The sequence below is a fragment of the Fundulus heteroclitus genome, chromosome 7, assembly GCF_011125445.2.
Source record: "Fundulus heteroclitus isolate FHET01 chromosome 7, MU-UCD_Fhet_4.1, whole genome shotgun sequence".
Taxonomy (NCBI): domain Eukaryota; kingdom Metazoa; phylum Chordata; class Actinopteri; order Cyprinodontiformes; family Fundulidae; genus Fundulus; species Fundulus heteroclitus.
In genome coordinates this window covers 38,548,262-38,619,997 of record NC_046367.1, presented here as the reverse complement: position 1 = coordinate 38,619,997, position 71,736 = coordinate 38,548,262, and the positions used below count along the sequence as shown (strand labels likewise).

Here is a 71,736-nt window from a genome sequence, read left to right as displayed (position 1 = left end):
GGCCACTTCTAAACCTCCTGTTTTTACGCCTGTTCAGAGGTGGATATTCTGGTGTCTTTCATATTTTTGTCCCGCTACATAACCCAAGTGAGCTTAAAATCTCGAACTGAGGACCAGACCGTCTCCATTCTGACTTTCTAACAGAGAGCAGAAATTGTTGTTACATTAATTATAAGTTGTCCAGGTCTTGAAGCAACAATGCAGCCCCCAACCATCCCACCACCACCATCTGTGACTGTAGATGTGGTGTTCTTTTTCTGAAATGCCTGATTAGTTTTTGATGATGAAATGGGATGCATACCTTTCAACAAAGTCAACTTTTCCATGGAGTTTTATCAGTTTTTTTTCTTATTGTTGATTAATTGACCTTAACTGACACAAGTGAGGTCTGCAGTGCTCTAGATTGTCTGCTGGGTAGGCCAACCACTCTGGATGAAGTTTGACATGGTGACATTGTTTCTCATCCGTTCTTGAATTTTATTATATTAGCACAGTGTGTTGCTTTTTACGTTTTTCTTTCAACTTACTGGTGCTGCAATACAGGTTCTATTTTAGTCAGCTCTGAATCAGACCTGGGAGTAAAGGTGATTCAGAAAATGTAGTTAATCACAGTGGCTTGAATTGCGTTTTCCTAGAAAAAAAACAAAAGAAATCCATAAGAGAGGAAATACTTTTTCCATGGAACTGTAAAGCGATATGACATTTCTTTGGAGCCCTTTAAACGGTTCTCATGCTTGTTGCTTTCAGTTTTCCTTGTTACTTCTAGAGTTTCGTTGCTCCTGAAAAGCAGACCTAGCAATTCGAGCCGTAACACACATACACAATCACTAAACATGGTCCAAATGAGAGGGAACTAATTAAGTATAAGACCCCAGTTACAGACTGTGACAGTAATTACAGAAGCAATCACTTCACATCCTTCCTGGCTTTGCCACATTTCACAACTACCGGCTCTTCTGGAACGCAGTCAGATTGGGGGTCATTAAGCCCCTCTGAGGTCTTTAATTAAGGCCCACTTTTATTAGTAAAGATTCTTTCTGTATTTCTAACCATTTACTTCTTAATTATATCTGTAAAGCTGGAGGAATTCCCTGTTTGTGTTGCGCTTGAGCACTGATTGAGTGGTTTATCGAGCATGACGGTCTTAGCGGTGGAAAAGCTCTTCCTGACGTGCGTCCCACATGTGCTGCTGGGTTACAGCGTGAGGAAAAAATGAAAAATGATCAATATATTCAGGTTTCGGCCATCCACACCCAGGCTTTCCTGCTGGACTGATCAGGCATGAGCCAAAGCGGAAAAGACTGCTTTCTTTGGACCGAGAAACGCCCAACTCATTTTAATGCCATTTCTGTGACTCAGGTTGTTCTTTTGATTCCATTTCTCTTTCTGTGATGAAGATTTTGTTGCACTGGCTTTAAGGCACATTGTGTGTGTGTGTGTGTGTGTGTGTGTGTGTGTGTGTGTGTGTGTGTGTGTGTGTGTGTGTGTGTGTGTGTGTGTGTGTGTGTGTGTGTGTGTGTGTTGGGGGAGGGGGTGGCGGTAAACACAGAGTGATGTGGTCATTGAAGGAAATTAAGACTTCCGGACTGCTTAAAGAATGAGATCATTCAAAACATGCTGTTTGGCAACTGCTATCTGGGCAGGGAAGCAATTCTCCCCGATAAAGTTTTTATCTAACTTTCTTTGTCAAAACAAAAGTAGATTTCGGTGCTGCGGGGTAAATTTTAAGCCCTCTCCTTTGTATTTATATTCTGCTTCCAATGCCTTCCTTGTAATCTGTTGAAGAGATCTTAAGCAGCAGTTCTCCAGACTTTCTGATGGTCGATTGAAGTTTGTCTTTGGGAATTTGGCAGCTTTCTCGCATATTTTCAGTCCAGTCCTTGCGCTTGTGCATGGCGGCATGTTTTGTAGCGTGTGCTTTAAACAATGAAGAAAAATGGACAGAAGAAATGCCAGCCTTAAAAAAAACTACCCCAGGCAAATAAACTTTATTTGTAAACTATGTCCTTATGAAAAAGGAAAAGATCAACCAATTGCTTATTTATCTGTCTTTGAGGTTTTCATAGGTTCAGCATAAGAAAAGGGACCAAATTCTCATTTGTGACAGATTTCTTTACCAAATGTTTACGTTAAAGCTGGTTTTCCTGCTAACTGCCTATGTGTTATGTGTTCTTTTGTGCTTTAAAGAAGTAGTTCATGATGTTTTTGGTAAGAAAAAAAAAGAAGATCAACTTACCTGCAGTAGGTTACTCGCTTGGAAGTCTTCAGTGGTCACTGTCAAATATTCAAGTGACTACTGAATGATTACTCAATTACCTGTTTTACTGCATTTATGCAGAACCATGTACACAACCTGATTCCTGATGGCAAATTAGAATCCTTGCATGCTTTTGGACTGTAGAAGGAAGCCAGAGTACCTGGAGAGACCCTATGTAAGCATGGGGAGAACATGCAAACTCCCCACACCCTGAACTCCAGGCTGGGATTTGAACTCGGGACCTTCCTGCTGCAAGGCAGCAGCGTTCTCTTGAAACGGTCATGTAGTACACAAAAATCCAAAACACCATGTGAAATCTTTGCAAACTTTTGTTCAGGAAGAGCTTAAAAGATTGGAAGATCTGCTTTCTTAAAGGGAAACGTATAAAAGAAAATCACATTGACCCAAGAGTTTTACCCCTACTATTTGTTAACCAGACACCTGACCAAGTTTTATATGGAAACATAGGAAACGTATCTAAAAGCTGCGGTGAGCTCGTGAATCAAGTCGCGGTGCTTTTAACGTGGACTTGCATGCAGAAGCGGAACGCTGTGGCGATATTAGCAGAGCCTGTTGAGATGTTGAGTGCAGCTTGTGGTGCCTATAAACTTAGGAATGAACAACAGTATTCAGCTTTTCCAGGCTCCTTGTGATCTTTGGAGGAAGTCAAGCATTTACCAGATCTGTTTCAGTACTTTTGCAGCAGCTTTGTAATCAAAGAAAAACAGCGCCACTGCTTTCCTGTTAATACTGGTGGACTTTGCTTAACGCAGCCACAAGCAGAATTTAGCCTTCAGACGAGAACCGATAACAAGATATTGTTTTAAAAAATCCGGGCAATATAATAGTTTTATGTGAAACCAGTAAAACATCAAACACACCATGGTGCCTGGTCCCCTAAATAAGCTGTGACATAAAACAGTAAAAAAAAAAAGGGGGGCAAATCCAAAGAGGAAAAGAGCGGTTTCACCAGCACTTCTTCTCTCATTCAGTTTCTAACTGTGAGTTCTGCTAATGAAAGACCTGCTTTTAAGGAGATCTGAAAGGATGAGGCTCTTGAAGGCACACGCTGAGGGTCTGCAGCGAATCTCAGTCAGGAGAGAACAGGGCGGATGGAGAGAGAGGCAGAGTCAGGAGACGAGGGGTGAGGGAAGGAGATGTGGCGCCTGCCATGCTGGAAAGGAAAACAGTGCCACCTAGAGACCTCATGCAACAGTTGTTTGTTTTAATAACCGGCATGACAGTTTAACTATAGGGCACATTTGTGTTCATTTTTCCTAAAACAATGTTAGCAAAAAATCTTTTTTCTATGTGAGACCGTTGCAGATATGACTACAGCTCATCATCCCTGATGTTAACATGACCTTTTTAGGACGTTGACCTCTAATTTTCTTCTGCTGATGTGCCCCCTGCTGCTTTCATTCAGGGTTCCCAGGCTGGAGCAGTTATGTTTTCACTAACACAGGAGGTTCAAGCAACATCACACATTTATCAGCTACACGACAATATCAAATGTCCCGATCTGGGTCGCTCTCACGCTTTTATTAAATTGGCCTTTTTTCTTTCCCCCAGACAGTTATGAAGGTTGCATGTTAGTCAAGATAAACACAAAAGAGAAACTGTGTTGCGTGCAAAACATTGTGTTACCCTTAAAGGGCAACAGGGTTAAAATGGTTCTATATTTATTTAATTTTTTTAAAAAAATGAAACATTCGGTCACTCTTCAACTTCAAACTAGGATTTTTTGTGTGTGTGTGTGCTAGATAGAGCAACAAGAAGAAAGCCAGAAGAAAAAAATGAAATTTGTTGGAAAAAAAAAAAGGCACAAGAATTTATGTTTAGTCAGATTAGAGCAAAAATAGCGTTTTCTGACCAACGGTTAAAAGGGATGTAGTTGAAAACTAACACTTCTATGGCGCCCTGAAGAAACTGCATGCTGTGGAGATACTCTCGTTCAGCAGGAACCCGTCTATCTTCCTGTCGGAGTTGATGAGAAGATAGACGGGACAATCCTGGAAGAAAACCTGTTGGGGGGGCAAAAGACGAGACTGGTGGATGTTCATCTTCCAGCAGGACAACTAAACCAGATCTGCACTGGAATGATTTAAGATACTGCATTTATCTGTTGGAATGGCCTAGTCAAAGTCCTGACTTGAATCCTATGATGTTCACCATCCAATTTGATGTTGCAAAGACAAATGGACACAAACGTTAGTCTCTGTAGGTGGAAGGCTGATTTTTGCAAAGCTTAGACAGTGAAAGGCTCTGCCTCAGTGGGCTGATTACAAATGGACCTCTGCTTAATTCCAGTCTGAAATTAAAGTTGTCTGGTTTATAGTCCATGTGGTTCATTTCTTAGATTATTTTTATTAACATAGGAAGTTTACACTCAAAAGTAAACACCATTAAATAAGACAATTTGCTGTGCTTTACCTCAAATCCGTAACTTATGCACAAACTAGAGCTTGGATATTTGGTATTTTCTCGTCACACGAGACAAACCACAGGTCGTTAGGCACCTAAACAAACCCCCGAAGAAGATGAAAGTTTTTTTTTTTAAAGAAAAAATGCTTATTTCATGGCATGAAGCCTGACTTGAAAAAGGGACAAAATCAAAGGTGCATTAATGAACATTTCTGAAACAGACCAGGAATGCTAGACTTCATAACACCGCTGAAATAGTTCTACTTTGTCAAGTCAGGTTCCATGAACCCAGAGTTGGACGTAATTCGGTGCACATGCAAACCGCCGACGCTCATCTAAATTCTTAAATTTGTAAGTAGCTGGTGTATTGGTGGCTGCATTGTATTTTACTCTCCTATGGCAAGTATTTCTCACAACCTGTGGGAAGACATGATTTGTCTGAGTGCCATTGTGCATTATGCTCCAACACTGATCCACTGTAATGTTTGCATGCCTCATATTCCTGGTTCTGGCACATCTTTCTATTACATTCACAAGCTCTTTAGTAACTTTCAGTTGCTCAGGAAAGCACCTGATAATGCCTCACTAGAATGATGGCATGCCTAATGCTCCATGGAACCTGCTTTAGACATTCAGGCTCTTCAAAAATCAAATTATTTACACACACATTACTCATCTGCATGTCTGTCAAGTAATTGGGTTATGGTTATGAGGTGAGAGTCATTTACCTGCTGGTTAATGACAGGTGCTGTTAATTTGGGCCCTTTTACATTTTTAATCTCCAATAAACTCCATTTAATTTCATATCTGTATCGTGGATGTTTCATACCAGCTTTGACTATGATTTGATGATTTAAAGTAATTATCTTTAGTCTACTCATGGTCTGTTGTAGGAATATGTGGTCATGTCTCCAGCTAACAACGTGAACCAGTAAGAACTCAGTTATTTTGTAACGGACTGGGTTCAAAATCTCTCATATTTCATGAGTTAATTGGCCCAAATGGGGATGTGAACAACAATCAATGGTGACGCATTGTATTTAAAGCTTTAACAAGTATTATTTCATTTGAACATTTTTATATCTCCATAACAGCTAACAAATGAAACAAAATGGCAACAAGTATAAAATAAGGATCTGTTAGTTTAACGCTGCTTCAGATTTGCACTTATAAAAATCTATTTATAACAAATTTTCTAAATTGTCTATCTCATGTAGTCTCTGAGTGAGACATCCAGAAAATGCTTTAAAAGGTCCTTTTTTTTCACATAAGTCAAAATATCTCCACCAATTTGGTCAGATCTCTATTCAATTCAATTCATTTTTATTTATATAGTGCCAATTCACAACACATGTCATCTCAAGGCACTTTCCAAAGTCAAATACAATCAAACGTTTCCTCTCTAAGGAAACCCAGCAGATTGCATCAAGTCTCTCCAAACAGCATTCACTCCTCCTGAAAGAGCGTAGAGCCACAGTGGACAGTCGTCTGCATCGTTGATGGCTTTGCAGCAATCCCTCATACTGAGCATGCATGAAGCGACAGTGGAGAGGAAAACTCCCCTTTAACAGGGAGGAGAACCTCCAGCAGAACCAGAACCAGGCTCAGTGTGAACGCTCATCTGCCTCCACCCACTGGGGCTTAGAGAAGACAGAGCAGAGACACAGAAAGCACAGGAGGACACATTGACCCAGGAGTACTTTCTATGTTAGAAAGTGTAATGGTAGAAGATCTTCCCCCTGGATGATGTCACAACTAACAAAAGTCAGACCAGGTGTACCTACTATAAAGAGAAAAAAGACAGAGAACAAGAAGTTAAAAATAGAAATAACAACAAACAATGCAAATAGGAGAACAGTAGGAGAATTCAGCAGCGAGAGAGCAATAAGCCCTGATGTCCTCCAGAAGCCTAAGCCTATAGCAGCATAACTACAGAGATAGCTCAGGGTAACATGAGCCACTCTGACTATAAGCTTTGCCAAAAAGGAAAGTTTTAAGATTAGTATTAAAAGTAGACGGGGTGTCTGCCTCACGGACCAAAACTGGGAGTTGGTTCCACAGGAGAGGAGCCTGATAGCTAAAGGATCTGCCTCCCATTCTACTTTTAGAGACTCTAGGAACCACCAGCAGACCTGCAGTCTGAGAGCGAAGTGCTCTGTTAGGAACATACGGGGTAATCAGAGCTCTGATATATGATGGAGCTTGATTATTAAGGACTTTATATGTTAGAAGAAGAATTTTTAATTCTATTCTTGATTTAACAGGAAGCCAATTAAGGGAAGCTAAAATTGGAGAAATATGATGCCTCTTGTTGATTTTCATCAGAACTCTTGCTGCAGCATTTTGGATCAGCTGAAGACTGAACTGCATTTTGTGGACTTCCTGATAGTAAAGAATTACAATAGTCCAGCCTTGAAGTAACAAATGCATGGACTAGTTTTTCAGCATCACTCCTGGACAGAATGCTTCTAATTTTGGCGATATTCCTGAGGTGAAAAAAGGAAACTCAGGAAATCTGTTTAATATGGGATTTAAATGACATGTCTTGGTCGAAAATAACACCAAGATTTTTTACTTTATTACCAGAGGCCAAGTGATTAAGAAGTTTTTTTTTTGTTTTTTTTTTTAGATTAAAACTTCTGTCTTGAATTTAAAAGCAGGAAATTTAAAGTCCTCCAGCTTTAGATGTCATCAAGACCTGCCTGTAGTCAAAGTAATTGATTGGATTTGTTAGGATTTATGGATAAGTATAGCTGAGTGTCATCAGTATAATAGTAGAAATTAATCCCATGCTGTTTGATAATTTTACCAATTGGAAGCATGTGTATAGTAAAGAGAATAAAGGATCTCTGAGGATAAAAAAGATACTGCACCGTTCCCCCATAGGCTTGGTAGATAACTACTATTTATTCAGGGACCACATAAGAATCCCTCATCATCCATAGATTAAGTTAATCCAGTCAACATCCCTGACTTTTGGGTTAAGGAGGAGTAAGACAAAGAAAAACGCGAACTTGCATAACTCAACATAATAAAAAGGTAATAAAAACAAACGGGGAACCATCTGAGACCAGATTTAATGTTGCAAATAAATATGATACATTTCTGAGCAAGACACACCGACATGTTGCACATGCACCACATTTAAATGTTAGTATTTGAGGAAAAAGTAGTTCTGACGCAGACTTGCAAGACAACATATAAGACACATTCCCAGAGAAGGCAGCTTTCTGGCTAAATATAAATTTCAAAACATTTCTATCAATATTTTTTTTTATAGATTTCCAGTGATACAGAAAGAACTTGTGCTGAACTTTCTCATACAACTACAGGTTGGTCAAGATCCTGTCTATACTTCGTATACTGACACGTAGTAGTAAGGTCTACTATGTAAACATCTCTCCGTCTACCAGTATATTAGTATGGATCAAGTGCCTTAAATTTGCTCTTTTACTCATAAATGCATACCACCTAAATACGGTGCGACATTTTCATATAAAGGAGTCATAGTACGGGATGCAGCGCCATCTAGTGGCACAGACTGGTAATCGGTAACTACACCAACACCAGCAGACTACAACGGCTGGGAAACGCCATGTGTGGTTAGTCTCTTCCTGGCTGTTGTGGTACTTATGGGTGAAACAATACACCGATACTGAACCGAGGCTCAGACGTCAGTCTCATGGGTTACATGCAGTTAGACGACAACTACATCAGTCCCAGGCAATTCTTACTTTTATGGAAAAGAGGAAACACACATTTATTTTCCCCTTTTCTTGTTCAGCAACACACAAAATGAGCAGATTAGGCTTCCATCTACAGCAGTCCACACCAAACCAATGCAAGGATGGCAGATGATGATGACGACACACAAGAGGATAAAGAACCGTCATTTTAAATGTATTAAAATCATCCCTGATTGGTTTTCCACCCAATTGCACATTTTGTTTGTCATGTGGCTTATAAATATACATTTTTAATTAATTTTGAAGTGAATTTATCAGCACAAAAGAAAACATACTTTCTTATAATCTTACCAGTCAAGGAAGGTCTATTTTCCTTTATTTGTGTTTCTGTGAGGGCCATTTTCAGTTAAAAAGGTGAGAAACCTGGCTTTTGAATTAATTTCTTTCTACCTGACATGGAGCAGTGACCCAAAAACCGATGAACCTGCTGAACCTTGATTGTTACGTGTACTGTTCCACCCATAGTAGCAACATCAACAAGGAAGAGTGGGTAACCCCATAAACTCTTAAATTCAGAAGATCAAAAGTGCAAAAACCATCTGTCACCAGAACTTCTCAATGGTAGTTAAATAAACTAATTTTAGATCTTAGTAACATGACCATATGGCCACCTTCGGGCTGGAAATGTAATTCTGCACTTTTTAATGCCATTTTAAGTGAGAGCTGCAGCATCTTTGGCTGATTAACAAATGCTTTGTTCCACTGAGTGATTTTAGCCGCCGGTGGCAAATGTAAATGTGAATTTAAAAGAGCAATTGAAGGAGCTGGATCGCTACAGTCGCACTTCTACAAATGACAGCTTCAGTCTCGGCTCAGGCTGATTCAGACTGAGGTTTTTAATGCCGAACCTGAACTAGAGCCACAACATGTTTTTATGATTTAGGCGGTGACAAGAAGACGTTTGTTGTAAGACACAGATTCACGAGTTCAGACATGGCTAAGGCTCCTTTGACAACTTAAAAAAGAAAACAAGTTTTAAAAACCCTTACAGTGATGCGAAGTTAATACATGACTAAACTTTCACACACTTAGAAAATAAATTATTAATTTTCTTATAAAGTAAAAACCAAACAGCATCTTGTCTTTGGGACTTACTAAGCTTTCTTTAAATTATTTTTCTCCCCCATGGATTATGTTGGACAAGCACTTTCTGAGACCACAAGGTAGGATGGTAGTCAGTTTCTGTGCATCAGGAAGTTCTTGATGGGTTCTGGTAGCGGCAATGAAGTTATGTGGTTCAGGCGACTTTTGCCCATTGCTCTGCGGATCCTGATGCGACACAGGTGTGTGAGCCTAGGAGGGTTTTCTGGGAAGGAAAAACACAAAGGAAGGGAATTAAGAAGCTGCAGAAGAGTCAAAGCACAAGGATTTGCTAAATTTACCCTAACTGGGTGCAAAACAGTTATCGCCCTTCATCATTTAACTAAACCCACTGAAGGTAGACATGTCTGGCTCTGCTCAGCTCACGACTTAAAAGACAACCCGCCTCTCCATCCATTTTTTTCTATTTTTAAAGATATATGAACAATTCAAAATGTGTAAGTTTAACAATGACACTAACTTATCCGCAAGCTTTAAACTTATTTATCCACCCGTTCTCTATACCCACTTGTCCCTGCAGGATGCTCCATTTGTGTTTTGTGACAAAGTGGGTAAGAATACCATTTTCCTCAGTTTATATATTTTTGGTAACATTCTTGTTTGCTTGATTTAGCCATATTTTATTTAGTCTATAGTCTGCAATCATATACTATCCCGGGTTTGTTTATGTTTTGCATTTCTATAGATTGTTTACTATAACATCTTTGTTTAAATCAATTCAGTCCCAGTTTGTATTTATTGTTTGATCATTTAAATTGTGCGTTTTATTTTGGTAAACTGACATTATCTGTGTTTCAGGAGGAAGTATTACTTCACTTCCTGTAATTATGGCTTCCTGTTGGAGGTAATGGCACAGGAAGGTAGCAGGTGAGCAGGGGGAAGGGATAGCTACTTGAGTTTGATGTGGTCAAATCTGGGCATTGGGTAGTGTCATTCTGTCTGGATTTAATTTTACATTGTTGTGGCCGTACTAAGAGATATTCCTGAGGCGCATTGAAGGAGACAATGAACCTAACAGTCATGAGTTATCATTGTCAGGGTAGCCGAAAAAAACCTGTGTATGCACAGGTAGTCCATGCAGAAGGAGCCCATCACCTTCTTCCTGCAATGAAGCATCATCCACTGCTTCAGCGAGCAGCCCACTTTGAACCTAATAATGCTATTTTTTTTTTACATCATGAATTTCCACCGAGCGCATCCATCAGCGAAGCCAATAAAAGGCCCTCCATCAGAAAATAAAGAAAATTTGTGAACATGAAGATTTAGGGCGAACCGGAGCTTCTTCGTGCAGAAAAATAATCCCGACATTAACCCTGAGAAAAGAATCTGGTGACATCTGTGGATGTGCACACGGATGCTAGATCCACATTTCTAGATCTAGATCTACCCTGCCTTAAAGTTAACAATATAAACTGGTGGCTTCAAATCTGATTTCACTGATTTTCTCCTTCACCACAGTTCTGCCGTTAACCATGCAGAGCCGGCTGCTGGTAAGGACCAAGTCCAGCTGTGGGGATGCAGGAAAACCAGGGAGGGGAACGGAAATGAAGCCACACCTGAATGTATCCCCTCACTTCTAACTCTTCTCTCAGACCACTGGCTGAACTAACAGCACAAACGTGGTTTAGTCAGCTGACATGTTAAACAGAAACAGGATTTTATTAAAGCGGAACATTGTCCTCAAAGTGCTTTAACAGTGGCTGCAATCGAAGACCTGAACTCTAGAGACAGAAATTTGTCCAACACTAAAACAACTATTGTCACAAACAACAAAACTAAAAGCTAATGTGGGACGGGTTGTGTGACATAATGTTCAACATGCACATCTCCAAACCTTTTTGAGTACATCACTTTTACAAGTAGTTGATAGATAAATGCAAAAAAACTATTTTTTATTTGTGTTACGATCCTAATTCAGGGGTTTCAAATTCCAGTCCTCGAAGGCCTTTTAGATGTAGCTCAGCTTCAAAATAGCTCATGAACCGCCTATTGAGTTAAATGTTTTTTTTTCAATAAAATGCTTGCTCACAGCTTTTGATCTTTTGTTCCCATTTCCTCTTTTTTTCCCCATTTTGAAGCTCTACTTAGAACCTTCTTAAGATTCAGCAGTGCACAATGCAAATTCATGCAATCTTTTAACTGGTCTTAAGAATTTGATCAGGAGTATATCTCCAACATTTAAGTTTATTTGCGTTATCAGAATATTTTTATTAATTTAAGCTCTTATTTAGAGCTGTCCCGAACATCAGGGAAGCACATTAAAATGTTCTGGAACTGCTACGGCTCCTGCAGGAGAGCATATTCTATCTAACAATGGAGCTAAAACAGTGACAGCATGCAGCGACATTGAAAAGAGATTTGGCATTGAAAAATTAGACATTCGAAAGCCAAACATTGTTAGAAAGTGAAAACTTATGATGATATTCTCATTTTATGCTGCAGTTTTTTTTTTCCAATGAAAGATGTTTTCCGTAACACTGTAAAGTTCCTTAAGGTGCGATGTCGCTACAAGCTGCTGTTTTGCCATCGGGGGCGGGGCTAAATTGAAGGCTCCTTAAAGGCCATCCGTTTTTCCGGTACTCTTCATCTACTCGTCATCTGAACTTATGGAAAGCTCTGGTCAAGTACCGCTGCTGGACCACAAGAAAATGTATTATTTCCATTAATGTTATCTTCATTAGCTTATACAGCTATTGATTGTAGAGACATGGAGCTAAACCAGTGACAGCAGGTAGATGATGAGGAGTACCGGAAAAACTGAAGTCCCTGTTTTAGCTCCATAGCACACCGGCATTGTGTCTCTACGGGTTTGACATCGCAGCAAGAACAACCTGATCAACAATTATTGCAACTCTGCACCATTATGTACCACAAATCGCACATATGCTGCATTGTTACTAAAATTCTACTCAATAGTTGCAGCAATAACTCCATAATAACATAATTTAATCCTGGTGGGCTGTAAAGATGCTCTGCCTGCCCTAATGAGGAGTCACTAACCTAATGGTTCAAGTGGCTCCAACTGAAGGCTGCCTGACCTACTTTATGATTCATTCATTGATGCATTAGACCGCTTGGAGATTTAAAAAAAAAAAAAAAAAAAAAAAAAAAGCTTTTAACTTTCATCCAAAAAAGGCCAGTTGAACCCTAAATAAAAAAGAAATACAATTTGTTGGATCATGTTACTGCATCAAAATGTGGTACATTACTTTATCATCAAACATAGATGAATAGGAATCAACAGCTTGAAGCCCAGATTCAAAGAGCTCCCCATTGATGTCTACAAACACAATCTCTACATAGATTTCCCCCTGAATTTTTTTCCCCCCACTTACTCCTTGCATCAAGGAACACCTTTAGTGCCTCTGGATCCACCTTCCTTCGGTTCGGCGCCTCCAGCTCCACCTCCTCCCAAGGCACAAGCGCCGGGTCTGCCCCGTGGTCCAGCAGCAGGTGGACGAAGTTCACCTCGCACCCGTGTCGCAGCACCGCGTCCAGCAGGCAGGACGCCAGGCCCCGGGTCAGCGCCTCGTGGCACACGGGCCCCGTGTAGTTGAAGTCGGGCTGAGCGCCGGCCTGGAGCAGCAGGCGGAAACATTCCAGGTGGTGGTAGGCGGCGCTGATGTAGAGGGGACACACCACCAGGGTGTTGAGGGTCCGAGCGCTCAGGAGGAGCCGGGGGCCCAGCTGGTGGTCGATGTCGACGTCGGCATTGAATCTGGAAAGAGACAACAAAAAAAATAATAATTAGCCACGTGGTTTTGATATTTTGAAAAAGATCAGTTTGATAGAACTTCTGCTGGTTCGTGAAACGCAAAATGCAGTTTAGTGCAACGATAACAGAGAAAACTTGGCTTTTTTACACCCTCAGCTGCAGTTTTCATAAGAAACAATCTTATTTCAAAAGGAGAAGACGTCATTTAGCACGGGCTAACGCTACTGATAGCCGAGGTCAGACGTCCCCGACCTCAGGGGAAAGTCCCAGTTTTGGACGACCAGTCCACGGCAGAATCTGTAGCGCTTGATGAATGATTTAAAAAATGTTGTGTATGGATTGTCATTACAGTAGCCGGGTAGACGGAGCGAATTAGCATGTTGCTGTTATGGTAGCTCCTGTTGATGGAAGGCCGAGTAGCGGCCGCCTAAAAAAAAAAAAAAAGGTGCAATCTTAAAGTGGCTCAAAATAGGCAAAATTCCAGAGGTGGAATCCCTTTATCTGAGAAGGGTTTGTGCACAAATGTAATGAACATGTTTTGTACAGATAAATCCGTCCTACTGGTCTAAGGAAGCATAACAGGCTTTAATAGCAACATTCAATGAATTTAAATTTTTTTACACTGCCTTTTAACTCTGGAGAGCACAACCAGTAGTCATCCTGTGTCTTTTGTTTTTTATTGTTTATTATTTAATAGTATTATTCTGGTTCTATCTTGTGTTTCTATTTCCCTGTACAGCACTTTGGGTGCATTAAGGCACGTTACAGCGCTTTATAAATTAAGTTTTGATAGATTGATGAAACGGCAGCCAGTGGTATGTCAATGCAAAGACACTCAGAGATAAAGCTGTTTTCCTGTTTCCTAAACGAAGCCCTCTGCTTTGCACGTCGTGGTTATAAATGACCGGCCTTATAGCAGTGTGTGGCGATGGCATCGGGTTTCTACAGCTTGGCTATACGTCTGAGAGAGACATGAGCCTTGGCTGACCGGGTCACATAACAAAGACCGGCTGACAGAGACACTCTTCTACTGCTCTGTCAACGCGAGCGTCACTGTAACCGGAACAAAGACCTTTAAGGCAGGATAAATTGCTACGTTTACAATATTCCAGGATTTTATGCGTCCACTTCCACAGTTCTGCCCACGTTTCCACAGAGGAAAGGTTCTGGATTGACCAGTTTCCCAAAAAACAATAGATCAACATTCTAATATATAATCTTATGCTTATCCTGTGTTTCATAATGTCCAAGGTTATGTTTTAAGTGTTTTGCTTATTATTATTATTATTATTATTATTATTATTATTATTATTATTATTATTATTATTATTATTATTATTATTATTATTATTATTATTATTATTATTAAGGTAGAGAAAGACCCTGAACAACTAGGTGATTCTACCAGATATTGAGTAACGGGGTGAAGTAAAATAAACTCCACACTGAATACAGTATTTCATTTATGGAAAGTTTTGAAAAAACATAAAAATTCAAATATAATATACTGAATTATTGCTGTTGAAAAAAATTTAATAGTTGTGAATAATTTTACAGAAAACGAATTAGAAATTAATAAATCAAAATTATAAATTATAACTTAGTGCATTCAACTTCAGTAAAATTACTCTAATTGCATTTCTAGTGCAAAATTTAACAGCTAGAGAACCTCAGGAAAAGCCAATTTTGTCACAAAGCAGATCTTATGGAGGTTGAGTCTTGGCCTTGTGTCACCTGATGAGCTCCTGCAGGATGTCCACCCTCCCCACCCGCGCCGCGTGGTACAGCGGGGTGCTGCGATGGTGCCGGCTCCCGTTGGGATCGGCTCCGGCTTCCAGGAGGATCCGAACGCAGTCCAGGTGACCATTAACCGCCGCCACGTAGAGAGCCGTCTGACCTTTGACGTCCACCTGGTCCACTTGGGCTCCCTGGGCGATCAGGTAGGCCACGCAGGCGGCATGCCCGGCGGTGGCCGCGATCCGCAGAGGCGTGCAGGGCAGACAGCTGCAGCACCACACCGACTTCTCGTTAATACGCCTGAAACAAAGACAGGTCTGCTGTTGGAGATTTCTCACCGTATGGAAGTTTTATGTTCGTTTTTAAAAACAGGCATCACTCTGTAAAACACCATAAAATGTGTTAACAAAAGAATAATTCATCTGCTATATAAACAGAACCATGACTTTTATATTTTAGTGAAACCAAAGCAAGGAAAGAAATGGTGACTAAGAGCCAGTTCAATATGTGTTGAAAGATTTTTACCCTTAACGGTTTGTACATTTATAATAAAGCAAAACATCTCCGGACTATGATGCATATCGATGCATTTTATTGTCATTTGAATAATCTGTTTATTGGGTTTTAGTTCCTTACATTTTATTAATATTCCTATCATTTGTTATCAGAAAAAAAAAAAAATTTTTCCTCTGGGAGGTGCTGCCCTTTATAAAGGGAGTTAAAGCATGTAAAATGTGTTCAATTAGCCAGTTTTCATATCAGTCTACTCAAAGACATAAAAAACATGACTTAAATAAGAAATACCAACCCAATTAAATTACTATACTGATAAATCAGTCAATACTTGCACAAAAAAAAATCTAAATCACTGGACCATAACCTGTGTAAATGAGTTTTTGTTCACATGGGATATTCATATTTATCCAAACAATTTCTGGAACTATGACTACTTAAAGTCCACACAGTCATAGTGTAAAATTAGTCAACACATTGAATTTAGTGACAACGGAATTACCCCATTGCCTCAATGTAAGATGGTTCTGTCTAGGTTCTGCAGCTTCCTCCCATTGTCCCAGACTGGACCTCTGTTCTGAAGCTGAAGAAGTCCAGTTGTTTTATTTTTTTACCTTTTTTTGGATTGATCATGACCTGGATGACTGAGAATCTTCACCAATATACAGACCATGCATATGTATATATGTTATATGTACCCACATCCTAAAATAGAGGGACAATTTAAAAAAAGAATGGGCTGTCTGATTTTCTCAAACACAATTTTTGCATGATGCAAACTAACAAAAATATTTCTCAGTGTGGCTCTGTTTGGTTAAAACATGCTGCACTACTGTTCTCTGCACAACCCGCATCATCATACAGACAACACCGTGCATCTCTGTGATATTTAAGCCATTTTTCTACGTCGCTTTGCACAAACAGCCCCTGCAGCTCTTTTTGGGCGCGGTTAGCCGGCCTCACCGTCTGAAGTCGTCCTCCTGCAGCAGGTTCCTCAGGGTGTCCAGGTCGCCCACGTACGCCGCGTTGTGGAGCCGCATGTCATCCTGCTCCAGGGGTTTGTCACAGAATTGCTCCTGGAGCCATTCCTTCAGGTTACGACCTGGTGGACGGGCAGAAAAAGCGTGCAGAAATCTAAAACGTGATCTGCGCCGATACGTCTGAATGGCTCCTGGGCCGCATGCGATGTGTCCGGATGAGTGAAAACAGAACCGAAGAGCGCGACGTTGAAAGCTTTTTTGGGTTCGGTGAACCATGTGGGAGAACGGCATGCTGCCTGGGTTTGATTTGGTCTTCAACACAATAAGACCAGCTGGACAACAGCCTCACATTTCATTTTTAAATTTGGAAACAAAAAAAAAGTCTATTGCTCAAATGGCCCAAATCCTAACTGATTAGGAGAGATTCAGCATTTGTAGCATTTGTGTAAGCTATGAAGTTTGAAACTTGTGAAGCACTGAGACAAAAAAAATTGTGGAAAAAGGATAAAATCTTGCTGGTAACCTGTTTTATCTACCCAAAAATCAGCTTTGATCCGTGTTTGAGATGATTTTTTAGATAGATAGATAGATAGATAGATAGATAGATAGATAGATAGATAGATAGATAGATCGATCCTTGTGTACGTTTGGCCCACGTGAAGGCAGGTTTTAAAGGATCTGCTGCTGACATGTTGCCACCAGAAGCCCAAGCACATCTTCTTCAGTCTAATGGAGTCCATGCCTCCATGCATCAGGGCTGTTTTGTCAACAAATAGCTACAAAAACGCCATTAGGCAGACAATCATAATGTTAAGCTATATAGATGCACTTGCACATCTGTGGATTAGAGACTGAAATCATAAGAAATTCAAACTTTCACCCAGTTCTTCTCGTTACCAAACCACTGCAGTTGTATAACGTGACTCTACGCATCGATAATTAAAAGTCTAATTAACATGGCAGCCCTGTCCAGTGTCTGCAGACGTCCTGCATGCCTGCAGCCGCGGCGTCGGCCGCGTCAAAGCCCGGCCATGGTGCCTGAGGAGCGGCTGTTTACGTCTAGGGGGGGTGAGTCAGTCTGCGGCCGCTTTACCTGCAGCGGTGCTGGGCAGACCCGACACGGTGATGAGCGGCGGGAAGATGATGTTGGGCGGCTCGTCCGCCTCGGCGTCCGGACCGTCCGCCATGCTTTGCTGCCTGTTGTCACCTGCTGGCGGGAGGGGAGTGGAACCAGCGGCCGCGGAGGTGAACAGACGGCAGGGAGCCTGTTGATGGTGATGGAGGATCGGGCTCAGGTCGCTGCGCTGCTTCCTGGTTGCGCTCAGCCACGACTTTTAAAGGGGAACGCAGCTATTTCCAACACGACCGAAGAACATTTTTTAAGCCTGTTAACGCGCTAAATCTGATGAGTACGGTTCAGTTCATCCGTTCAGCCGGTAATCGGTGCGGGGAGGCGGGGGAGCGACTGGTGTCTGTGGGTCAGAGGACGACAGGACAACTCGGACTCAACAAGACAAACAACCATGCGTGCACTCACCTAAGGTAACTAATTTAGAGACCAATTAACCGTCGTGTTTTTGGGCTGTGGGAGGAAGAGGGAGTACCTGGAGAGGACCCACATGCACAGGGAGTACATTCAATGGAGCCCAGACTGGGATTCGAACCTATGACCTTCTTATTGTACAGTTTACAGCCAATGGAAACGTCAAAATCAGTTGTTCTGCAGGGGTGTAATACAATGCATTGATTGATCCACATTGATATATCAATTAAATGATTAACAATCCAATTACATCAATGCAAAATCTAAATATTGATCCATACCGTAATATTTAAGATGCACCTTTATTTTGAAATTCACAAGGCATGAGACCAAAGTGAACAGGTGATGGTTTTTTTTTTATTATTTTAATTAGAAGAATATTGGTTTTGATGTAAATGCGTACATAGAAATAAAATTGAATAATCACTCTACTGTATACAGACAACCATACAAGGGTAATTGTTATTAGAGGGTAATGCACTCATTTTCATGTCCGTTTGTGTCGTCTTTCATCATTTCCTGTAATAACAAGGTGAAGGTTATTGATAACATGTCTCTGAAGTTTGACTTTTTGCACCAATGCTTACAGGCAACCAGACATCAGAGTTCCCTCTCCATGAAACCCATGGATTACTTCTACTTTAATACTTTAAATAGTTTTATATCCAGTACTTTTATTCTTTTATTTCAGTAAAAGGTCTGAGATGATACTTCTACATCTTTTTAAACCCTAGTATACTTCTTCTTGAGTAACTGATGTGAATATGTTTGACACCTCTGCTTCTCACTGCCTGGTTAAGCTCTAAAAGGAGGTTCCCAGAATGCATTTGGAACAGAGGCCTAAACCTGGAGCAGCTTCCAGAGGAAAGGACTGAGGCTGGGCTCAGCACATCCAGGACCACCAGACGCAGACGAATCCTATCCTGAACCAGAGACGTTAGAAATGTTTCACCTTGAATGAGGAGAGAAAGAACTGGACTGTTGCTGTGTGACCCAAAGACTTCTCCTTTCCATTTGGAGATAAAGGCCCCAGAGTCTGGAGGAAGAGTGGAGAGGCAGAGAGTCCATGTTGGTCCAAGTCCAGTGTGATGTTTCCACAGTCAGCGATGGTCTGGGGTGCCGTGTCATCTGCTGAAGCCCAGTAAGACATCAACCAATTCTAGAGAACTTCCTGCTTCTATCTGCTGATATTACTTATGGGGGATGACTTTATTTTTCAGCAGGTCTTGGTGCCAAGGAACCCAAACGTTGGTTCAGTGACCACGGTGTGCTTGACTGGCCATCAAACTGGGCTGACCTGAACCCCAGAGAGAGTCTCTGGAGGATTGTCAAAAAGAAGACGAGAGACACCAGAACCAACAACGCAGACGACCTGAAGGCGGCTGTCAAAGGCTACGTTCACACTACAGCCTGAAGTGACCCAATTCCAATTTTTTTTTTTTTTTGGTCCTGAATCCGATACGTATCTGATCTTTTCTAATACGTCATTGATACTTGACAAACGTCACTAGCGGTGGACCTGGCTATGCCAAAGAGGCTGGCTAAAAAGAAAGAGGTTGGCTATTGTGCGGTAACAAACACCTGTTGCAACGCAAGATACGCTGCAGCATTACGATCCATGTTTACTTCCGCAAACAACGAGCACGCTTGCTTACGTGTGACGTCATCGCGTCCTCTACTGCATTCATACTTAGGCGGATGAATGCAGTTCACGCAGGAGATTACATACAAGTCGCATATACTTGGAAATGTGAACGGACACGCAACAAAAATCAGATTTGACAAAAAAGAAATCGGAATTGAGCATCAAGGCCTGCAGTGTGAACGTAGCCAAAGTAACCCGGGCTTCCTGGACTCCTCAGCAGAACCACAGGCCACTGTGGTTCTGCTGAGAACCGCTGATGCAGCCATTCATGCATAAGGAGCCCAAAAATTTATATTGTGTAGAATTTCACTTTCTAAGATTAAAATTCTTCACTTTTTCCTAATTTCTTTGAGATGTCTCACAACCATCGATGAGAGCCTGAGTGTAGACCAGAGCATCGTCCTCCTTACAGCAGCTGTTGACTAAAATCCATTTCTCATGTTGCCAACAGAGGGTTAAGCAAAAGGAACTCAAAGAAAGAAAGAAAGAAAAGCGGCCACTGGTGTTGTTCGGCTGTTCCCAAAAGGAAAGCCGAGTGTTTATCGGACCCCAGGAGAAAATCACCTCCTCGACGGCGACAGAAGGTCAGGAGATCTTTACGAGAAATGTGGAAAATGACAGCCCTGTCATTGCCCACTTCATCCATGTTGACGTGAACCATGGAGGCCCGTCATTACGGCCGCTCAGACTGACGGGCTGCTCCGAACCTCCACTCCACTCTGTCACAGCTCATAAACAAGACACAAACATTTACTGCAACGGCTTGGTTTATTTCACTCCACTACAAAATTAGATAGTCATTTAAACTATGATACAATCTCCACATATACATTATGTACAGTTTAAAGGGGAACTGAGAATATGTTACAGAGAATATTGAAACAGAGGAGCAGGTCAGCTTTTTGCTTCAGATGCTAAACTCCTGCACGCTTTTCTCTTATTTTAGAAGGACGTGACAAAACGCTGCTAGAAAAATAGAGTTTGGTCTGTTGGTGCAGTCTGACGGCTCAATCCTCACCTGTTGCTGAACTGTAACGCAGCTTCTCTCTGTTTTTTAAGAGTTTGTGTGAATTAGGTGTTTTTCCCTTTTCCTGAGCAGAGTCAGTTACAATGTGCCAGTTATAAAGCTGCGCGTTTTACTTATAGGCATAAAAAAAAATAAGTCAGCACTTTGCATTTACAAATCCATTTGTCTTTTTTGCCATCTGGATTTTAGGCCATGGCTCTAGTAAAAAACATAGAAGTAGTTCCTGTAAAGTGCTGAATGATTACATCGGCCACTTGTTGGCACCCCCCAGGAAAGATGTGTACCTCTGAACCTTTTAGAAAATTTAACCCAATCACATCTAGTTTTAGGGATTTTATTCAGGTGATCAAAAAAAAAATCCCACATTATGAAATTATTTTTCCAAAGCTCCCCCATTCCACGGCCTTTTTGCACCCCTGGTGGTAACATTTTTTTACCAGTGGTCCAGCACCTGATCTTCTCCAGCAACATTTCAGAGATGGAGACGGGGGTCTTTGACCTTCTAGGTGGTCCACAGCCCGGGTTCTGCCCTGAACCTCTCCTCTCCTCAGCTCAGCGTCAGGTTTTTATAGGATGCTGGTCTGATGACTGGGAGAAACCTGATTTCCTGTAGGAAACCACGGACCTGCAGTCACCAGATGTTTACTTCAAATGTTCTGGGATTTTAAGGAGGTCCCGACGCCGCACGTCTTAACGAGGTTTCCAGCACCTTTTGAGCAGAGAAACCGTCCCACAGCATCACAGATCACTGAAACTTATGCTTCGTGTCCCACCAGGACCTCTAGACTTCAATCAAAGGCCAATCTGACGCTTGCAATGGTTGGACAGAAAAAAACAGTTTTCCTGAAATGTAATCCAGAGAAGCGCTTGGCATGTAGCCTTCACCTACTGGCTGCTACGGAAACATGGGGGACCTCCAAATGCTGCCCAAGTGTAGAGAAATAAAGCTTAGACGTTTCAACATGGGGTTTTGTTGCTGGAATGAATAGGGATCATCATTGGGCCCCCATTAAATCGGATCAGGACCCCGGAAGGCCCCTACAGCAACATAGCAGGTCGGCGGCGAATCTGGAAAAGCCTGTGATGCCAGACAGGTTCTTTACCTTCAGCCCAGAAAAAGAGAATAAACTCGACGGAGGGAACTCAGTCCTTCCTCAGTCTGATCAGGATTTTTGTGCAGAGTTTAGTTTAGGGAGGACAAACGTCACTATGCGAGAAAACAAATGGAACCGTAATTAACCCACAGATAGACTACGACCAAATAATTCTGTTACTGTAGTTTAAAAATACCCAAGTCAACCAAACTGCTCCGTTTATTCCTATCAGCGTTGTGCATAACGTACGATTCACGCAGCTGTAACAGGAGCAAAAGTAATGGTTTTGTTTTAAAGTCATTAAGCTGGTCTCTTCTGTGCTCACTGCAACATTCATCGTTTCTTTCTGGGCTTTATTTATGACCCAGATTCTTCAGCTGCCAAGTTCACAGAAAGCATCTTTTTCTCCCGCCCCCGATTAAAAAAAAAAAAGCGAATATCAAAGTGCAGCAGTGCGTCTAAAGCGGAGGAGTGATTGAAGACGTGAAGGGAAAAGCTTTCTAAAAAACAGAGTCGACAGTATTTCACCGGCCGGAGCTCAGGAGGAGCTGGATAAAGATGACCGGAGGAATTAAAAGACGCTAGAATAAAGAACGGGAGCAGGTTAGGCTAACTAGACTTTGCTCCTCGGTCCTGAAAACATTCAAAATTAACGTTCAGTCAGCTGTCCGTTTAACCAGGTGAATATAGACAATAGTTGAAAGTAAAATAAATACTGAAAGAAGACCAGAAATCCTATTTTCAGGTCATTTTTCTTTTCCATAACGCTAAACTACAGTATTGTCTTGTTCCTGAAATGACAATTAAGACTTTCCTCAGCATAGAGGTTGCTGAATGTGCCTCTACCCAAAACGACCCACGCTGACTTCTACGTTAGAACCTGTGCACTGACCCATTCAGCAAAGGCACGGTTTGACCAAACAGCAGCCAGGCGGACCCATCCACTTTTTAAATCTGTTGACTAAAACCTAAACACCGGGCCTCTGAAGCACGGTGCAAGCTCTCTGGGCAGAACGGGCCTCCGCCGTTCCCATAGCAACAAACCACTCCTCTCCAAATGTCCGGAGCTCATTTCTCCTTTTACTCTCAGGTTCTGGAGCTGATCCCAGTCACCATCTTCTGGATCTTCTCCTCGTTCCTCAGGATGTTGGACTTCACAGCGCAGATCTTATCCTGGTGGTCCTTGATCAGCTGCTCCAGCTCGACCAGCTCCGCTTTGAGGGGCTCCACGGCGCGGTCCGTCGCTCTGCAGCGGGAGGAAAACGCACACAGGTCCGTCTTTAATGCACAGCAGATAAACAAGACCGGGTGGCTACTGCACAGCAGCGTTTTGTGTTAGACCTACACTAATATCCTTTAAAACACATTTGAAAAAGGGTCCTCATCTGCCTTATTTTGCAGCTGGATATGATATCATGGAGCAGTGAGTTTTGCTTTTTTCTTTAAACTAAACATGCCATCTAACTGGGTAATAAAGTAGCTTTAACGAGAAACGAGCTGCAAACGTGGCAGGAAAAGGCCGGACCACATGCAGCAGACCGACCTCTGCTCCTGCAGCAGGGCCTGCGCGTGCTCCTTGTTCTCCCGCCGCCAGCTCTGCAGCTCAGCCTGCATGGCGTCCACGTCCTCCTGGATGTAGTCCATGATCTTCCCGAGCGGTACAGAGCTCCGACACACCGTCTGGATGGAGGCGCGGAGCCGCTCGATCTCCCTCGTCACCAGTTCCCGCTCTTTCTTCTGAGCCGTCTCGGACACCAGGTTCTGAAAAGGGAGAGTTTGAGAAAAGCAGCAAACATTAGATTCTAGTAACTCTCTCATTGTGTCTTTAAATGTTCTCTGAAAAGTACGGCATGCGTTTGGATCTTACACACTTCAGTACGTCATTACTTTAGAGATCCACTTTAAAATGTCTTCAAAGCAGCTCCGCCTCGGTCAGATTGAATGGCCAGGGTCTGCTGCCACAGGTTCTCAGTAGGATTTAGCAGAAGTCTGGGCTTTGACTAGACCGCTCTGACACACAAACACGTTCTGATCTAAACCATTTATCGTTGCTCTGGTTGTGTTGTGGCTTTAATGCTGCAGCCTCCAGCATGGTCCTGAATTTAATTTAGCTCCATCCATCCTCCATCAGCTCTGACCAGCTTCTCTGCTCAGGAAAAGCCTCCCCGCAGCATGATACCCCCACCCCCATGTTTAATAGTGTTTCAGGAGGATGTTTGTGCCTTTCAACCATAAGATAAAGAGCCCAGCTGTGGTTTTAATGCATTAGATCCTTTCTAGCACAAGCTTTCTACATGGCTTTTTGATAAACTGCACAAAGACTTTGTACGCCTTTCTTTCAACAGCGCTATTCTTCCTGCCACCATTCTAACGTGTGAAGTTTACGACTAATAACAGGGTGCTTGCTCTTTTTCCAAATTAAAATTCCAGACTTTTTCCAGACTTTTTTAAAACTGATATTTTTTTTCCCCCAAGACCTTAACTTTATGTACTTGTATACTTGTGTGCCTACTGCCTACTTCATTGGTTGAGATTGTACAAACTGTTTATTAGAAATGTTAATTTTTCACATCAAACAAGTGTTTGATTCCATTAGGCTAATACAGTACGTGACCAGTTAGTAAAATTATAGTTTTATAGCCTACCTTCCTATTTCTCATTTCACAATGCCTTTGAGCATACTATAAAATTCTACCACACATTTTTTTCCCATACTTTATTAAGACTTTCACACAAAATTCAAGACTTTTCAAGGTCTGGAAAACAGTGTTTCAAAATTCCATACTTATTAAGACTTTCAAGACTTGCGCAAGCACCCTGAATAAATAACTTTATTCTCCCCCCTTTATGATGCTGTTTGTTCACTAATGTTCTCTGACCAATTCTGAAGGCACTAGATTTTATTGAGGGGCTTCCGATTAAAGGGGGATAACTTTTAAGATTTAAAAAAATAATGAAAATATTTAATAATTTTCCTCCCACATCATTATTATTCACTGCAGCGGTTATAAAATGAAGACATTAAAAATGCCAATCAGTAGGATCGCTTTATCTAGGAACATTACCGAACAACAAATGTCATTATTGGTCTTTGAAGACAACAAACCAAGAATTTAGACCACATGTGTCAAACTCAAGGCCCGTGGGCCGAATCCGGCCCGTCAAGGCAATTTATCCGGCCCTCAAGAGCCAGAAAAAGGCATATCATGTCATAAAGTAGAGGTATAGTGTATAAAGTGGCTAGAACTGTGCCACCTGTAGTGAATGTTGATTTTTTTTTTACTGTGTAATAACAGGATCCTGCCAATAGACGTTTCCACAACACATTAAAACAACCCAGAAATGTCCAAAAAGAGAAAAGTGATACAGAATGATGGGTTTAAAGTGTAAATCACCATAATATAACATTTTTTTGAAGATAAATTGTATAAACTGGGCCTAAGGGTGCTACTTTTATGTTACTGTGCATTTTTTAAACATTTTAATGTGAACTGGAATGAAATTCTGAAATTAAAAGTGTCATCTATACAGGTGCAAGCGGCCCTTTTAATGACTTCATGATGGCAAAGTGGCCCAATATTGAAATGAGTTTGACACCCCTGCTTTAGAAGTTCACGTAGGTCAGAATAAAAAACCTTCAAAGTAGAAAAAAAAGAGGAGACATTTTACCGTTCATCTGAAACCGTTCTTCAGGAAATCTAGTTGTGTTTAGCGGAGACGTTTTAAGAGACCAATGAAGAAAATGTTTCTATGATCTGGATTATTAACACACGCCAGTGTTTGAAGGCAGCTTAAAGAAGACAAAGGAAAATCCCCGTGTTCCTGTTAGTAATCCAACCTTTTGCCAGCACGGGCTCGGCTGTCCAGAACCAGAACCAGAGCAGAGCTGGATTTTGTGGTTTTGAGACTTGAAGGCGAACGTTAAGGAGGAATCCTCCCCAGCTAGCTGTTTGTATAAAGATCAAACAGGCTGTGGGGAGGCTGTGCGGGCTGATGCACGGCGACCGGCTGCTGAAGGCTTCCCGACGGCACGCAGCGAGTCCAGATTACCGCCGGTTCCCTAATGGCGAAGGGGCGCTGGGGAAGGAACTCCCTTTTAGGAGCAAACCTAAGGATGTTTGCTCAGCTGGACGCTGGGAGATCTGGAAGTGTGTGATGTGAAAGCTGGAGCCACACACACACACACCTACTTACAAACACCGGCTGGAGACCCCCCCCCCATCCATCTGCGAACCCGCTCCTGTTTATTTTAGTAACAGGCTGTGGCAGTGGGGTTATTTTACTACAGTATTGAGTAACAACTGCTACACTTTAGGCGCCCTTTCAAGTCCGACGGAGGCCCTGAGCTGTTTGGGGGCACCTGTCTCCACGCTGCAGCAGAACTCGGACTCAAACAGGGTGTAAACCAAATGACACTTTCCCCCTTCAAAACACACAAGGTGTCGAAGAAGCTGCTCGGGTAACAGCGTGAAAACACAAACCCTTCTCAGGACACCCCCCCACACTCCTCCTCAAATCAGTCCGACAGCTACAGAGGCGAATGTGGGGGAGCCTTACCGGACCGGACCACACGGCAGAACGCCGTCCAGCAGCGTTGTTCCTTCAGCTTCGCTCAGGAAGCACACGGTTCTGACGGCTCAGGAGCGTTTGGGCTGAAACGCCCCTCGGCCCGGCCGGCGCTCCCCCAGCATGGTGGGTGGCTTTCCGCTGGGCGCCGCGAGCCCTGCAGCTACACAAACACTCCACGGCTCATTCGGGCTAGCTGTGGTTTTAGGTCTGCAGAACCCAGACGGGACCCGCCGCTTCAGTCTGTTTGCCATCCCAACCCCCCCCCCCCCCCCCCACCTCTTTTTCTCTGCTGGAAAATAAAACACTCGGTGTGAAAACATAACCTCTTGTTCGTGCTCGCTCCGTCTTGGTGGATGTAAATCACAGCGCTATGGGCGACCCGTTCACCCGGAGCTTTCGTTTTTTCTCACCGAGATCCCAGATCAACGTTTGGTGTTAGTGACCCAGGAGGAAAACGAGGCGAACATCAGGGTTTTAGGCGTGGATTAAATCAGAACAAAACACTCTCCACTAGTTTGTCTAATACTATTTCTGGAAAATCCAGCCTCTGGCCCCGCAGCATCACAGATCCTCCACCGTACTTCACAGCGGGCAGCGGCTGCTTTCCACAGATTTCTGTTTTGTTTGACACCTGAAGGGTTTCATGTTGGGAAGAACAATCTCAGCCTCATCTGACAAAAGCACACCGTTCCAGTTAAAGTCTCAGTAGGGACTGAAGCGCTAAGGTCACCGGAGAGGGCGAACAATTACATAGTTTATAAAATACTGGTAAAAATTAGTCATTTTTTACTAATAAAAATAAACAGAGAGTGTTTGAAAAAAAAAAAACCTGATAGTTTAGTCTTTTTCCACTGCTGGTTCTATGAGTTCATCAATAAATGCATAATTATTGTGACTAACGTAGCAAGGCAGCATGTTTTACTGCAGGAACCTTTATTTTAGAGCTTTATGTGTGTTTGTGAAGATCTGCAATGATAGATTGACAAATATTGAGTTAAATGTGACATTGTAGTCACAATGAAGACCGTGAATCGTTGGGATGAAACGTTTTGAGGCGACATTGGTTATCTCTGTCACACACCTGAAGATGGCGTTTTGGGATTACCCCGCCCCAACAATAAATAATTGTAAAAATAAACTTCGGTTAATGTCCTACCTTGTTTGCTGTAGTTCAAGTTCTTTTAATCTTTTTAATTGATGACTTAGATCTGGGCCCATCCACAAAAAGCTTGTTTCTTCTTGCCATTACCGCACTGATAAAGACTAACATTTTATTAATTATAAATAACTTTACTCTATGAACTCTTGTCTTTCTCATTTTAAAGAGTTGCTAAAATGTCCCATTTAAACTCCAAGTAAACAGGACGTCATGTTTTTCTAATTAAAAGTTCTTACAAATCCTGATCAACGTAAAAAAGTAAAGTATTTCTTAAAATAAATTGTAAAATAAATTCATTTTAGATGAAGTGCAGCACCAGTTATTTTCTTGAGAACAACTATTTTCCTCCGCTGAATAAATGTGCCACATTAAAGGGTCAATGAAGTGAATTTATCTGAAGCGTTTCACACATCTCTCCCAGTCGGTGGCAATAACCGTGGAGCGAACTGTATAACGCAAGAGGTACAATTCAATGGGAAATTCCTGCTGTCATCACATGCCTAATTTGCTTCATGAGGAAATATGTCCTAAAAATGTGATTTATGGACTGCTTTTGGGGATTTTCTGGGAGAAAGAAAAACATTCTTCAAAGGAGCCTTTGACAAGAAAAATGGCTTCCAAGCAGAGAAAATGTTGATGCTATAGCAACCTTTAGGGTATCATTAACTGGGAAAACACAAAAAATTAGGGAAAAAGTACGAGTTTATTTTGAGAGATCGGAACTGCTCACAACCATTAACATTTTCTAATCAATGTCATTTAAACTGAATAGATCAGATTTTAGAGCCGGAAAACCTAAAAACGCTAAAAGCATTGAAATTACAAGCAGCATGTTACCGTTTAGAGCAGACAGATAATTACTGAACAGAAATTTCTGACGCAAAAATTGGCTTTTGAGTCGTGCTCACCAAAACAGGAAGGCACTACCATATATGGAGTGAGTCAGCACTGCAACAACAAACGCAATCCATGCAGGAAACGTCGCTGAGCTTCATGGGAGTTAACAGGTGAAGCAGACAGAATTTTTCTTCACCCAACTAATGCAGTTCTCCTGATTGAAACACCTTTTGCTTCATGATTATATAAAAAAATAAAAATTGGAGCAAGAACTCAAACCCGGGGGAAGAGGACACAACACAGTTCTTGTCATTTGCCAAACAAGAAAGTTCAGGCAGGGAGTCAACAGCCAGACCACCGAGACAATTACAAATGTTTGAGACGATGACGCTCATCAGGTCAGAAAATAGGTTTTTACGGTTAATGTGTCAGTAAGGGGAAAAAAAATCGGCTAATAAACGTATTTGCTAAACCATCCTCCTGCGTGCTTAGCCCTGATAATTAGCCTCAGCTGCTACACTTTTTGGTGTATCTGACCTAAATTACATTGTTTGACAGTAACTATAGTCTGATTGTGGCTATTTTAACCTCCTAACCACAGATGAAATGACGTGGTGTGGCAGACTGTTACCTGTCACAACACGCTTAGATGTCGACGTTACTTTAGTGCAGGTAAAGTCCCACAAGTAAAACGCTGCGCTGTGAGTTTCAGAGAGGAATGTAATTGAGCACATCAGACTAAGAAGGCTGGTCGGATCCAGAGTCAAATTTAGGTTTGTCTGAAAGTTGCCATATTTTTACTGTACTGAAATAAAGCTTTTGTCACAAGTGGTTAAATACCACTGTGGTGAATTACAAGCAGACTGTATTCACCCTATAGGCTGCTAGTCTGGTAGTTCGCCAAGCTACTGCTATCAGATATCATTCTACCCACAGCATAGATCGCTATTTAAATCTTTACTTAATGAACTCGTATCTGAGCTGGAGGTTTCACTATCCCTGTTTATGCCTCATGTTCTGCACCTATGCCTGCGTTTGGCGTTCCCAATGTAGCATCTTCTCTCCTGTGCATCTTTCTTCTGGATTCTCCGCTACATCGTGCTTCAATCTTACACATATTTATAAAAAATTTTAAGTTTCGGACATGGAAAGGCACAGAACTACCATGAGCTACAAGCCTGAACGCAGCGGAAAAGAATAAATTGTAAAGATGATGACCTATGCCATGCGAGTTAGGTCAAACAATGGGGGGGGGGGATCTATGAAGTTAAGCCAGTTTATAAAATAAGAGGATGTGATGAAATAAGTGCACATAGCTGAAGACCATCACAGTTTAGCAGTTCAAGGAAAAAAGGTTTGTGTCAGTAGATCAGCGATAAAATAAGATAAAATAGGCTTTATTGATCTCACATTGGAGAAATTCACTTGCCACATCGGCTCATAAGAGAAGGTGCAAAGTAGGAAATGTGCATCAGTTATATAAAGTGAATCTTCATATATACAGTGGATCAAAGAAAAAGAGAAAATAATAAAAAAATAATAATAATAATCACTGCTAACCAATGACTATACCTGCAGGATCATCTTATTCTTTAGTTAATGTGGATGAAGAGCTTTTATAAAGTTATCCTGAAGAAAACTAATCTGAGGGCTGAGTCATGCAGTCAGAAACTGAAAGTATCTCAGAGCGTAGTTTATGGGTTGTTGTTTTTCATTCAAAAACTCTAACTGGATCATAAAAATAGCTCAGCGTCAGTGAAGTGAGGAGCGGAGCGCTGAGGTTACAGGATGTTGTTGTCAGGTCACAGTAGCCTCCCTGGGGAGACAATGAAGACCAACCTTTTGACATCTGGGGGCGAACGAGGAATCTCTGAACAAATCCCCAACTATGCCGCATTTAAACAACACTGAAACTCTATCTAAAGTCACAAAAAGTAAAGTAGGTTCTCCTATAGCAAAAAAAAAAAAAACAATTCTTTCCAACAAGTCAATACGGCCCCACAAAAATTCAGTGCCACCGGGTCATTTCCTCATGGCGGCACATAAAAAAGCTGGATGTTTATGAAGACGCAGAGGTCTGCAGAGAGGGGTATTTATTTTCTTGACAATCCTGCAGAGAGTACCCTGGCCCTTCGCCTCCGTGACTCTCACTCAACAGCCATCCATTTGTACGCCACATAGTTTATTTATACATTATAGACCTTCATCAAGGCTAATTTGATGGGGTAAAGAACCGGGGAAGAGGGGCGATATAAAAAAAAAAGGGGGAAGAATACACAAAAACTCCAATGAAAACGCAGCTGTAGAAAAGGGGCAAACTATGTCCAAATAACAGGAGAACTATCTTGGAATAATATACACGGCTGCTGAGGGGCCATGATGAGGGTCAGCCCCACAAATACACTGAAAATCCTTCAGCTACACAGTGATGGGAGAAAAACAATCATGCAACTGTTTAAACTGACTTCACTGCACTAAAAGTAAGTAAAATTGTCTTAAAATTAGTGTATTTGCCCTTGATTTGAGCAGGTAAAAAAGATGATCTGCCAGTGGGATAAGAATTTTGGCTTTAAAATAGAAACAACTCATCTATTATCATCTTATTGCAAGTGAATATATCTAATTATCTTATTTTAGGGGTAAAAATACTCATTCCATTAGCAGATAATCTTATTTACTTGCTCAAATCAAGGAAAAAAACACTAATTTCAAGAAAATGTTACTTTTAGTTCCCTTTTTGCAATGTTTGAGGGAGATTTGACAGAACACTGAATAAATAAATAGACTTAAACTCTGTCACATATACAAAGAATCTAGGAACCCTGGAAACATCGGCGTTATAGAAATAAACCAGTCAAATCAAAGAGAGAAGGGGATGCTCAGAGTTTACATTTTTGTGTTTCACTATTACAATAAAAAAAAAAAAAAAAAAAAAAAAAAAAAGAAAGGCACGGGTCCATTAGGCTGACCTCAGCGCCTTTTTATGTCGGGAAGGAAGTCATTACAGTTCTTTAAACAGCTGACGAGGCCAGGCCAGTAATGACTGAAGGATGGACCAAACAATCTGCTGCTCCTATATATAAGTGGACATACCTGCAGTAAGCTGCACCTCCAGACCATCCACAATACGCCGATACTCTGTAATGACGGCCTGGAGGTCCCACAAATTGAGGAAATTAGGATAATCTCCAGAAGGCTGGGCTCGTGTTACTCAAAGACCTGTTTTGTCTGCATGTGCTTGAACTTGCAATTGAGGTCGTCAGAAACGCATAAGCAACGTTTAGCACAGACAGACGCACACATTTCAATCCCGCGTCTATAAATTCCCGACGAGCGGCTTCAGCTCACCGCCGGTCGAGCTTCGCCGGCTTCAGATGCGAGTTACGAGGGACGCCGTCTTGAGGTCGCCGTCAGGAAGAACCAGATCAGCGGCCGTTCTGCATGAGCGACGGCTCAAAACAGTTCATCCATCACAGTCAGGGTGGGCAGCTGGGATGGGATGCAGGGCACCACGCTTCACTGAAGGGGACCACCCAACTCAGACAGCATAGACCGCCTCACACCGAGGAGCTCAGACCAAACTGTAAGCTTCAAACGCCTTTAGAGCCCAAACGCTGATGAAAGAGCACTTTCTCTGGCTCACAGAGGGGAATCTATAAACAATGGCAGCAATGTGTCATCATCGATAGGACAACGGGTCTTCATTAATATAAACTGAAATAAATCTTGGCAGTGTCTGTATAGTTTAATTCAATTAAATTCAATTTTATTTATATAGCGCCAAATCATGAAACATGTCATCTCAAGGCACTTTACAAAGTCAAGTTCAATCATATTATACGGTATTCATATGGTTTACAGTCGGGCACGTTTATTGGCAACCCTGATTAAGATGTGAAGGAAGGTTTAAAATAAATAACTACTAAATATATCAATCCTACCTTTAATTTGTACATTTATTCAGTGTGGAAAAAAACTACAATGTTGAGGATTTTATTTAGCAGCACCAATAGGACCCCCTTTTTTTATTGATTTATATTTTACATTTTAAGTTTACCAGAGTTTTAACAACTTTAGGAATAAACAAGATACCAGCATCAAAATAAACTGATATTTATGCACTGTCGGTCAGCTGGCTGAAAGTTTGACTGAAAATATATCTGTTTATGAATTAACACTAATTAAACATTAAACTGTTATGATATAAAAACTGAAGAGATGGCAGCCATTTTCCTGTCAACTCTGTTTGAAAACTAAAGTTTACGAGCTACAATAATCCTGTTTATGAAGCGATCTGCTGCTGGCTCCATGCCTTCAGACAGCACTACTGGTTAACCAGCTAACATCAGCTTAATATACTACGTCTGTTCCTCTATAAGGTATTCGAGAACAACATATATATTATGCTGTTCACTAACCACCTGAAAAAGTTAATAAAGTGTTTATCTTATATTTTTGGTTGACGTCGGGTTCACACCGCCATCCTGAACCATGTCAGACAAAATCTTTCGCCGTGAAAGGAAAGTCTCTGGTTGTGAGCTTGAGTCTGCGCTACAAGTGTGACAGGTGCACCAACCACACATTTATATCCATTGGTCCACCACAAATATTAAGCATTGTCAGACGTTTTCCTGGGAAAACCTTGCAGCGTTCCAGCTGCTGCACCGTCGCCTCCTCCCCAGCCGTGAGCTTCCCCCTCGGCCCGGCCTGCAACCTGCAGCTCCAGAGCAACGAGTGACTCTTCAGACCCGCCACAGCTGCTCTTAATAACTCTGAACAACATTACAAAGATCTTAGAGATGTTTTTTTTTAAATATGGACGCAATTAAAAACACTCTATGATTAGAATTTCCTTCTGTGTATTTTCATGGCAGAATTTGCATTACATTTCTACCACAGAATAAGATGTAATTAGCCATAAATATAGACATGAAAAAAAAGGAAATAATGTACTCCTCCTCCTTTGGAAAAAGGCGTTTTTCTTTAGTTTAAAAATCTAAAAAGTTTCTATATTATAAATTTGCCATTTTTAAAGGGCTCTGTAATTTTTTTACCTCAAGGGATAAAGAAAAAAAGTCTCTTTATATTGATATGGCTGCAGACCCTCGTTTTAAGCCTCTTTCACACATAAGTCTCAGTAATTTACTGGGACCAATTCCCTGGCTAATGGTGGAATGGATGTACCTAATATCACCTGCAGGTGGCAGTAATGCCAGAACTATAGCTTAAACTGATCAACCTCTTATGAAGAATTTCAGATGGAAACTACGTCTGTCAAACAGCTGATAAGCCGCAACAAACAATAGCTTCAGTGGTTAGCTTTATGAAAACTACAGAAGAAATACAATTTCTGTTAATTTCTCAGACAGAGAAGCGACTTGCAGACATCTAAAAGAGACTACGAACGTATTACCTAATCATGCAAATGTGTGCCTTACCCAGGAATGTAACGGCTTTAATCACACTAGAGCGTCTCGGTAAATTACCGGGTGTGATGTTAGGTCTTTACCCGGTAAATTTATGGGTCAGTTTTACCCGGTAAATCAGTTCTGATTGTATTCACACGTAATCCTGACCCTGAAAGAGGCTTAAGACTGAAACAAAGTATGAGGTATTTGTGGAAAAACACCTGAAAAGACTGAAAATGAGCCATCCTCGGGTCTTTTAAAATATTAATACTAATCAAAAACAGATCAACACAGAAATGATTCACTAGACACAGAAACAGCCTTCTTTAATGGCCAGCTCAGTCCTCAGACCTAGATTCTATATAAATCTCTGGGCTGAGCTGAACTACAGCATGAGAGGACCCAGGACTCTCGAGGATCCAGAGATTCTTTAAAGAGGAGTACGCTTTGAAAAGTTTAGGCTTTTTTCAAACCTTAGTCTGATTTAAAAGACTTTAAACGGCCTGGCTCCAGCCTGCTTACTGGACTTTGTTTGTCATCGCTCGGTAGGCTGGATAAGATATACTGGAGTTGCTGCATCAAACCCTTTCACTGCTGAACATTTGGTCAGACCACAGCAGTGGAACAGGCTTCCTGATCATATCAACACCTCTGCTTATATAAGGAACGATGAACTAAAATAACTACTAAAAATGTACTTTTCTGTCCATGATACTGGCTTTGTGTGTGCATGAATGCTTTTTTTTAATGACCTGATATTATAAGATTGTTTATGGGTGATGGGTGAGTGTCATATTGAACTCCTCCTGTATGTTTGCTGTTTTTATCTGTTGAATGTGGCATGAAGTTAAAATTAAATCGTGCCCTGTCAAAAGGACTGCAGATGCAAATTAGCCTTTGGCTAAGTCTGCTACAATGCATCAAATCGTAACATTTATGTTTTAATTGTATATGCTCCCATTTAAATAAATAAAGTAAAAAAAATACCTCACAGTTTGGGGTTTTTTTATGCGTGAATTTCTTCTTTTTTGATAAATAGCCAAATAAAAGGTTGGATTTTGCATCTTTTTACCGTGTGAGATTATCCTGCTGCAATAAAGGTTTAATTTAGCCGAAGGGTTTTCACACATCTTTAATAGGGGCGTCACTAGTTGAACTGAAAATGTAGCTACATTGACTTAAATTAGCTTTTTTTTTATTATATGTAAATGCAAGAGAGAAAGTGGTGGGGGAATAAACAAAAGGCCTAAATTCTTTCTCCCATGATTTACGATGCTTCCTAATTGAGCAGAGAACCTTGCAAAGCTGAAAAATTTTAAATACCTAAAATGTTGAGCAACCCCAAGAAAACAAGTCATTTCTGCTCCAGACATCTAGATGTGTGGATCAATAGTGTGTGTGGTCTGTAAGGGGCCATAGCTGCTTGCCTGGTTATTAGCCCTTCACCTTCACTGAAGGGGAACATTTTTGTGGTTTAGAGGCACCGCAATTACACCTCCTCCTCCTCCTCCACCTCCTCACTCCATTTGTTTACGTCTTTCTTTTGATAAAAGCCAGCATTGCAGCAGGTCTGTGGTTAAAATCCTGTTCCCAGGGAACAAAGTTCCCAGAAATAGAGGCCGACAGGACTGGTCGAGACGTCTGGAGACCACTGAGCTATATAATACACTGGAGTGCTAATCACCGTCTGTTTGAACGAATCGCTTTGAAGCCACCAGCCGCCATATTGGTACTCCCTATTTCCCCCCAGTAACTAGGGAAGATGTGCGCTACAGCATCGAATAATGAGGATTTTCTCATGTTCAGGGGGGGCTTAAGACTTTTAAAATGTCAAATGCCATATACTTTTATGTTATGTTCTAAAAATATCAAGTACTGAGAAAGTCATGTGCTGAAATATTTTGCATTTTATTCATTTAAATATATATGTTTAACATTTATAAATATTTAAATAACAATGTACAAAAACATATATTTACATATGTGTATACATATATATACATATATACATATACACATACTTATATATACATATATATATTTAATATGAATAACATGTAAAATATTTCAGCACCTAATTTCCTAGTAGTTGATAGTGTTACTACATCCACTGACTGTAGAATTACCTGTGAAATATTTTCACACAGTCAGAAAACTGCTTGTTGTTGCAACCAAATCCTGTGGGATTCTGTGAGAGTAGGGAGGAGCAAGATGGCGGCCAGTAACTTCAGTTTTTCGGCAAAATCAGCACTCCAGTGTATTATATAGCTCAGTGCTGGAGACCGACACACATGGGAGAACTTGGCCAATACTGCCATCTAGTGGAGAAACAAACCAATTATTTGAAATGCATACCTGTTCTTTAGATTTGAGTGAGGAGGGAGTCGATTCATAGTCTTTCTTGGTTTCAAGGATCTTCTTCACGAGTCCACCTGCATTATGGGAAAAAGATCAGCTCCCCAAAGCAAACAGTTATTTTTTTTTTCATTCCTCAAGAACTGAAGAAATCTAATCATTTACCATGTTTCTCGTCAGCGTCGAGTTCTTGCGCAGCTTCCTGTAACAGAGACGATTGTTAACAGTTTCAGGATTTTAACTGCAGGATCACAGCCTTGGATGTTTGTGTCACCTACTCTCGCTGCATCAGGAGCATCTAGAGGTGGGGGGACCGCCTCCACCACCAGGAACTGCTCATCGTCTTCCTCCTCATCCTCCGACACCCTCTTCCCGTCCATTATAATGGGAGCTGGGGGCTTGGCACTCGACAGCCTTAAAAACACGAGTTGTGCTGAGAACTTTTTAACTTCCATGTGACAGAGAAGCATTTTTTAAGCTCAATCGTTGCAGCATGCAGTTTTCTAACGGGACTGAAATCAAGGACAATACAGGGTGTGTTGGCCTAAACAGACCTTTATGAACAGTGTTTTGCAAAAGTATTCACACCCGCTGAACTTTTTCATATTTGCTATGTAACAACCACTAACTGCAATGTGTTTTATTGGGATTTTATGTGACAGAAATAGTAAAGTAGTGCATAGATAAGTGGAAACTGATAAATTCCTTTTACAAATAAAAATCTGAAGTGTGGTTGATATTTGTATTTAGTGTGGCCCTTGTACTGATTCTGGGCGCCCCCCAACCACATTTCAAGAACAGTTTGATTCATAAGCACAGGGGGCTGATGATGCAAATCGAAACTCTTTTTTAAAATTACGGCAAACATTATTACATAAAAGTAAAAAATCTTACTTTACTATTAAGTACAACAGAAAGTATTAATCTTTTTATAACCACACTTTTCACATTCTCTTTAATTTGATAATAATCAGATCAGAATCAAGTTTAATCGCGAAGTAGGTTTGCACATTCAAGGAATTTGACTTGGTGATGATGGTGCAGACAGAAATAAGAATACAATAAAATAAAGTAAAATTGAATAAAATCAACATATATATATATAGAAGTAATATACATTCAGTAGACTGTGCGTTATTTGTAACGCACAGTCTAAATAGGATCCATGACATTTTATTAGTCAAATGCAGACTTTGCTGCATTAAAATGTGCTTTGAATTAATTTATTTAAATTGTGTTTTCAAAGAACAGCTGACTAAAATCCTGTTCTTATTTTGCTAGACCAAAAAGAGTTCAGTTTATTATTATAATTATTAAAAATAATTTGCAAACTAAAGGGACCATCTTTTAATATGGCAAATAAACAGAACCCTTCTTTACCTGTGGATCTACAATGATTTACAAAGTAATCTCCAATGGAAAACCTGATTGAACTGTTTATTTCAATTTAAAAAGAATTATTTTAGAGCACGTAAAAAATAAACATTCTCTCTTTTTGGCCCCCCAGTTCCTTCGACTTGAATATTTCAGCCCATGTGCTGAAAAGTTTGGACACCCTTGTTTTAGATTGATACCCAAACAAACAAAAAAAAAAAGACAGAAGTACCCTTTGCAGTTTCTCACATATCCTGTAGGGGGCGCAGCAAACATTTGACAGAACATGTCCTGCAGGCAGTAGATGTCCACACCTAATACAGATTACAGAGCCTAAAAGCTGCGTTGGAGGGGCACAGGAAACAGGAGTGAGAAAAGTGTGGCTCCAGTCGATATCGTCGTTGCAGTGTTTTACTGACTATATTGTTGCTGCATGAGTTTGTAAGATCGTACAGCGCTGAATGCATTCCTCAGGATGAGAACAAAAAAATTATTTTTTTGTCACAGACTAGAGGAAAAACTAACTCCACGCATCACCGGCAAGGTGAAGGATGGTGTGGGGGAGAGTTCGTTCAGCAGGGACAGGGAATCAGACCAACAGCTGTTGGGATGGGCTCTAAAAAGCTTAAGATTAGAACAAAGGTTCCTCTAACCAGCAGAACAGCCATAGACATCCAGCCAGAACTAACTCTCTGGTGTCAGTAGATATATACAATATAGATATATACAACCAAAGACATGCAGGTGTGTTAGAAAATAGCCCTAAGCAAACGTATTGTGCTTATGGCTGTACAACTTTGCCAAAAATCTTAATTGTTATACATTTCAACCATAATTGCGATTTAATTTCTCTGCATTAACCACAAACAGCAAATATGGCCTCGAGATAAAGATGTTTGTAAACAAGGACTATTTAAAACAAGAAATGTAACTGTTTTTATTAATCAGAATATTATTACTATTCAAGAGAACAGTTTGTTGTGTTGGACATCAATCCTTGTTGAACATAAAGTGCAACCAACAAACAAGTCTATGTATGAAACAGTTTGACCGCTACTTAATGCTGTGGTGAGATTCCTGAGAGTTTCTGGTAAAAAAAAAGGGAAAAAAAAGTAGTGATTATATAAACTCTAAAACAAATAATAAAACTAGGTTATCTCACTGCTGCAACTCTCTTCCCTTCCATGTGGAGGTAAAGCCACTTTAAACACATTACTGACACCTAAAGGACGCATCTGATCCATTAATTGTTACATAAACAAAAATTACAGACCTCTGCGATTTGGAAATTGCATTTTTTTTAATTATGATTATATTGTAAATGTGATTAATTGTCCAACCCCAGTATTGCTGCAAACACACCTGAATGAGATAGTTGAAAACAGGGCAGTCTAAACGTTTTGTTATATGTTACGAGAGTCAAATGTACTTAAGGCCCAAAACGGAGGGCTAAATCATTCCTGAATTCCAGTTTAGGGGCCACACAAATTTAGTCTAGAAACAAATTTAGTCTAGAGGCCACACTTTGGACACCCCTGTTTTAAAGAAATCTGAAAAAGCTGTATTGGTTTACCTCAATGTCACAATTATGCACTACTTTGTGTTATACTACTACTATAACGTAAAATTATATTAATAAAAAGGAATGGAGAAAAAGTTCAATGGGTGTGAATACTTTTTACGCTGTAACAGGACAAACGCTGGTTAATTGGAACGATGAGGTCACCTCTCAGCTGGGGTCCCGTCAGCGTTGCTCTCTTGTCTCCTGACTCGAGGAGGCGCTGGCCGAGCGCTGCTTGGCCGAGCCAATCGTCTGTGATGGAAAAGGCAGAGAGGATAAACCGTTAAAAACACCAACAGCAGGTTTCCCCCTTTCACAGGCTGCTATTTTCACAACAACACAGAGATGTGTGTGAGATTGGCCAGATGTCTGGTTAGCTACAGAGCGAAGCGGACATTAGGAGGATAGCAGCGCCGCTCGCCAACGGTCAGAGTATTAATAACAGCTGCGGTGGCACAGCATCATAAACCATTAGTGACCCGCAGGAAGAAGACTTTGAAAATCCTCCAAGAGCTGGGAGCACATGTCAAAACAAAACTGCATCCAGTTTCATATAAACACAGAAATGCAAAGCAAGACTGCATTTAGACTAGATCTCAAACTGAACCTGTATTTGGAAAGCAAAGGAACGTATAAAAAGTCTATAATAGGATCACATTTAACCTTTAAATGGAAGCAGGATCAGCTTGGGAACTTAAAGGAAAGCACAAAGTCCAACGACAAAGAGAGTTATTGTTCCAGGTAGAGTAAATATTGGTTGTAGGCACCTAGACGTCTTGTCTGATGATGGCACTGAGGACCCTTCAGGGTCTCCGTTCTCCTGAGGGACGGGTCTCTGCGCTAACGGAACGTCTCCATCTGTGATTGGACGGTAAAGTAAGAGATTAAATCTGCACAGAAGAGCAAAGACTGGTTAACATCTTTAGACTTCATCAAACATGGCTCTAACAAAGAGCTACCAGTCTTTTACTGACTGAATCAGGCAACTGAGCTCCCTTTAAAACCTTCATTTGACTCTACGCTTGCTTTTTAAAAATAAATTAACATCTTAGATGAAGGGCATCCAAACTCTTCATCATGTGGGCCAAAATTCATCCATCTAACAATGTTAAATGTACGTCTAAAACCCTCTAGATTTATGTTCATCCTGCCAACTCGTATAGCCTGAGAGCCAACAACGTAAACATGTTACCTCTAAAAAAGGCTCTGTCCCTCCAGGCTTGGGGCCTGGTCAGAATACATGGGCGTGATCTGTTATGTGGGTGCTGCTTTTTCTCCAGGACAAGCTGGAGTTATTTAGATCCATGTTTAAAGTTATCAAAATTCTCATTATTATCTAGCATTTAAACTCTCACATGTGTCCTTTGAGTTTCTTCAGCGCCCAACAGATTTTCTGAAGGACTGAGATCTGTAAACTGTCTCGATGCTCAATGAGCCCCTGCTTGGCTGACATAACCCATCATCTGGTTTCTGGTTGACAGAAGAAGGCTCTTGTCCAGGATTTTGTGGTTCAGAGCACATCAATTGGGCTAAATTTGTCCTGTACCCTGAAAAAAGCTGATCATCGACCCACATAGCGGGTCGATGCCAAAGAGTGCCTTTCTTGCTCCACCTGAGCCTTCTCTGAACCTTTTACATGCTTGTTGGCTGACGTAAGACAGATCAGTACATGTGCAGTCTACAGCGGAGGGCTGCAGCATTTCAACCCTTCACAGCTGAGTGTGCTGATCAGATCTGAGTGTAACTGAAATGTAATAAATTTGCTTGTCTTGCAGTGCCTTGAGGTGATATCTGTAGTGTAATGGTGCTTGATAAATAAACTGAAATCTGGGTAATTGAGGGATTATTTCTCACCTTTCTGTAAATCAAACTAACCCAATTAAACAAGATCATGCGTTGAAGTCCAGACTGAATGTGATTAATGCTAATTCACCATATTGTCCCTGATGTCCTTTAACACCTATTTGGACTTACACAACATGATAGAGAGGTTGGAAAGGAGGACGTGAATTCTGTGGACGTGGTTTATAAACACAAGCAGACGCCTTGATTCAGTTTGTTATTGACTGATGTGTGTGGAGACATTTTGGATCTGTGGGAAACCCCAATTACATCTGGGTGGTGTGGGATTAAACACTAATTTCATTTAGCTTTTCACGTTACGTAACGTGTTTATTTCTGATTTTTTTCCCCCCTGGTTCATCTTGTTTCTCTCAACAGTAAAATGAAAGTGTGTTCCTTCCTCTAAGAGTTGGCCAGCTAACAAAATTAGCAGGAAACCATATCAAAGATTCCTCCTGGTGCCGAGACGCTGGATGCCCTGATGGCACAAAGGATCGCAGTGGAAGGACAGGATCTACCTGATCACAGCCACCAACACACGCTCAGGGCAATCAGTGCGAGCAAAGGGTAAAATATGAGACGAGATCAGACATGGTGATATGTATTCTTTAAATTACTGGTTAACGATCTACATTCTGAATAAACATTAATACACAATGCCAGATTTAATGAGATTCCATTTGACAGCAGGTTTAACTACTACTGGAGTCGTACGTTTCAAACATTCACGTTACACTGCAGACCATCTGGTTTCTGTTTGCTTTATAAACCCTTTTGCCCCCATCTGACTGCACACCCAGCCCAGTTTGGGTTTGGTCAGGTACGCTCAGACCAGTGAAGCAAAGTGAGGCATTGTGTTTGATGCTCAGCTTTTCAAATAAAACCTGAATAACTTGCTCGGGACGTTGGCAAAGAAAAAACCTCAGCTCTTAAAACGTCCCTGGTTCCTTTTGAATCACTAAAACCTAAACAAGTATTCTGACGACTTAAAGACTTAGTTAGCTGGAACCTCACATCAGTCAGACTGGAAAAAGGTTTTATGGAATGCGGTAATTGTTTTTATTTTTATTTTTTTAATCACAAGTCTGTTTTTACGCTTGATGTAAGGTGACCTTCAGTGTTAAGACAGGCGACTATAGATAAAAATAAAAATGTATTATTAACTAAAATAGCCACTAGGACGTCCTTGAAGATGTGGAGGTTTTAGTAAATTTAACTTCTTCGGTTTTCTGAACAGGAGAAACGTTAAATGGCTCAATCCTGCTGACTTACTGAAACCTACTGCAGTGCCTTGAAAAGCTTTAGTCATATTTCAATCAATCCCCCAGTGTGTTAGAGTTTCAAGGGATTTAAACACAAACAACAATATAGTGCATAAATCAAGTGAAACTATTTTTTAAATAAAACTGTATATAAACTGTATAAAAACTGTTTTTATATAAAAACTGTATATTTTTATATAAAACTGAAAACTGTGGTTACATTTTTTTGAAAGGCCTCAGAGGCCTCACATTAGTGAGGAACACAGCAGACAGGTCACAGATAACAGAAGGAGACGTCACTCAGCCGCGTACTGTTTGCAGACGTAATGGTCAATGTAATTGTTTCTAGGAGTGTTCAATAAAGTTTTGTTTAAAAAAAAACGTGAAAAACGCAGATGCTGGCCGGCGACTCTCCTTGTTTTTATTAGAAGGCTGTTGAGCAACAATATTAAGACCACATCATAGTGAGACAAAGTAAGGTAAGAAGAAAGCAGCACAGACTGTAGACTGGCCGAAGGTTCATCTTCCAGCAGGAAAACCCTGAATAAACAACCAAGAGCTACAAAGGAATGAATCGCAGGCAGGGTGAGAGCAGAATCTACCTGCAGTGGAGACTGAGATCTTTTTGAGTGGAGGGGACACTACTTAAAAACTCGTTTGACTTCTATAGTGTAGTTACTTGGAGAAGCACCTTGGAGAAATAGGTTAGAAAAGCTCATCAGGAGGGCCAGCTGTGTCCTAGGATGCTCCCTGGACCCAGAACCGGTGGTGGCAGACTAAAGGACTAAAAGGACCGCACTGATGGACAATGTCTCCCACCTCATGCATGAAGCTGTTGCAGAGCTGAAGAGCTCCTTCAGTGACAGACTGCTGCATCCTAGATGCACAAAGGAGCGCTATCGCAGATCCTTCCTCCCAGCAGGGGTTAGCCCAGCAAACTCAACAAGTCGTTTTTTTCCCTTTTATCCATTTTTTGTAGATAGTCTGTTGATATTTTTTAGGCTCAATTGTACGTGTGCAGTTTGTAAACTTTCAGGTTGCCCTACTCGTTTGCACTTTTCATTTAATTTCTAATTTATGCCATTTTTAAAAACTGGAGAGTATTTTTTTTGTGTGTTGTGGACTTTTTCCATCCGTTTCTGCCGATAAAGTTTTATTTCTCTGCTGTGAGACATTCAATGATTTTTCTATTCTATTCTATTATTTAGCTCAAAGCATGTTGATTGTCATTGCAGCTGCGATTTTATCGAACCTTGGCTCAACAAAGTATTGATCAGTGGGGCTAAAAACAAATTCATGCAACATTTTTTTTTATTTTGAAAAGGCCCAAAATTAACCTTTAGTTCAAAATAATCAATATAAACTACTTTGTGTTGGTTTATCAAATAAAATGGCAATAATTTGAATTCTTTTAAAAAAAAAAGTTCAACTGGCATGAACGTTTTCTCAAGGTACTGAGTAAATATGATCAAAACACATTTCCAACCCAATAACAGTATTGATACACAGACAGAAAGCTCCTTTTTAATGCTAAAACTGTTTGTTATAACTTTCAGGACAATGAGGCCCATGTGAGTGAGAAAACACTTACCTCCTTCACTGTCAGACTCATCTGCTGTGAGAAAAGAACGGTAAGGAATTACAAACTGAGGCATTAATTCAAGAGTAAAATAGAGAATAATTAACATTATGTCGGTCCTCAGATCATTTAAAGAAATCTGTTTGATTTTAAGTTCATTAAGCCTCACTGATTCTGCCAGCGGACTAGTAACCAAATAAAGGAAGCAGCTGTGTGGAGTAAAGATGCCAAAGCCTTTACCGTTATTTCCAATTTTGGGTTTCCTCCTCTGGCCTTTGGCAGATGAGGGTCGGGGTATTCTCACTGGACTGTCAGACTGTAAAACAAGGATAGAAACAGAAAGAGAACATATATATGACCAGAACGGGATCTTAAAATGTCTCCTCTCTTCTACAAGCATCTTAAGGTCCCACCTGATTTTCAACTACATCTGAGGGCTGAACGGACAAAGAGCACAGCAACACGGCTTCAGTTAAATCAAACACACAGAAGCATCATGTCGATCAATTAAAAAGAAAAATCTTACACCACTAAGCACAAATACCAGATAAACCAGCTAAAAGCCATGCATCACAAAGCTTTCTTCTCATTGAGTTTAACTCTACAAACTTTACCTCTTCAACTGGTTTTAGATCCTTAAAAGAACAAGAAGCGTGATGGAAGAAAGTGAGGGATTTATCACCTTTTGAATTATTTTTAAACAGGTAAACATGAAAAATGAGCAACCAAACAGAAGGCGAGTAACGTACGGCTGGCACAGTTTTGGCTGATTTGCTGCTCTGCTCTTCAGGACGGGCTTTCTGCTGAGCTTCCTCTGACTCTCTGACCTGAAGGTAACAACAAACACAACATGTGAGGAACTGCATTTATCTGCTTAATTAAAGATGTGCTGAAGCCTGGCTACCAAACCTTCTTGTTTCCTCTCTCCCCGCTTCTGTTGTTATCGTCCAAGTCTTTGTGTCGCTCTCCATCCTTCTCTCTGTCTTTGTCTCTTCGTTTGTCTTTGCCTCTGTCTCTCTCTCTGTGGGAGTCCCTCTCTCTGGTCTTCTCCTTGTCTCGGTCTCTGTCTTTCTCCTTGTCCCTGACGCGTCCCTTGTCCCGCTCTCGTTCCGGCTCTCGGCTCTTGTCTTTGTCGCGGTCTTTGGCCTGATGGTCCTGCTCGCTGCGGTGATGCCTGTCTGTGCGCTCGGGATCTCGGTGATCTTCTTTGTCTCGGTCTCTGTGTCGGCTCTCCTGCTCTTTGGACGGTTTCGGATCCTTTTGCTCCCGGCTGCTGCTGCGCTCTATCTTCTTCTTTTCCTGAAAATAATCAACGATTTCTAAGATTTTACAGAGCCGGGTACACATCAAGTTCAGATTAATTAGCATTACATGTCTTATGTTTGTACTGCGCCTCACCTCCTTGTCCAGCTGTTGGTCCCTTCCCTCCTTGTTTTCCTTGCCCTGAGACCTGGAGGTGCTCGCTTTCGTCTTCAAGTCCACCTTCTCTCCTGCGAGAACTCGTTTCACTGCTTCATCGCTGGACAACTGCAAAGCAAAAAGAAGCTCATTTGATCAAAAAGGAACGAAAGCAGGAAAAGCCCATAATTGGGAAAATAATTCCCAACATTTTAAAACAAATCTTTTAGCCTCACATTTAAATACTGAATCAGGAATAAAAAAGGTTCAACAATGCCACAAAAGGTACATTACAGAAGAGGCAATTATAATGTAAAAATAACTTGCCAATAAATTTTAATATGGTGAAACTATAAACCTGCTTGTTGCACATTGAAAATGCAACAAAAAAATATAAATTTCTGGTCAAAGTAACTGGAAAAACTAAATAAAGGCAGAAAACAACATATACTGTGAATTCCAGCAACAAATGTGAAAAACATAATGTGTATAACTTGTGAAAGTGACTGAATGTCAAAGTTAAAAAATATACAGATGACTTGAGGAGAAAACAAAATACTTTTATCTAAAAATAATGAAATGCCATATAAAAAGGCCTAAAGATACTTGTTACAATTCTTCCATAAATTCCTTTTTTATTTGAATTCTATTTGTCATTAGGAATAATTAATCTGAGGATCAACTGTGGCGATCCTCACAGCTCCATTCTCTGTCACTTGTATTTAATACCTGTATGTCCCTCCGTGCTTAAAAGTTCTACATGTTGCTTCTATGCTGATTTCTGTGTCCCTACATGATCAGAGCCCCTTGCAGTCACTGAGAAAGTCCATAATATCAGTAAGTTGATATGTCACAACTTTTCCCAGGTTTATTGCAGAAAAGACGAAGAGTTTATCCCAAAATGCTGACAAGCTTAGACTTTAACACTCAAATCCAGCCCAGGAGGCTAAAAACAACAGAGCAGGCTAGAAACCTGGATGTTTATATTGTATTACTGTATTTTTACTATAAGTGGCACTTTTTTTTTCATAGCTTAGCCAATCCTGCAACTTATAGTCAGGTGCGACTTATATCAGTTTTAAATGGTAATTAATTTTGACCAGCATGAACCAAGGAGTAAACATTACCGTCTATAGGTGCAAGCGGAAGCTCTGGGTTTGTGAAAATTATACTGCTCCTGTACCATTTAAAAATGTATTGAAACATTAACTTATAGACAACAAAAACTGAACTCATGTTTGTATGTTGTTTCACTGTTTCAGTTTGCATTCACGCAGCAGAGTGTTGCGTGGTGAAGCTTGAAGTGCCCAGACCACGACAGAAACCTGTTATTGGGCTATCTGTGGAGCTAATAGCAGCTAGCGCTAGCTTACAGCTCTGTGCTCTGAGCGGCTTACAACTTCGCTGATGCACGTGAGCTTTATGCTGCTCTGAAACATCCGTGTCGTACTGTTAGCTTAGCATGTAGCATCGTTACGCTAACGTTCTGATTTAGGCATAATTTTGACAACCTGTTACACTGAAATGCTCTGACGACAACTTTCCGGGTAAGAGTTGGTGGCTTGTTATTCTAATTTACCCCATTCATCCTCCCAGGTATGTTCCATATTATTCAGCCGATTGTGGATGCAGCTGTGTAACTTAATTAAAAAATAAATAAATTGCCTTACCTGATTAAATGTCAGTTTTTAGTCTTGGATTGTGTGAAATAAATTTCTAAATACATGCGACTTATAGTCCGAAAAATACAGATAGTTATTTATTTGTTTCAAATATGCATTTTACTGTTCGTTTCATTTATGTAATATGTTATTATAACATATTAATGTTTTTTGGTTTTTCAGGTAGTTTTTCTTTGCCTGTTCGACTGATTTCTGTAAAGCGTTTTTGTATGAATGATGACATCAAAGGTTTAACATAATCTCTAAAAAGAATAGACCTGAATCTCCAAGAACTGTTTACATCTACATTAAAGATCAGCTACCCCCTGGGCTTCAGCTCATCTGTTTCCACTCCATCTCCAGGGCTCAATTAAAACATTTTACAGTCCTCCCTTCAGGCAGCTGGACTGTTTTCTCAACAGTGTAATTTTTATTGAGAAAAATAACACCCATACCTTTTTATTCTGCTTCAATAACAATATTAAGATGTTTATTAGATTAGATTAGTGCAGGAAAGACGTACCTTGTGGAGGCAGCACTTTGCGATGGCCTGAAGCAGCTCGTTGGTTTTCTCGGGCTCATGGCCGGCTACGATCCGAGCAGGCTTTGCTGCCAGAGGCTCGCCGGACACCAACATCACAACATCGATCGCCTTCTGCAGGAACGTTATTTTGGAGTCCTTGTCCTGGAGCAAAATGAGAAACAAGCTAAAAATTATAGGCAATTAAAGCAGAAAGCCTGGTAAACGTTCCTGAAACAAAAGCTTATGTTTGTAAACACACCAGCGCTAATTAGGTTAATCGGCACCCGGTCAGTAATTGGCATGGGTTGTTGATCGTTATCAGGAAAACTGAGATTTGCCATCAAACCGTTTCTATGAATTAAAATCCTTTTAATGACAGAAAGTGTGAGACTGATCAGACGTGTGGAGCAGAGCACAACACAGCATTTCCCCTCCCCAACTTGTTGCTGTGAACTGCTGGTCAGCTGGCTGAGAGAAGGCTTCTACCCTTCAGTCAGTAGTTCTGCTTTAAATTATATTTAAAAGTAACCATAAATGCATGCTACATACAACATTATTATAACTGTAATAATCAATGTTTTATATTATAATGGCAACAATAAGAATATTTCTTGGTTTCGTTTTTTTTTTTTATAAAAGGCCGGTGGGTCATAATTTTTATTTGTTTTGGTTTTAAATTCTTTAATATAGTGAAAGTCTGAACATGTGGTATTTCTACAATAAATTATCATATTGTCAGAATCTGACGCCTGTTCCGTTGTATAGTCCTCAAAAGCAACAAAAAAGGAGGGATTCACAAAGGCTCTGTAGATAAAAAATGAGCAATCTAAAATATAAAATTGCACAGAATCTGAGGTGGATAACTTATTAACATTCAGAGAGAACAGAAAAAATAAGCAACAAAGGCAAAAAAACAACAAATTCTTTAAAATAAATCCATTGGATTCATTCAGAAGAATATAAATGGTTTTGAACTAGCCCAACTTCAAAATGTTTAAAATATTACAGACCATAAATATGCATTAAAAAGTGATGAGAAATTTTAATACGTATTTCCTAAAACATTAATCAATGACATTTATCTAAATCGCACTTGACTGCACAAACAGCATTTATTTAAGGTAAGCTGAGGAGCCGGTGCAGCTTCTGCGCTTGGTTTCCTGATCGGGGATCAACTTGCAAATGTCAGACCTGAGTTCTGACACCTGGATAAACGCTCCGTCCGTCACTGCCAGGTCTTCTCACCGCGTTTGGTTACTCAACACTCAGACAGATCAATGACACACAAGGAGAATCTCAAACGCACGAGCTCGCTTATCAAAACAACAAGCAAGCGCACACATTTAATTTAGCCACCATGTCGGAGTGCTATAAAGCAAATATTATACCAGTTCTGTGTATCAGCAGGTCAGAAGTAACAGAAAACTAAGAGAAAGACAACAAAGGTCAGCCAGCTTACCTTGACACTATCTGACTTCATTTCCTTTTCTTCATACAGGCCTTTCATAAAACCGGTGGTCCTGATGACCTGAAGGTTGGGAGAACCAGAAGGTTATTAGATCATTTCATCACTCTGAGTCTTTTATCTAAAACATCTTTTCTGTCTATGAGTCGACAGGCTGTTGGTCCCTGACCCCAACCCTCAGGGGAAGATTTAATTCACCTATTTATTGCCAAATTAGCTGTTAGTCACTGAGCATCTCAATGTGAAGATGTTGAGGACGCAAAAAGCAACATATTCATCAACGTTTGCCTGAACCTATAACAGATGTGTCAAAATTACTAGAGTTTCACCGTATTTGTGTCATTAAGACGTTAAAGCCCACCAGGCTGTGCGTTGTCGATGTGATGCAGCTGGTATATCATCACAGAGGAGAGCATTTGTAGAAGAAAATATAAATAAATCAACATAAATCATTGCTTCCAGCCACACTGACACACAAAAGCTGGATACAGAAGCGGCGGCATGTCATCCCTGCGTCCGCTTAGCTTAAGGTAAGAGTATTGCTTCAAACACAAAGATGGAGAGTTTAATATGAAACCTCGACACAGTTTCAGGTTTTTAGGCCAATTTTGCCTAAATGTAAAAGTTCCTCAGATGACTGAAACTAGATTTAGACATTCAGTAAATTCTTACTTTGAAATGAAGCTTAATCTATTTTTAGAGACATTAATTGAATGCTAACCGCAATGTGGCAGTGAGGGCCTTCTTGATGACATCACAAGAACACTGTAATCCACTGTGAAAGCATTATGTTTTATAATATAAGTCATTACCGATTATGGTACTGGCATAAAAATGAATGCATGTCACACAATTAGATAATATTTATTGCAGCCCCAGTGATTCTTTGCTATGCTAATATTACGCACAATGATATGGTGATAATAATATATTAGCTATATTTGGCCTTGTCCTGAATCATTTGCTGATGCGCTGTACTGGTCAGTGAGACGTTCAAATGTTGCGATAATGTTATTTAACCTAGACCTGCTTTAAATCTCCCCACAGCTCTCTCCCTCATCTCTGCCCTTAAGTCTTCATCATGTTCACTGAGGGTGAATTCGCACAGGGAAAGTCCTCTGTAATAGTAATAGTAATATCGCCTTTATTGTCATTGAAACATACATTAAAATGAAATTTGCTTTCTGCATTTAACTCATCCCCTTAGGGCAGTGGGCTGCCGTGTGTGGGGAGCAATCAGGGGTTAAGGGTCTTGCTCAGGGACCCAGAGTGCCGGCACTGGGGATCGAACCGGGTACTTGCATCTGGCTCCCTTGTTTGGTCCGGACCAAAAGCCGATTTTATTTTTTCCCCTCTGTGCCGTTTAGCTTTCACATTTTACTTTTTGCAAGTGAACTATAACTTGTAACTAAAATAAGGGACGACTGTTGCTCCCATTGGACAGAAACGACTACGGTGGGATGTAGCAGAGACCTGGAAATGGAGGAAAATCATGGAAATCCTGCTAGCAGCACCTTTGTTATGGATATATGTGCCGTTATTACAGCTGATAAATAACAGAGTAGCAAGAGCAGCTCATTCAGCGTAGGTTTTGGGACAGGATTTTGTGTCAGAGAATGCGTCCTGCAAGCTGAAGGAGTCCCCCAGCGTGCTGCCAGCAGCAACACGTCAGCAGGTAAGACCTGAGTACTACGTTACTGCAGCCGTGGCCTGTTGAGTCCAAAGACACATGGCATGTTTTCTGTAGTTGGCTCGGATCGGCCCGGTTGTTTGATCCACCAGGGCTTCTCTTCAGAAATGGATCTAACTTTCTTTGCGATGCAAGGGTGCATCTATTCTTAGTGGCGTTCCTGCTTCTGTTAGACTACAGTGATGTTGTTTATAACATCACATACCTGACACCCATCTGCATTATTAGATGCTGTCTATCATTATGGCTTCATGAACAACTGGCCATCATTATCAAGCCATAGACTCATGCATTGGTACATTTGGACTGGGCTGTTCCTGCCTTATTTATCCTCCTACATGTCACTCAGACAATCCAGTGTCCCTGTGTTCTCAGGATTTTATCTCCTTCAGTTAATACAACCTGAAACTGGGAGAAAATAAATCATTTTCTCTGGGACTATTTACATTTGTACAAATTAAGAGAAATCTTAATTTCCTAAATCGAACATTGTGATTATTTGTATCTTTCTGCCTATGCAACATTTGTTTGTTGCTAGTTTTTGTTTTCTCAAACCAGGTCTCTGTTGTTAATGGGATCTCAATGAGACAACCTGTGTGAATGAAGGTTGAATTAATAAAAAAATAAACTATTGAAACGTTTCACAGCACAGGGAGCTCAGCTTAAACCCACATTACCTAACAGTCCGGTTGGTAATAAGCCGCTGAGCACCAGCCTTGCCAAAGGTGAGGTGGGTAAATATACCAGACTAGTTTAGCTAACAGCGCTGTTAGTGCAGCAGTCATCCATCCGTGCAGGAATAAGTAGTTTATCCTTGTCAGGGTTCAGGTTGTGCCTAGTAACCGCACAACGTTGCTAGATGGGGGGCTAAAGCGGCAGGCAGGGAGCTAACACAGTCAAATATACGCAAATAAACGTTAATAACAGTTTTGGTTGAAAATAAAAGTGTCTTCCCAGCTTCTGTAAGAATTTTCGAGCTCACGGCTGATCCATCCTCGACCACTAATGCTGTTTTTTTTTTTTTGTATGCTAACTGTTACCCTTGACTGGTTCTTAGCCAGCCAAAGTGGCTTTTCTGTGGATTCAAGCCGGTCCGGAGAGATGGTAGAGAAGCTCTGGGCGCTTCGTGCATACGAACGGCGGCTTCAAACGTGACTTCGGCGTTTCAGGCTCACCTCGCTGAAGATGTCGTGAAGGTACCGAAACGGCGGCCTGCTCAGCAGCTTCTCCGTCAGCGGGGGTTTCTTTATCACTTTTCCCAGCGTGTCCTGAGTCTTCTTCACCACCGCCGCGTTCATGGCAGCGGCGGCACTTTCACCACAGAAAACCGAAGCAAAAAAAACTAACCCCGAACAGAAATACACGACTGCCGGCGGCTCTTTAGCCCGGTTGCTATGTCAATACACACCAATCCCACGGTCCATCGCTACGGTGAGGAGTGCGCATGCGCAAAGGGCTTACTGTCGCAATGCATTCTGTCTCCATAGCAACGGCTAACAGGTAGCTAGCTAGCTACAGTAACGGCTAAATTGTTTTTGCCGCGACACAAATGTGGAGTTTGCCACATTTTTGTGGCTGTAGGGTTTGTGTGGAATATTGATATAAATTTTTATTTACTATGAAAAGTGACCAGATGCATATTATTTTATGTGTGTGTTTTTTTTTTTTATTCTAAAAGAGGGGCAGGCGTGCTTACCTCCAAAGAGAAAGATGCATCCATTACTATAATGATTATAGTGTTGGATCAAGATGGAAGAACATTCAATAATCCATAACCCCTTTTTTTATTATTATTAAGAATTTCAAAGGTGATACGTTCAACTGTTGTACAAAGTGTTCAGAAGTTTCCAGGACCTACTGAAAAGTTCAAGGTTCAAGGTCTAAATCATTTACTTGTCAACATGTTTCTGAAATTAGTGCCTCAGGGCCCGCAGCGTCCTTAAAACACAGAGGAGAACACAGAGTAAAGAATAAAAATAGAGGCAACAGCAGGTATGCTGTATGTATTGATAAAAAGGGCATTTATATCTGTTTTTTTTTACCTCAAAACATAAAAAAAAAAAACTTCATTTAAAAATCAAAACAAATTATAACGTAGCAGACATTATTTGTTTTTAAAGTGTTTTGTGTTGAATGTTCGTGTAGCTTCTGGGACTCGAAACAAATTTTGCTCAGCTGGACCGAATGCAAAAATAACTCTTAGGGTTGTAAAGGTTGCTCCCCCGTGCATTAAAGCAGTAATCTATAATATGTGTTTCCGACAATGATGTAGATAAGTTTTGCTCCTAGTAGACCCCTAACAGTCACAGCACCTAGAATGAGACCATGCATATTTACACCAGTTCAACCATGTCTTTCTCTTTACTAAAAAACACTGTTTATATACATATTCACAAAATAATTAATTGTTATTCACTTTCTATTTTTATTTACAATGTCTTCATTGAGAGCAAATTGGAACCGAAGTCAAATTCCTAGTCTGTGTGCATAAATTACAGCATGCCAGATTATTAAAACCAGGTAAATGCAGTCAATTTTAACTAGACTAGTGAAATACCTTTATTTATTTATTTATTTTACCTTATTAAATGTTTCCCCTTCCTATTACAGTGACCTATCCAGGCTTATGCAATTGACTCCGTTCGATATACGGAGGTGTTAATGGTCGGCTCATTGGCTGCAAGTTGTTCAGGCTCTCTGGCAGCAAAACCAGCTTATATCATCACCCCTCCACCACCGTCCTTGACAGTTGGAATGCTGCACTGAGTCTTTGTCAAACATCCCGATGAGGATTGCTGGGTGTGTTTGTGTGTGTGCACATGCATGCAATTGTTTCATAGTGACTAATATTTTCTTCCTTTTGTACTCATGGCAAACTATTATATATATATACCTGTTTGGCAAGTTCAGTTAAAAAAAAAAAAAACTGACAAAAGGGAAGGCAAAGAGGCGAGCCGGCTCAGACTCTTGCTTCAGACTGACAAGGTAAGACATCCAAGCATTTTCAGAAAACAAGAGCTTTTTGGGTTGTCTTTTTTGTGTAAAGATGTATATTGCCTTATTGCCTTTTAGAGCAGGGATGTGCTGAATGATAATATTGGACTTAGTAACAAAATATGATAGCTTTGCTTGTCAAGTCATGCACTCAGATGTTTTAAAAAACTATCAAAATGCAGTCATAAATGGTTGTGAAGCAGATTGTCTGCAATCCCAACTTAATTTGTGACTTCCCCATTTTGAATGTAAACAAAAAACAGTAATTATGATGTACAAAAGGAAACTATACAAAGAAATCCACGTTAGCACAACAGTAAGAGAAGCTATTCGCCCCATTCATTTTAAGGAAATGCTTCAAAATGTTTGAAGTTGCAGCTCTGTTCATCACTAAATTAATCCCAGGCGGGTTTGACTTGTTTGGTGACTTGATGCTGTTTATCTTTGACGCCACCCATAGCAAGCGTTGTGATAGTAATTTTTTTTTACTATGTTTTCTGTCTTTGAAGTATGCATTTCACTGAGATTTGTATTAAAAGGCCGACCATTACTTTGGTTCTGTTGAAGGTCGGGGAGCCATGCTTCGCTGGGTCGTGCTTGCTTTGTTCATCAGCGTCTGTGCCTCTGCTGAGGTGCAGAAGAAGAAAGGGAAGACCAAGACTCAGCCCCTGTCGAGAGGTGGGTGAGGCTTAATCTTGAAGTTTAGTCCTGCAAACGTTACCTGAAAAAAAAAAATATTCACAGCAGTTTGATATTCATCACAAAGCAAAAATAAAGTCTGAAGGTTTTTGGTTCGGAAAGGAAGATTTTGTAAAACCTTTTGCAGATGTCACTGAGTTTCCAGTATTTTGATGTTTTTTCTCTTCAGGATGGGGGAAAAATATTAAATGGGCCAAAAGTTATGAGGAGGCCCTGTCAGAATTGGCCAAGAGGTAAGACTCTGGTTTCAGATTTTTTATTTTTTTTATTTCTCTGATAAGATTAGTTATCTTGTCTCATGCATGCTAGCTTTGTTTTTTATCACACACAGGTAAACAAACAGTTGGCTTTCTTTATCATTAATCAATTAAAATCTGGCATTGCAGCTCATTTATCAGTACATTTATCGCATTTACACATTAATGTGCTCACTGTGCTGAAGAAACTACTGAATTGATTCACTCTGGTTTTACTCTCCCAGTCAGAAACCGCTGATGGTCATTCATCATCTAGACAACTGCCCACACAGTGAAGGTACCGCTGCACCTTCTGTTTTTTATTTTTTTCTTCAATTAAAAAACAAATATTACACGTCTAGATGTGGATGTGTGCGGCCTCTGTTGTTCTCGCGGTCGCTTTGACTTCACCGGGAGTTCAGTGCGTGTATCCCTGAATACCTGCAGCGCAGGTAATGAAGTAGGTTGGTTCTCTACTTATAAATCACTCAGCTGGTTTTTCTGGAGGCAAGCTGAGAGGACGTCTCATTCACAGAGCAGAGGCTGCCTCTTAGTTTTCTTCTCTGAGCGACACACTCACTGGGATCCCTGGTAAAGAGGTGTTAAAGGCCTTATATTCAGTCGTGTGTTGCAGTAGCCAGATCTGACTCCGAGGGATGAAGAAACGTTATTAATTTGTGTACATTTATTCATGGGATGGGGTTTTTATGATAAAAAAAAACAACTAATTATTTGGGTCATGTCAAACCCATATCTGAAGTGTTTGTCTGCATCTTTACCTTTGTGATAGTAGGACAGAAAAGGCTTTTATCTGGTATACTTCCCAAATAACTGATGGTTACTATACAGACTGGGTGTCCCCGAGATGCCACAACTTTCCTCACCATCCTGCTCACCGTGTATAACGGCAAAGTGAACTTTGGTTGTTGTTTAGCAGGCTTGGCGGTGGCTAAGAGCAACAGACTTTTTAGTTAGATAATGTTTAAGTCACAGAAAATAAGGAAGACATGGATTACTAACGTTAAGTTCACATACACTCTAATTAACTAATTGTATCAAAGTATAAATAATAAAAATGTTTTATTAACAAGACTGATGCTAACAAAGTGCTGCAGCAGTAATTTAGTTAAAAGCTTTTAATGGGATTTTCCTTTCAGTGAATAAATGCACATAAAGTAGCCTAAATATTGGATTTTTCTCAGTTATTCAGAGAAATAAGGCTGCTGTGTTGAGAAAGAAAATATAAAGTTTTGTTATTGGTATTATTATTATTATTATTATTATTATTATTATTATTATTATTATTATTATTATTATTATTATTATTATTGACAACTTCTGATGTGCCAAATTATTTCAACAGCTCTGAAGGAGGCATTTGTTGCCGACAAATCCATCCAGAAAATGGCCAAAGAGGACTTCATCATGCTCAACGTGGTGGTAATTACATCTAATTTACAAACTCTAAGGAGAAACGGTGCCTTGTAAAAATACTGAAGCTCAGATAGTTTATACAAATATGGTTATTGAATAAACATTAAATTTTATTAGTGTACAGTGAATGCTTCTGCATTATTCAGGTACGTGAGTGGAATGTATTCATAGTCTATTTTGTCCCATGTAAATCATGCATGATTATCATAGCCAGCTATTAAAATTGTTGTGATAATCGTTCTTCCACAGGAGGAAACCGGGGACAAGAACCTGGCACCTGATGGCTATTATGTTCCCCGAATCCTCTTTGTTGGTAAATACTTTCATCAATTATTATTATAATATAACCCAGTGATGTTAATTACAGCTCTGGGCGACTCAGATATGCAGTTGTGAATTTCTATTATGGCTAATTGGGTGTAACCAGAGCTGGCATGAACTGGGAAGTAACAGCATTTAAGCCCAATCATAGGACAGAGTGCAGAAATGGTCCTGATGAGACTGAGAAGAAAACATTTCATTTATCTCATGTTACGTTTATGTTGTTATGATATTTCTCTGGGGGAATGGTTCCCTTCCTTCTTTTGTTATGTTATTTGGAAATATGTCCAACAGCCTCAATGTTGGATTCATAAAAAGCAGTGATCCTCGTCTCCATAGAAAGTCATTACACCTCCGCCCTGTTTTAAAGATACAGACTCAGCCCACTACAACACAGAGGGACTGCAGGAATCCTCCCACTGATTATGACGTTTGTTTCAGAGCACAGAGACACTTCATGCTTTTGATAAATACAGTCCAGGCCGGGAACACCTTGCTCTAAGATTTGGGACTGTGGGGATTTCATGGTGTTGTAATGTTGCCTCAACTTAAATTGCTTGAAAAGGGGTTAAAGCATTAAGAAAGCAAATCTATTCATGTTGTTGTTTTTTATCTCATTCTTTCTGAAAATGGTCTTTAGAGTTTATTTTCCTGCAACACCTTTTCCTGCATAGAAATCCCTGTAGCAGATTTGGGTTTAAAGGCAGCACTTTTTCTTCTGCTATCTATGCTGAACATGTCTGCCTTCACACACGCTGCTATCACACACGCGGAAACTGGTTTTGTGGATAACTCCGACAATGTTGTTTCGGTCCTAAATCTAAATGGTTTGGGTCTTTGTTACGTTGTAGAGTCCAGTTCTTCTTCTCTTTACATTTTTTAACAGATGCTCCCACAAGAAACCTCTGATACACAGAAGGGTTCATGGTGGAGTCAATGATGGTGAGCTGGCCAGGTCCTGCCGCAGCATCTCCAAACCATGACACGTCCACCTCCATGCTTCACTGCTGTTATGTTTTTAGTTTTATTGTGGAATGCTGTATTTAATGTTTGCAAAATGTGTCTGGTGTCAAAACAATTCAATTTCAGACGTATCTGTCCAAAGAACCGTATTTTAGAAGTCCTTCCCTTCTGATCTACATTCTCTCTGACACACTTCAGTCAGGTCTTTTTAGTGAGCAGTGGTTTCCTCTTTCCAAATCTCCTTAGCTAAACTTTTGCATTCTCTTGCTGATTCTTATATATCAGTAGCAGGAGACTGCTGTAGGGCCCATGGGGACATTTTCTGTTTTTTGGAGACTTCTTTCAGCATCTTGCAGCCTGCTCTTGGGGTAAACATGTTTGGACACTCAGTCCTTGGCATGACTCTAGTTATATTGAATGTCCTTCTCTTTTAGAATATTTTCTAAACAAAGGGACGGAGGATTTCCAACTCTCTTAAGACATATTTAAATTCCTTACTAGACACGTTTCTACAATGTTTTTTTTCTTAAAAAAACGTCCTCAGACAGGATCAAAAAAAGTCCTCAGACAGGACTTTTGATCTCACCAAGATGTTCACTCTCACTTCACCAGTCAAGAGCACACCAGACTAAATGTCAGGGGTTTAAATGGGGCAATCCTTCTTCAAAATGCTGAGTGATGAGGTTTAAATCATTCGCACCTGATGTGATACATGTGGGGGATTTTAGCCATTTTACGTTGTAAAAAATGTGTTGTCCTAATTTTGAATTATTACATTTTAAAGGGTCTTTATTGTATTGTTTACTTATATTACTAAGGGTATAATAAAAATATAATAAATATCCATGTATTAAAAAAAAAAAACCAAAAAATAGCAAGGCTTTGATATGGCCCCCTAATTTCTTTACAGTTGTATGCATAAAATATAAAATAATTCAGAGGGTAGCTTTGTGGGTTAAACTAAATAATAATGATGTACATGTTTTTTCTGTATTATATTTCCAAGAAAACATGTTTATATTATCTGTATAATCATGCCTGTCACAGAATCACAAACTGATTAACAAAATAAAACCCTTGCTAAGATAAATCAAACTTCTCTCGCTAAGCATGTGTGCCGCTCTGCAGATCCAGCCCTGACTGTGCGTGCAGAGATTGTGGGGAAACACAACGAGCGCCGCTACGCCTACACCCCAGATGACATGAAGCACCGTGAGTAACTGTTAACTCTCGCTTTAGAGACTGTTTGCTCTTTTTTTCTGCACACAGACAAAGCTCCACAAATTTCAGCCAGCTATCCCTCACTCACTAGACAGAGTGATAGGGTGGAAAAAAGCTTGAAAAGTGCAAAGGGGCATCCATGAAAAGTAATCGTTACAGAAACTCTTCTGAGATTATTCAAGCAATACTCAGAGCACACTTTTTGTTGTTTTTATGCAGGAAAATGTTTAAACATCATGGTTTAGGTGGGTTTTATTGTCCAATGGAGCCCACATTTAGGATCTAGCTGTACCTTTGCAGTAACTTTAAATGAAACTAACTAGATATGATTGACTCCAGACCTGTTTCAAATGAGTGTTAAACTTGCAAACTTGTTTCCAGACTTTGTTAAAAAGGAATATAAAGTGATGCAACAGTTTATTGCTGAGTAGCAATAGTAAGATAACTATTTCGTACTCAAACTGAGAGTTAGCTGTTTGTTGACACAGTGTCTTAACAAACTGAACCTCCATGTCTAAAACCTGTTGACACGTCTGTAGTCTTCAGTAGCAGCGGGTTATTACCAGCTGGTGCAGAGCAGATTTACCTGCAGCTTGTATTAATGAACTGCCCTGCTGGCAGCAAAGTATTTGAGCCCTGATATCTCTGTTCCTGTCTTCACTTCTTTGGCAGTGGCTGCGAACATGAAGAAAGCCAAACTCCTTCTGCACTCCGAACTCTGACCGGGTGGACGTTCCTGCAGGGTGACCAAAGCTGAAAGGTTACACGAAACCTTCAGAGCTCAGTGAAACCAACAATGAAATAAAGTGTTAATTTATTCATGTGTTTGTAATATTTTGGTCACTGGTGTGCAGCAGCATTTGTTCATGTAAAGAAATTGCTGCTGAATACCTCAGAAAAAGGTAGAAGACCAACTTCAAATGAGACAGACTTTACCCTGTGTTGTCGTGTCACCAAGCACAGCTAAATAAATTAACTTTTGATTTAAAGTTAACGTTTTAAGTTTTTTCTGTTTCACTGTAGCACATTAAAATCTGTAAAATGTTTTTTTCCCCTCAAGGACTGTTAACAGAAGAAAAAGACTAATGCACCACCAACTTTCAAGTTTTCAGGACTCTTCCTGGGAGACGTTCTGAGTCAAACTAAAACTGAAACAGCATCACAGTAAAATATTTCTTCTCAGTGTTACTAAAGTTTAAGAAAACATCTTAATTTTCCTTTTGGTGAAAACAGTGAAATAATTGCTCACCATTGGACAAAAACTGGGGGGATTAAAAACATTTTGAAATTACGGATATTGGCATTTTCCAACACTAGGTGGCAGTGTGACATAGCTGCTAGACTAGAAGTTTACAGAGATCTGATTCATTCAACAGAACGACTCCAACACAACTCAGAGGGAGGATATATATATTATTTTTTATTTTAATAGTTACAATCTTAGTGCAGGTGAACTAGCTACATTACAATTTTAAAGCTGCTTGATTTTTCTTGACCAGTCAAAATGCTTCATGAAGCCTGTCAGACAGAATGGTAACAACCCCAGAAATGACTGCAAGAACATTCTGCATAGAGGAATGTTGAAAACTTTCCACAGACTGATGTCAGAAACTGGTAGATAACTCAAACACCTCAGGAATGCAGTAATATTAGTAAAAGGGGACAAGATGTCCCAAATTTTTAATCATTTAGAATATGATCAGTAGAATGTGTGATTATTATACTATGATAGTTATATTAGGTTATGTCCATTGCTTACCAATGAAACCCCTGTCTTTTCCAGTGATGTGAATATTTCTAAATACAGAATCGTATATGGGGTATTCATACCTAGGATGTGTTGGGTAGCTACAAAGAGCTATTTATTTTATTTAATTGATTGATTTTTATTTATTTATTTTATTTTTTGCTCATTTGTAACCTAATTTATGAGCTGCGTTTAATTTTATTCCCTTAAAAAGGCCGTAATCCTTCTGAAAGAAGTTGAAACCGACCAGATAATCTGTTTTGAACAAACGTATTACTGATCAGTGTGCTGCAGAACGCATATTCTCTCTCTCTCTCTACTTCTGAATTCCTCAGAAAAGTAAAACAACACAAATTTCTAACATCCTAAAACAACTCACCAAGGAGTTGCTTTTTCCTTCATGCTGTTTAAAAAATCTCCAGATGGACCTGTAGAGATTTTTTTAAACGCTGCCTCCCTCTGTTTCTTTCCAATAGGTTTCGTATCCCTGCTCTGCTGGATTCATAACAAATGTGTTTTCTGCTCCGGCATCTCAGGTCTGACAATTCCCTCCCCGTGTTCTCCGCACTGTTGTTTCAGTGTTCTGGGAGAGAAATGATGCCTCCAAAATCTTCTCCTTCACTTCCCAAAGCTGTCATACCACTTGGGGAAAATGAATAATACCTCATTTACTTGGCACTGTTTAAAGAATTGTTATTCAAGTGAGAAAAACATGGATGGAGGACAAGATGCTTCATGTGAAGTATTTGACGTGATAGCTGCACAGTGCAGTGTTTCTGGTACCACCAGCAGTGGTTCAGCACAGCGATGGCCGTGACTCCAGCTGCCCTCCATGCCTCATAGGGTCGTCTCAAGTTTCAGACTTGATGCCAATACTGAGAAAAATACTCGATGGCATTTTTGATACTGTGGCAGAAAGTTTTGAAGGCACCGGGGGCTTTCTAGTTAAAAGAAAAAAAAACATGATTTTTCAACATGACAACATTTAAACTTCCTTACTTAGGTCAAAAATCTACAAGTAGGGTACATTTCAGTCCCTGTTTAAAATAAATACCCAATTCAAAAGCGTCACTTCCCTGTTTGGCAAAACAGTAGACAAGATAACTTAGTATGCATTAGTATCCTTTATCTAAGTACGCACCTTGGAATCAGTCGTGCAGTTGTCTTATTTTATTACGACTGCTTATCTTCAGTGTGCCGCTGCGTGCCTCCCTTTGCCTGTCAATTTCATATTGATACAATAAATGTTACTTCTGAGGGACAAATTAAGGGTTATTCTATAATAAGATAAATTATGTTTCAAAATCAACATGAATCTGGTGCTCACAAAAATGCTTTTTTTACAGTGTAAACAAGGATCTGGTCCATGAAAATGTGTTCAGCTGCAGCTCTGTGAAATGTCTGCCTCTCTGGGACATTTAGCAGAATATCTTTGGTGATCAACTCGTTGCTTACTTTTTTCTGCCATCATTGTCAGCTTCGGTCTGGCTCCACCATTTAGCTGTGTTATTATTAGCCACATTAGCCTCCAATAGCTTTGCAACTAACAGAAAAGTAACGGAGAGCGGTGCAATGGTTTGTTTTGTTGCCGCACTATTTGGTATCCTGCTGAGCTGTCAACTGATTAACGTTTTCCTGAGTGCCTCTGTTATTGCATTGAAGTGCGACAATTTGGGTAAATGCAAATGTGTCAATTTATTATGATTTTGATGCAAAGGAATATCTTTGAATAGTTCATTTTCTATATCGATGATATTGAAATATTGATTATTCCAACAGCTGTAAGGCCCTGTAAATCCTAAGGCACTAATTCACTTGGCTCAGACACAGGGGAAAAATAATATCGCAGCTGAAACGTGTGTATTTTGGACAACATTGCACCAAATAAGTCATTAATGGAGGTAATGTAGGTGACTGGTGGTAGAAATGTAAAACCCGCATTGCTCTCAACAATGACAGAAAGAAGCTCCACATAGTTTCCTCTGTCTTTGGATCCAGCTCTTTCATCATGAAAGTTCCTGCTAGCCCAAAAACAATACACAGATTACCAATCTTTCTAAGATTTCCCTATTTTTCATCACTTTTTCATCGTGGAGCTTATTTTCCCTGTTCACCTGCTTGCTCTGCTGTAGATCTGATCTTGTTTTCCCAAAAGTTTTGAAAAGCATCGTTGCTTCCAAGTGTCCGACAGTGTATTGGTGTGTTGTTACCACCCTGGTTAAACAAGTCACCATGTCAATCAGTGGCAAATAACAAGCCCTGTCAAACCATATCATTCACAGAGTTCCTGGGAGCCTGTCAGCTAGAGGTACCACTCACAGTGAAATGAAAGTAGACGACAAACCATTTTACTGGTTATGATGGGCTTGCTAGCTTCCGAGATTCCTTTCTAAAAAATGTCCAACTTTTCAAGAAAAGTTCTTCCTGAAGGACTTTGACAATAAATCTTCAACCAAATCCATTTATTCTCCTCCTTCAGTCATTGTGAGTTGGCAAAACAGCGATCAAATCAACACAACGGTTTGCTACAGATGCAGTTTGCTAGCTCTGGCTAATTCTCTCTCAGACGATCCAGTACTGTGACGCGACCCTATGCCTGCTGGAAGGTCTTGGTTTCGCTAACTCATAATCTGACTGGTTAAAGCAATAGCTTGATCGAAACTTCATTTATGCTACAAGGCCTGCAGAACTGACTGTGACGGCCTCCAGGCACATTTCTTTGGCCCTGGCCACAAATGATGCCTGAAATGTAATTGGTCAAATGCTTTGATATGAAACTACATTTCTGGAAGCTGCAACTGGAAGACAAGTTATGACAGGAAGCAGACCATTTGAAGTTATTTAGTATTTAATAAAGTATTCATGGACAAAATGTAATCAACAGTGTGTGAATCAGATCACTTTTAGGCCAGCAGAGAAGGCCTTGCTGGTTCTTAATGCATGTATTGATCTGATCCATTCCAAACTGATGTTGGATCATCTGCTAAATTTGTTTTTCTAGCTTCTCACTGTAGTTTCTCTTAGCTGTCCTAAACTGAACTCTGGTCGGTTTGTTCATGGCCTGCCTATACAGGGCATGGTTCGCACTCCCGCAAGCCTCCTTCTCTTTCCTATACAGCTTCCTCAGAGGTGAAGTGAAATACGGTTTTATTGTTGCTGTATACGCCAAAAGCCTTGGTCTGCACCCACATGTCCTTACAAAAGCTAATGTATGATGTCACGCCGTCAGTAAAACTATTCAGGTTAGTGGATGAAAATTCAAAGGCAGCCCAATCTTTGCAGGCAAAGCAGGTCTGTTGCATCCGCTGAAACTGCTCTACCACTTCCGATCAGTCCAAACCAAAGGCTTGAAAGTTTTTAATCTTTGGCTTTGAAATGTGTGCATATTTCAAAGCTCTCTAACAGTCGTCCTGTACGTTTTTATCCCTGGTTGGACACCTAATACGCTGGTGTTGTTTGCGCAATTACAATCCCAAAGACCAATGACTAGAGAGTCTGGTCTGTTTTCAGCTCAGCAACTTGTTTTTCAAAACACAAGGAGAGCTTCTGTGAATAAAAGGGTTTACAGTTTATACAAAGTCCAACTTGAGAAGCAACACGAGAAGCACTTTGTCCATCTTGTTAGGCAGGTAGTAAACATTAGCATGGTGGATTAAATGCAAGTGTGTGCGGAGTATGGAGCCATACGAAGTCCTTGCAAACCTCTATGAGTGCGTCTACCTGTTTACCTGCTCTGAATCTCCAGTAAACCCCACTGACAGCCTCACCAACACCAATCAAGATCTCAGCTTTGGGATCGTTACTTCCAGAAGCTTTTCTTCATTTACTCGTTAGATGACCTTTGCAGCAAAAGTCCTCATGCCATCCTTCTTTCTGTATTACAAAAAACTAGCAATGCATCCATTGCATCATCAAGTAAACAGCCCATTTCCTAGGTATTAGTACATGAAACTCTGAGTATGCAAATTACAAGAGGTACAATTGCTTTTTTGTTACCAAAAGGTGCCTTTATAATTACTTTTCAGCTTTGAAAACAGTGGAGAGGCTAATAAGGATTTATTTGGGTTACATGCTTTTGATATTTATTGGTTTGATGGTTCTAAAATATTTGCATTTTAAGGTCAGACTTTGTTTTCAATAAATGTGCTGTTGTTGGAAGTTTACCTCTAGATGCTCTACCGCACGTGTGGATATGGATTTTAAGGCAAGGACCTTCAAATCTACGGACATATTCTCACAGACCAGGCTGTCAAACACACACAGACACTCGCCTAAGTTTAGAGATCTCTAGTTTGACTTTGCCAGTGACAAGGACACTGGGCTATTAGTTCTTGTTTGCACACGGCTCCGACAATTTAGCTATTCAAATAGCGCCCGCTTACTGGAAAACAGCTCCTTAATGAAGAAATGACTGGGTAATATGCCATAAACTTACTCTTTTATTCCTTCCCACTCACTCTTGAATACACACTGCATAGAGCCAATATGTACAGTTCACACATGCACACCTAAACCCGTGCTTTAATACAGGTTTCCCTCACACACACTCTCACACGGGGGCAGAATGCTATTATAATGCAATCTGCAGGAAAACGGTGCCAATTTTGCCTTGTAAGTCAGACAGGTCAAATTGCAAATGTCAGCTTTTTTTTCTCTTTGATTTTAATTATTCTGTCAGGTTCAAAGAGCCTTCATCAGTAAAGGAGCTGTTCTGACAAAGGAAGGCCTGAGCTCACAGATAAACTCAATCTGCGTCTCCTCTTGACACTTTTCTCCTCCGTACTTAGCCTATCTGCTCCCCTCTCGCGCGCAGCCACGCTCGGGATTACCTCTGAGTAAATTGCAAACTATCACTGTGCCACAGAGATGGTTTAGCAATTACCAAACGACCACACTGATGCGAAGCCTACTTTTTGACGAGTTTCTTCATGTCAGGTGATTTTTTTTTTTTATATCAGATTTTGGGTGATAAAAAGTTTGGTATTAACTCAAGTCACATGATCCACTCCCACGGCACTTTTTTGTGGCAAAGTAGAGACTAATCCACGAATACCATATTTTACTTGCCTGTTTAAAATACACTAAACCATTTTTATTATTTCTGACACCTGCAGTGAATACTTCCTTTAAAATATATATATATATATTTTAAATCCTCCAGTTTTGACAATTTTATCATAACCATTCCTTAATTTTCTACATTCCTAAAGCAGACAAGCGGAACATCTAAAGAGGGTGACGGAGAATATAAATGAAACATCACTATATTGGACTTTTAAGTCATTTAGGATGTTTGAATCAAGCCTGAAGCAGCCATGATATGTGTCTGCTCCTCTGAGTCTGAGTCAACAGTTCTCCTGCCTGAAAATATGGTCAGTGGTGGTCTGTGGCAACACTATTATTTAGCACATCTGGATCATAACCAGAAGAGCCTTCAGTAGTTTGGTTGGGCTCAGTTTTACAGAAAGGTTGAAGAACTCCATCGTCCACCGGGATCTCAGGGTGCAGCCACTTCCTCTCCACCTCAAAGAAGTCAGTAGAGACGGTTTTCTGCATACCCTGTCGGGGTTTCCCTTTGGAGATTTATCTTTTAACTTCCCACTGAGAAGTTATCAATTCTTCCCTGGGAACACCTTGGGATCTCCCAGGACATCCTGGAGAGTGTCACCAGGTGGAGAAGGAATACCTTGGCTTCCTCCTGGACCTGTTTAGTCCTTGAGCCAATCTTAGACAAAATTAAGGCAGACTTTTGTATTCGAGTGTATTTTCTACTTATAGAAAGTACGCCAGGTCAGGTGATTTTGTTATGTTTCTTTCCAGAGTCGTTAGGTTAACAACAGCTTTCCATACTTTCTTTTTATTTTTCTTGGAAAGCACTCCTGTGGTTAATCAAGCACTTCTGTGTTTTGTTTCTGGACTATGCCATGGATGTAGCTTTTGTTACCACCTTTGTTTACTGTCTTTGTTTCACCTTCCAATAGAAAGAACACCCACTCCCATCCATTTCTGTTCAGCTTCTTTCCTGGGAAGAATCAACAATTGCTGCCATTAGGGAAAAAATAACTTTCTGTAATCCAATAAAAACACAGTTGGGTTACTGCTACTGTGATCAGCTCTATCTTGTTTTTTTTAACAAACTCATTACTGTAACTGATGGTGTCATCGGCAGTGAATCTATATTTTATTTTATTTTTCATAGAAAGTGGAGGTTTCTTCAGGTTAAGACTGAGTTGTTTCTTTCCACTGTCACCACATGCTTGCTGAGAATGAGGCGTTGCTACAGATTAATTGATTTAAAACAGATAGGCTCCATTTGATCGCTAACCTTAGCATTGCCTGCTCAGTTAAATATGACTGTAATGTGCGTTAACATTTGTTAGCATATTAGTGGAATGAATGAAAATGATTTGAACATTATTAAAAGTGAAGATTTAGGAGTCTGACTAGTTTACATGTTATTTATGATTGATGTATAATCAGATTTTGAGCTATAAAGCAAAATGCTCCCTGCAGCTGTAAACCTAATTACTAATGACTACGACTGGTTCTGCAGAAATGAAATTATTTATTTTCAGGTGTCTTAAAATGCTGTTTTATCAATTTGTCTGATGTTGCTGTGGTCCCACTGCAGCTCATTATGTCCTTTTGCTTTGGCAGCATCCATCTGTGTTCAAACTTTTTTTTTTTTTACTCTTATTATCTATGTATGTTCCTGTTTTATTAAACATTTCAACAGTTTCTTACATCAGCCGAGTAAAGCTCATGGTGCTGGCAGTGCTGTCACAACTCTCCATGAAATTTTCAGTTACCTAACAAGCCCAAGTTTGTAGTATAGCAGGGTTGTCTATGCAGAATCAGCGTGCTGTTTTTCATTTAATGGTGTATCATGGTCTGTACACAGTTAAAGGTATCTTGCATCAAGCCACATGATGCCCCCCCTCATGGGACATGCTGACTTCCTTTTTGCTTTTGTTAACACCATTTTACACAGAGACTCTATGTTTGCTTTGTATTCAGTCTGCTGGTGTTATCACTACAGAAAACACTCACAGCCACACACACAAGGTCACATACATACTCTCACCGGTGAATATCAGGAGGCTCCAGCCGGCCGAGGTGGAGACTGGTCTTGCCGTTTGATTCGCCACATACATCAACTCTGTTGAGCAGAAAATTGAAATGGAAATGTGGGCCTTGGAGGAGCGTGGCTCCCATTTACTCCTGGACCAGCTAATGATTTGTCATTTCTCTCAGGGGCACAAGCCGGTGGCCTCTCCCTCACTGTCCTCCTGCACCGGGAGGCCCGAAACAGCCTCCATGTTCTTTACTGTACCGACGCTCTGCAGCGACATGCTAATAAAGTGTGGTTATGCATCTTTCCATTTTTATTGAAGCTGTGTTTCTGGGCTCATGAAAAATATTTTATGCTTTCCTCGAGCTAATAAACTCTAAATATTTGGCTTAAACGCTGTAACAAAGTCTGCTTTAATTGCCTTGTAACAAACAGACTTGATAAAGGTTTTACACAGACAGCATCATAAGAAACAGCAGATGGCTTCTTCATTATTAAAACGCAAAGAGTTTCTGACATGTTGAAGTCAGCTGAGATGAGGGAATCTGCTTTTAGAGCTTTCATCCAGTCACCGAGAGGATAAACTTCAGGGAGCTCTGTGTTTAAAGCAACTATAGGTGATTTATTATTGATCTGATAGTTCATCTGCCCAGATGGGGAGTAAACAAAGAAAACAGCATCAAATTGGAAGCCTTTGTAGGGGTCTCCTCCCCGCTATTTTTTCCACAGCAAAATAATTAAATGGAACTGCAACAAATAAATTGAACCCTAACTATTATACATTTTTTTATTTTGATGACTTTGGACAAAGATCAGTTTGTCAAAAGTGCATTTTAAAATCACATTCAGAGCCGGATGGTGAACTAGGTCCACAGAGGGAAACCCAAGGGGTTTTATTATTCAGAGTCTCATATTAAGCTAAAATGCTCACTTCAGCACTGTTAGAAGAAAATAAAAAGAGTGCCGGAGGGAAAACTGTGAGAAAATGGCAACAAAAATAGAAAACAAATTATTTATATTTTAATGAACTCCACAGTAAGGTCTCAAATGTCTTTTAGGATTATGAAAAACAGTAAACAAAGGTATACTTTTAATAAATAAATATTCAATAAATTCTTATGGAACTGCAAGAAATACAACCGATGATTGTTAAAAGCTTCAACTCACAAATATAAATTCTGTACCTGTCCGCTTTGAAGACGATGCTCTGTTTGCTGTTTTTAGGGAGTGATAAACACACTTTAGAATGAATGTTACCTATTTTTCCTGTGAATGTTTATGTATCAGCTGTAGGATAGCAGAACGGGAGAAAACCATCACTGATAAATCACTCATTGCTATATTTTTCTTGAAATATTTAAACTGCACACATTTTTTTAAATTTGTTACATGCATTTGTAATTTTTGGATGCACTTCTTAGTCATCCACTTCTTTATTATTATCTGATCATTGACTGAAATCTAAATCAGCAAAAAAGTGAGAAAGTTTGTTCTGAAAATGGGAAACAGACTTTTATAGTGTTTTATATCATAATGTTTTATCTATTTATGACATCTTCCCTTTAATGAGTAAAAACAGATTTGTCAATAATTCAGCATCAGTTAAGTTTTAGTAAATAATTTTAAATCAATTCTTCAGTTTGATCTGAATTAATCATTCACTAAAAGTACAGTAAAAACAGATGAGTTAGCTCTTTAAGTGTTCCTAGTTCCCAAGTTAAATAAACTTAAAAAAGAGTCTGAGCCTAAATATCTTTTAAGACCTGAAGTATATCTGAATTTCTTCCATTTATCCTGAAATGAGTTGCATAGACACACAGAGGAACGCTGATGACCCTCCTTCACTCGCTGTGGAACCTGAAGATTAGAACCAGCAGACGCCTCCGTCTGACTAATCCAGCCTCCACACTGAGTCTGACTGACACCTGACACATATGCAATTAGTTTCAGCAAAACCACAAGCCACCAAAAGCTACTCCACAGATTATTAAAACACAAAATATGCTTAAACAATACATTTCACACAGCAGGGCTGCAGAACCAGGAATATTGAAAGAACAAAGGAGTAGCTCCAGCGATGGTGGACGCTGAGTTGATTTTGGACATGGAAAATCTTGTTTGCCTAATTAAACCGGCGATACCATCAGAGATCTCTCCTGTAAACAGAGTGACAGGGTAATGAAATCAGGGTGAGCAGATGTTCATTATTATTATATATATTGAATAGAAATATGTTTTGACATCCCTCAGTGGAAAAATTGAGGGGTAACAGCAGCAAAGTGAACAAATTAGCAAATACACTTCAGAGGATAAAAAAAAAACAAGATTCAGTGTCTCAGAAAATTAGAATATCTTGGAAAAGTTAAATATTAGAAAACCCTAATCAGCTGATTAACTCAAAATGGTGAGTCTGAACCTCTGAATGGTGTCTCAGTCTGGATCAGTAGGCTACAGATGTCCAGGAGACCGTCACCGCCGGCAAACTCCACCAGGAGGGGAAGCCACAAAAAGTCTTTGCTAATGGAGCTGGTTGTTCACTGACGGCTGCATCCAAGCATTATTTGACGAAAGTTGAGTGGAAGGAAAAAGTGTGGTAGGAAACGGTGTATCAATAAAAGGGATGGCCGCAACCTTGAGCTGGTTGTCATGCTAAATCCTTCCAAGAGTTTGCGGGAGCTTCACAAGGAGTGGACTGAGGCTGGAGTCAGTGGCTCAAGAGCTGCGTCACATAGATGAATCCTACACATTCGGCTAGAAGAGTCCTTCCTAGGCCACGGACAAAAGGAACTGGACTGTTGCTCCGTTGTTCTCATTTCAGATAAAAGTAAATTCTACATTTCATTTGGAAGTGAGGGTCCAGAGTCTGGAGGAAGCGTGCAGAGGCATCGAATCCACGTTGCTTAAAGTCCAGTGGGAAGTTTCCACAGTCAGTGATGACATGGGATGCCACGTCCTCTACTGGTTTTGGTCTACTGGGTTTTCTGAAGTTCACAGCCATCCAACCTAAACTATTTCATGCTCCTTCTACTGACGAGGTTTATGTTTATTGTTTATTGTTAAAAAGATCCCCATTAGCTGTCGCCAAAAGTGGGACGAGCTAGTCTTCCTTATGGAGATGATGATTTAATTTTCCAGCAGGCGTTTGCACTGGTCCCCACTGTCGGCTGGCCCATTGACCATAATCAAGCCCATACTGCGCTTGATTGGCCAGCAAACAGGCCTAACCTAATCCCTAAGGGGAGTCTATGGAGGACGATAAGAGACACCAGACCCAACTATGCAGATGACCTGTAGGCAGTTATCAAAGCAATCTGGTTCTCAGCAGAACCACAGGCTGATCACCTCAGTGATCACAGTGCATTGATGCAGTAATTTATGCAAAAGGAGCTACAACCAAGTATTTAATGAATAAAAATGGAAAACATACCTTTTTATTGAATTTGTCCAACTTTCTGAGACACTGAAGTTTGGATTTTCACTCTCTGTAAACCATAATCATGGTTTACTGAAAGTTATTTTTTCTACAATACTGTTTTTTTTTTAATTATACCTGTATATCATCTTATGCTTATTTATTTATTTATTGCAAAATTGCTTATTGCAGAACAGATACCTTTCTAATACATGGTTTGATCTCTAATGTTTAAAGGGGCCTGGGCCAATAGGTCACTCTGATTGCCCTGTTGGCTTATTACCTATTATCTTGGTGTTTTAACTTTGTTTTGCCACTATTTGTTGGTAAACAAAGCGCTTATGTGTATATTTATCCTAACAAGACCACATGACCAGACGCACAATATTGTGCATGCATGCAATAAGCAAACAAGGAGAAGTAATGGAGCCAAACGACTCGGCAACGCCCAGTTGAGCCTCGAAAAGAAAGCGTAAGTAACCCTAACCCTGTAGGCAGTGTCCGAAATACACTTCCTGATTCATCGGCTAAGTTGGCAGGTAGACGTGAAAATCAACCGGCCAAGCATATTTTTTTTACCGATTAAAATATTAATTCTGACTGACTCCTGCTAAATATATCCAGATAATGCTGCTACGTGATTAGCCTGAGCTAAACGCTAGCATTTAGCTCAGGCTAAATTACGTAGTTGACAGCAGAGGAACATAAAGAAGCATCCACCCAAATGATGAAAACGCGCCATATTTGTTACAAACATTTACTCGCCATGTGGCAGCTAGCCCTCTGAAATTTACCCGCCAAACAGAACATTTATTAGCATCTGCCGTCTGGTGAGTGTTAATTTCGGAGCCTACCTGTAGGTCAGATTGATCTTCGACGATGGTGAGCTCAATTTACCGCGAAGCATTGTAGGATGGTCTTCTGGCTCTTATATCAATTACATGTTGCTGGACGGCAGATGGCTCGACAATGTTTATGTCTGCTGATCAAACCAGGTGCAAAGTACTTTTCAGGCTCAAAAAAGACTAAGTAAACACTATCAGGACACATTCATGGTGTATTTTGATTTATTTGAAGAAGGAAATTATTTTATTTTTTTGTGTTTGTGACCAGGCCCCTTTAACGAAAAAAAGGAGCTCCATGTGAATCTTATTGAAGTTAACCCTTCCCTG

At 40.3% G+C, this 71,736-nt stretch overlaps 3 protein-coding genes across 6 annotated transcripts; 1 reads left to right on the top strand and 2 right to left on the bottom strand.

Annotated features, from left to right (window-relative positions):
• Positions 1-7,739: 7,739 nt before the first annotated feature.
• Positions 7,740-17,863, bottom strand: asb1 (ankyrin repeat and SOCS box containing 1). The gene is made up of 6 exons (XM_012876178.3): positions 17,567-17,863; positions 16,457-16,595; positions 14,978-15,280; positions 12,864-13,246; positions 9,600-9,733; positions 7,740-9,565 (listed from the first exon to the last, which is right to left on the bottom strand). The coding sequence occupies exons 1-5, from the start codon at positions 17,658-17,660 to the stop codon at positions 9,603-9,605; spliced, it is 1,050 nt and encodes a 349-aa protein (XP_012731632.2). The 5' UTR covers positions 17,661-17,863; the 3' UTR covers positions 7,740-9,565; positions 9,600-9,602.
• Positions 17,864-21,703: 3,840 nt separating this feature from the next.
• Positions 21,704-51,920, bottom strand: traf3ip1 (TNF receptor-associated factor 3 interacting protein 1). Of its 4 annotated transcripts, none has more exons than XM_036139600.1 (17): positions 51,641-51,920; positions 48,770-48,838; positions 47,311-47,472; positions 45,127-45,255; positions 44,638-45,027; positions 44,478-44,555; positions 44,343-44,363; positions 44,142-44,165; positions 43,969-44,044; positions 43,741-43,764; positions 39,813-39,903; positions 39,211-39,297; positions 36,389-36,524; positions 36,276-36,312; positions 36,111-36,187; positions 23,326-23,543; positions 21,704-23,028 (listed from the first exon to the last, which is right to left on the bottom strand). In XM_036139600.1, exons 1-17 carry the CDS (start codon positions 51,761-51,763, stop codon positions 22,869-22,871), a joined length of 1,902 nt encoding a protein of 633 aa, XP_035995493.1. In that variant the 5' UTR covers positions 51,764-51,920; the 3' UTR covers positions 21,704-22,868. The 4 variants fall into 4 exon arrangements, with proteins under 4 accessions (XP_035995493.1, XP_035995494.1, XP_035995495.1 ...); XM_036139601.1 differs by having other exon boundaries at positions 43,741-43,761; XM_036139602.1 differs by lacking the exons at positions 44,142-44,165; positions 44,343-44,363.
• A 1,469-nt stretch (positions 51,921-53,389) lies between these two features.
• On the top strand, positions 53,390-59,319 carry agr1 (anterior gradient 1). Its single transcript, XM_012876182.3, has 8 exons — positions 53,390-53,450; positions 54,027-54,137; positions 54,328-54,391; positions 54,640-54,692; positions 55,758-55,834; positions 56,078-56,141; positions 58,241-58,324; positions 59,006-59,319. Exons 2-8 carry the CDS (start codon positions 54,038-54,040, stop codon positions 59,053-59,055), a joined length of 492 nt encoding a protein of 163 aa, XP_012731636.2. The 5' UTR covers positions 53,390-53,450; positions 54,027-54,037; the 3' UTR covers positions 59,056-59,319.
• The last annotated feature ends 12,417 nt before the right edge of the window (positions 59,320-71,736 follow it).

Bases quoted from the DNA above. Each gene is read 5' to 3' on its own strand.
- asb1 (XM_012876178.3), bottom strand. From the start codon at position 17,660: ATGGCGGACGGTCCGGACGCCGAGGCGGACGAGCCGCCCAACATCATC. The intron at 13,247-14,977 runs GTGACACAAGGC...GTCTCTTTCCAG, and splicing joins ATCCTGCAGGAGCTCATCAG to ATTCAATGCCGACGTCGACA. The intron at 9,734-12,863 runs GTAAGTGGGGGG...TTTCCTTCCCAG, and splicing joins GGTGTTCCTTGATGCAAGGA to AAAACCCTCCTAGGCTCACA.
- traf3ip1 (XM_036139600.1), bottom strand. From the start codon at position 51,763: ATGAACGCGGCGGTGGTGAAGAAGACTCAGGACACGCTGGGAAAAGTG. The intron at 48,839-51,640 runs GTGAGCCTGAAA...CCCAACCTTCAG, and splicing joins TTCACGACATCTTCAGCGAG to GTCATCAGGACCACCGGTTT. The intron at 43,765-43,968 runs GTAAAGGCTTTG...CTTTTCTCACAG, and splicing joins ACCCAAAATTGGAAATAACG to CAGATGAGTCTGACAGTGAA.
- agr1 (XM_012876182.3), top strand. From the start codon at position 54,038: ATGCTTCGCTGGGTCGTGCTTGCTTTGTTCATCAGCGTCTGTGCCTCT. The intron at 55,835-56,077 runs GTAATTACATCT...GTTCTTCCACAG, and splicing joins TCATCATGCTCAACGTGGTG to GAGGAAACCGGGGACAAGAA. The intron at 58,325-59,005 runs GTGAGTAACTGT...CTTCTTTGGCAG, and splicing joins CCCAGATGACATGAAGCACC to TGGCTGCGAACATGAAGAAA.